General features: G+C 42.5%; 1 protein-coding gene across 2 annotated transcripts; it reads right to left on the bottom strand.

Moving 5' to 3' along the window:
* Window positions 1-56,759: 56,759 nt before the first annotated feature.
* Window positions 56,760-71,744, bottom strand: CD2 (CD2 molecule). Of its 2 annotated transcripts, none has more exons than XM_063624679.1 (5): window positions 71,520-71,744; window positions 71,064-71,384; window positions 65,369-65,599; window positions 61,395-61,517; window positions 56,760-57,525 (listed from the first exon to the last, which is right to left on the bottom strand). In XM_063624679.1, the coding sequence occupies exons 1-5, from the start codon at window positions 71,578-71,580 to the stop codon at window positions 57,206-57,208; spliced, it is 1,056 nt and encodes a 351-aa protein (XP_063480749.1). In that variant the 5' UTR covers window positions 71,581-71,744; the 3' UTR covers window positions 56,760-57,205. The 2 variants fall into 2 exon arrangements, with proteins under 2 accessions (XP_063480749.1, XP_063480748.1); XM_063624678.1 differs by having other exon boundaries at window positions 61,395-61,595; window positions 71,520-71,683.
* Window positions 71,745-72,089: the final 345 nt, after the last annotated feature.

Here is a 72,089-nt window from a genome sequence, read left to right as displayed (position 1 = left end):
AGGGAGGAAGAAGGTCCTAATCTGTGGAACATTTGGAGGAGGCCAGGTCTGTTTTTAGCCTGGGCTGGTGGAGCTGTCTCATTCCTTCCCTCCTACTCTTGGCTAAATCACTCAGCAACTGAGCCGGGGCTGGGGGTGTTTTCCTGCCCCTCCGCCCGTCCATCTGTCCAAAGGAGTGTCCTGTGCTCACTACACCCAGCTGCCCCCACCAAGCTGGGAGTGGCTCTGAGGCAGTTTGGAATAAGAGCTGCTAAAAGCAGAACTGAGGGAAAGGAAAACATTGAATATTAACATAGCAGGGAAGATGGCTGAGGACTAAGAGAAGCACTGCATAAATCTGCATGGCTAATGCAGTCAGGAAAGAGAAGCTGAAAGCCCTGGGACATCAGGTCGAAGACAATGGGGAGCTGTGAACTTGAGGGCAGGAATACACAACAAGGGAAAGATGCTGTCATTTTGGAGTAAGAGGCATTGGGAAAGGAGGAAAGAGGGTGGAGAAGGCAGATGTGATTTTCTAAGCAAGTGAAAAGACAATGAGGTAATTGTTGGCCAATCAAGGGCAAGGATGGAATTTGAACCCAGGAAAGGGACTATAAAAGACCTCTAGGGAATTGAGAGTGCCACATTCCTGTCCGCTGATTGAGGGGACTACAGAAAACAGCAAGGCCGGTTGGAGGCCTGTGCTTCTCAGTGCTCACGTCTGTGTTCCAGATGTCTCTTTGTGTGTTTCCAGTGTGGGAATTGTGCTTGGAAGAACATCTCCATGGGCAGGAGGACAGCTCTCCCTGGGAAGTGACCTCTCTTTCCCTAGAGGTCTTTGTCTCCCTGAATCCCATTCCACAAGGGCAAGTTCTTGGCCAAACCCCCTCCCCTCAGCAGGTGTCTTCTTCCCACACCTCAGCCTCCATTTCACAGAATGTTGACTCATAGTCAGGAGAGACTTCCGGGATCCTTCAGGAATCCCATCTTTCACATCCTTGACAGGTGGCCATCTGGCCTCAACTTAAGCACTTCCACAAACAGGAGCGCAGTTCCTCACAATGCAGCCATTCTAATTTTGGGCAGCTCAAATTGTTAGCAACTTTTTCTTTTATATAAAGAAAATAAACACAACTCACTCTCTAACATTCATTGATTTTACTTAGAGTCATACCGAATATATTTAATCTGTTTCTGGTATGATAGGCCTGTCGATGTGTGTAGGATTACTCTCCTTCCCCAATCAGTCTTCTGCTTTCCCAGTAGTTCCGGTTCCTTCAGTCATATCTCTAGAGAACAATTTCCTCATCACTTGTCTCCCCAGTTGCTCTCCTCTGAATATACATCCAGTTTTTACTTGGTTATTTTTGGTGTTTATTCATTCATATCCCCAATGTATCCCAAAGGAGACTTGAAGGAGTTTGCAAAAGCATAAATGATACAGCAGGATTATAAAAGTAATGGAGGAAATATTAGCGTAGAGAAATAAGTGCAGGAAATATTGACCCAAGGTAAGTAAGTGTAGTTTACAAACACATGCCATACAGATCTCTAAACCTGGCTAGGTATTAGGCTCTAAATTTGCATTTTGAACTTACTGGCAGCCAGAGCAAAAAGGGAAACAGGGGCAGCTGTACGATTCAGTCTTCATAAAAGCAAACAGGAAATGTAGCTGTCCCTGGACATGAACAGAAAAGAAAATTTTCTCCTGGGTTCTCCCAGAGAAGAATGCATCTAACAATTTCCTTATGATAAATTCAATGCCACATTTACTCAAATTGTTTCTTTTAAAGTCATCTGTCATTGTAGATCTAGGGCTTAACTCCAAAGCATAATTTCAATAAAAGCAGATGCTCCAGTTTGTTAATGTGCCTCTTAAAAGGTGGCAAGAAGAGATTTCAAACTTGATCTGACCAAAGAACATTACCATGAGATATTTCTGCCTGTTTGGGGACACTATATTTCTATTAGCACAGCCTATAATTGCATTAGCTTTTGGGCAGTGACATGGCTATTGACTTCCTTAGCAGTCTACTCAAACCTGACAGGAAGTGAATTTAAGCCAACTTGTCTTCATCTTTTACTTGGTCAATTGATTTTTTGAACTTAAGTGCAGGACTATACTGTTTATCACCACAAAATTCCATCTCGTTCAAGTCACTCCTATTTGTTCTACCCTGTAGATAGTCTTTGATTTGGATTACATCAACCAATATACCATATTTCATCAAATAGAAAACTCCTTTAATTGTAAGATGCATTTAAAAAATTACCATAAAGAAGAAAGAATACTGCCCATTGAGCTGTGGGATGCAACTGATTGTATGATGCATCTGATTTTAGAAGTTAAAATGTGCATCTTAGAATTAGTGGAGTATGGTATTAAGAAACTCACATCCTGTCATCTGCAATTTGAAAATCATATCTTCTCTAGCATCGTTTATGGGGTGTTCACATTGAACTGAATGGGGCCAAGGAGAGGCCAGTGGACTCCTATGGAGGAGATCCTTGAGATTTTCCTGTTCATTTGCTTGTACAACCACTCATCAAATAAATATGAATTTATTGAGTGAATGCATGGAACATTCAGGCTACAAAAATGAACAAGACCCTGTCCCTTCAATACCAATCTGAACTCACAGAAGTGAGTTCTTACTTCTCCTTTAAGACACTAACTCTTAGACCTGTCCTTTAAAATAATCAATGAATTGGCCGGGCGCGATGGCTCATGCCTATAATCCCAGCACTTTGGCAGGCCGAGACGGGCGGATCACGAGGCCAGGAGATGGAGATCATCCTAGCTAACACAGTGAAACCCTGTCTGTACTAAAATTACAAAAAAAAATTAGCCAGGCATGGTGGTGGGCACCTGTAGTCCCAGCTACTCGGGAGGCTGAGGTGGGAGAATGGCATGAACCAAGGAGGCAGAGCTTGTAGTGAGCCGAGATCGCACCACTGCACTCCAGCCTGGGCACAGAGCGAGACTCTGTCTCAAAAAAAAGAAAAAAAAAAAAAGATAATCACTGAGTCATCAAATATTGCTCTATTAAGCACCTACCCTGAGTAAGGTAGGTGTAGGATGGTACAGCTGATGGACATGACTTAACAACAGTCTCTGATTTAAGAATCTTGGTGTCTAATGAGGAAGGTAAGAGGTGGACTCAATACTTTGATCTTTAGAATTGCTATGGTCTGAAAGTTTGTGTCTTCCCAAAACTCATATGTTGAAATTTGATCCCCAATGTGGTGGTATTAAGATGTGGAGGCACCGGGCACAGTGTCTCACCCCTGTAATCCCAGCACTTTGGTAGACTGAGGCAGGCAGATCACCTGCGGTCAGGAGTTCGAGACCAGCCTGACCAACATGGAGAAGCCCTGCCTCTACTAAAAATACAAAATTAGCTGGGTGTGGTGGTGCATGCCTATAATCCCAGCTACTTGGGAGGCTGAGGCAGGAGAATCCCTTGAACCCAGGAGGCAGAGGTTGCAGTCAGCCGAGATCACGCCATTGCACTCCAGCCTGGGCAACAAGAACAAAACTCTGTCTCAAACAATAATAATATAATAAAAAATAAAAAGATGTGGGGCCTTTGGCAGGTGATTAGCTCACCCATGGGATTGGAGTCCATATAAAAGAGGCCTGAGGGTGCTTGTTTGCCCTTCCACCAGGTGAGGAACAGCTAGAAGTCACTGTCCGTGAGGAAGCAGGCCCTCACCAAATGCTAAATCTCCCGGTGCCTTGTCTTAGACTTTCCAGCCTCCAGAACTGTGAGTAATAAATTTCTGTTGTTTATGAACCACTGAGTTTATGGTATTTTGTTACAACAGTCCAAGTGAACTAAGACAAGGATTCAAATTTATGTGGCTATGACACAGAAGGTAACTCAGCAGCTCTACGAAGGACTCCCATACCACATGGGACCATGGTGCATTCTCTTTCAGTCCTAACATCATGGCCTTTCTACCAGATTGGCCTGCTGCTGTTACCTGTTCCTCCAGGACATCCTCCACGTCTGTGCTTGGAGATCTTAGTAATAGTTACATGTGGACCAGACTAAAAAAGGCAGTAAGGCAAGGATCAAATGTATTGAGAGTCTATTATGTATTAGACCCCAGATGAAGAGCCAAGTGGGTAGAAGGATGTAATAGACGTTATCATGGTCTACAGAAGCAGTCCCCACCATTTTTGGCACCAGGCACCAGTTTCGTGGAAGATAATTATTCCACGGACTGGGATGGGGGGATGGTTTTGGGATGAAACTGTTCCACCTCAGATCATCAGGCATTAGATAGATTCTCATAAGGAGCACGCAACCTAGATCCCTTGCATGTGCAGTTCACAATAGGGTTCACGTTCCTATGAGAATCTAATGCCACTGCTGATCTGACAGGAGGCGGGGCTCAGGTGGTAATGCTCTCTCGCCCACTGCTCACCTGCTGCTGTGTGGCCCTGTTCCTAACAGGACATGGACCTGGGGACTGGGGGCCCCTGGTCTACAGCATGTTTCAATAAGGTAGACCTCTTCCCATGTTTAAAGATGTTAAACCATCCTTAATGGGACAAAAAGGCTACTTTCTTTTCAGTAAGAGTTAAGAAATGAAATTATAACAGTGCCTTTAGAATAATTGCAAATCTAATGCAGAACATTGGTTTACTCCCATGTCAGAGTGAAATAGAAATATAAGAAATTCAGGCCAATTGCAACTGAATTCTGAATGAAGCAAGGTGTCCAGTGCTCCTGTGTTGGGATAACTTCACTGTTTTCACTATCCACTTAGATACTCTGCAGGTACACCTGTGATTTGGTAATGCCCTCTCACTTTGAAGGAAGTCTTTTACAAACACCTTATCCTTCAGGTTTTGCGGTTTCACTTCTAAGAGGAAAAAAAAGATACAAGTCTTAATTAAGGTGTAAATTTAAACACAAGCGTAAAGATTCTAATAATCACATTAAGGCTTCTCTATTATAAGATAAGCCTGAAACCCATGAAGCATTTTCTCTGCGAGCCAACCCTCAGACTGCAATGTGGAAATAGGCCTTGATCACCTATGTGGGATTTTGTATTTTTCTGTCAGGGCAGACATAGGCCTCAGCCCTGGAAATTTTTCACAGGGACCTCACAAAACATGACGAAGACTGTGAAGATAACGGTAGCATTAGCAACAAGAAAGGATTGCACCTCCTGGGGCCAGGCGCTGTGCCAGACATTGGGAATGCAGGAATAAGTGTCAGCAACCCACGTTCGCCGGCCAGGTGCCATTCTAAGCACTCCACACGCAATGCTGCATTCAATCCTCACAACAACCCTGTGGGATAGGTGTAATTAACAGCCTCCTGTGACAGGGAGTCAAATAACTTGCCCAGATCCAGGCTCAAGCTAGTAAATATGGCCAGGACTCACACCGGCTCCAGGGCCTCCACCCTCACCAGTGATTTTAGAGTCCTTGAAATTACCTTTTCCTTTGCCGAATGTTCCTATTTCAACCCAGGCCTTCCATTGCAAGGTCAGTTAAGTAAGATGATAGCCTGATCCATATTTGAAAGGCTGATCCACCCCTCCATTTTGTAGCAAATATAAAAATCACCAGGGTGATCGTTATCATAGCTCACTCTAAGTGGTATCAATGAATGAGCTGGGAACAACAGGGGTGATTTGTGCCCAGGAATCTGGAAGGCGAAATGTCAAGGGGTGCCATTGCAGAGCAGGGAGAGGTGTACTGGTCCTATTGAAATGTTCCTGGTTTCTTTTTTCTTTTCTTGTCTTTTTTTTTTTTTTTAGACAGAGTCTTGCTCTGTCACCTGGAGTGCAATGGCACAATCTCAGCTCACTGCAACCTCCGCCTCCTGGGTTCAAGCGATCCTTCTGCCTCAGCCTGCCAAGTAGCTGGGATTACACGCCTGCACCACCACGCCCGGCTAATTTTTGTATTTTTAGTAGAGCAGGGTTTCACCGTGCTGGTCAGGCTGGTCTCGAACTCCTGACCTCAGGTGATCCACCCACCTTGGCCTCCTAAAGTCCTGGGGTTATAGGCGAGAGCCACCACGTCCGGCCAAATGTTTCTGGTTTCTTTTGTTTTTCTTTTCTGATTTAGAGACTGTACTCATCTGAGGCCTGCCACACTAAAGATGCTGGAACAGCAAACTAAGACAGATATGGAGTCCGCTGAGCTTGTCCATTCCCTGCTCCTTCCCCAGGGGTTGCGTGTTTTGAGAGCCCTTAGATAAATTGGAGTTTAGAACCAGAGCAGCTAGCAACCCTGCCCTAACAGGAAATGAAGGGGGGTTGGACATATGTGTTTACAGTGTGCCTTTCATGAGATACCCTTTACCTGACAGACGGCCTAATGTCTAGTTACCCAACCCACGACCGCAGGGGTCCCTCATGTAGGAAACTTGTTTATACTGGCAGACGACTCCTGGCTTATGATCCAGTTTATGCCTCCGTCACTCTAGCGTTGGGAGCCTGATCTTGTGTTCTCCCCAACATCATGGGAAAAACCCAGCCTGGGGCAGCCTGTCCCTGGGTCTCATGAGGCAGGAATGAAGAGTCAGATAGAAAGAAAGGGTTGGGAGACAGGGAGGGAGCACATGTGCATGGCAATAAGCACCATATATAAAGGAATAGGATGTGGGTGACTCTCAGTTCTTGGGCAAATGCCTGAGCGGCTTTTTTAAAGGAAGTGGTGGGAAAGTGGGGAGTCCAGTCTGCTAGGTGGTAGAGAGGCCTCTAAGTTCTTATTTCTGGCTACCGGCTTGAGCCATTTGGGTGTGGGTGTAGTGTAGGACTGAAACTTGTATCAAGGGTGTCTGAGACCTGATTTTGGTATGAGACAGTTAAACGTGTATTCAAAATGGATGCCGAGGTAACCTAAAATGGTAAAAAGTCACTATTTTGCAGCATTTGGAAACCATAATCCCTTGACAAAAAAACAAAATAATAATTTTATAAAGGAACACACAAAATAGCAGTGACCTTATGTAATAAGACATGATTGGCTTAGTAAGAACTGAGCTTAGACACCACTGGGAGGAGTAGTTAAGTGCCATTTTTTCCGCAACGTATCTATGGGCACTTGGGCCTCCCTTCTGTCTTTGCATCATTAATTTATGTAGTTATGGGACTGATTAAGTAAAGGAGGATCTTCTTTTGGGAGAAGAGAATTAGGACCTTGACTTCTCCCGCCACTTGCCCCACTTTGAAGTTTAAGAACATAAATGTGTGTTGATGGACTGGGGTGGCTCTGATTGAGATCAGAGTGAAGGAGTTAACTATGGTAGCTCCTGAGGGTAAACCTTCAAAAGGAGAGAGTCTGGACCCAGAGGCAACCTACTCCATCCAAGTATGTCTTAGAGGAAATGAGTACAGTATGTGCAAATAGAAAAAAATAGCCCCTTAACTGTGTAAAATGTAGGTGTTGAGGACTGACAGTCCTAAATTGGATTTGTGGTGCTGTGTCTTTTGGCATGTTGCCTACTTCTGTCTAAGTCTCATCTATAAAGAGGACATATAATAATAATATGCATAACTCCTAATATTTAAATGAGGAATAAATATGAAACAATTCATGTAAAGTACTGAGTGCTACACGTAGCACATAATAAATGCTCAACAGATGTTATATATAAAACTACTAATCACACATATATCACTAAAAAGCTGAATCACTTGGGATTTTGGCATTTTCAATATGGGACATTCCTAGTTGACCTGAATACTGAGGTCTTTATTATATCTTGGAGGATTCATCTTCACCTGGGAGAGCTGGTCAATTCTTGCACCTGGCAGTGAAAACAAGTGAGTACTAGGTTAGAGAAAGGTGTCCAGCTGGGCTCCATCTCTGCAGGCCTGCAGAGCTTTGACATGGTTGTCTAATCACCACCACCAGGTGTGAAATGGTGGAGTGGGAAGCCTTGGAGACCAGCAGGTGGGGCCATCCCGAGAAAGTGTGGGGAGGTCCCCAGATAGCCGCAGAGTGCAGCCCCTCTAGTGTTGAGTGAGTTTCTGCTCTCCCAGCAGGGGGCAGCAAGTGACGAGGACAGCCATTTAACTCAGGGGGAGTCACAGTCACTTGGGAAGAGAAACCCTAGGGAAACAGCAAATTTCATATTAATTTGTTATGTAGTGATTCAGAGTGATTTCAATATTAAAGTAAATGTGACTCTATTTTGCAGTCACATGCTGGCAGGGCCAGAGCCTGTGGGTAATAATAAACATATTATTGTCAATCAATGTTAACAAAGGACTTGGGCAAATCACAGCAGAATGAATGCAAATTGCAAAATAAACACATGAAAGTATTTCAGCCTCACCAGTACAAAAAAATGTAAATTTAAACAAGGTAGCATTTTTAATCTGCCAAACTATCAAAACATTTTTAAAAATAATAACTTCTGACTAGTTTCGAAAAAATTTTATGCTTTGGATCCTGTTTGTACATCATCTTATTTAGTCCTAATAGTAGTAAGTACCAATCTCATTTTATGACTGAAGAAACAATCTCCAAGAACTTGAATGATATAAAGATGTTCAATTTGAGGCCGGGCACGGTGGCTCATACCTGTAATCCCAGCACTTTGGGAGGCCAAGGAGGATCCGCCTGAGGTTGGGAGTTCGAGACCAGCCTGGCCAGCATGGTGAAACCCCGTCTCTACTAAAAAAAAAAAAAAAATTAGCCGGGCGTGGTGGCGGGCACCTATAATCCCAGCTACTCGGGAAGCTGAGGCAGGAGAATCGCTTGAACCTGGGAGGAGGAGGTTGCAGTGAGCCGAGATCTCGCCATTGCACTCCAGCCTGGGCAGCAGGGTGAGACTCCATCTCAAAAAAAAGATGTCAATTTGAATATACACGTTAACCTCTTCTTTATCCTGAGAAGCTACTTAAATGATAAATAATTATTTGTTGTTGAAGGCTGTCTTGTGTATCGTAGGACGCTTAGCAGCATCCCTGGGCTTTACCCACTAGATACCAGTAGCAACCCCAACTCAGTTGTGGTAACCAAAAATTATCTGCAGTATGCCAGATGTTCCCTGGGGGACAAATTCACCGCGAGTTGAGAATCACTGGGATATGGGCTATCTGAGAGTGAGAAATTTCAACAAAATTCTTGCAAACTGGTGTTCGATGGAGTAGGCTGGGAGAAACCACAGCTTGATGTGCCCACAGAGCAACTGTAGAGTGCAGACAGGATGAGAGCTGGCTGGCCCGCAGCACCTCAAGGCTCAGAAACTTCCGGCACCAAAAGGCAGAGTCAGAGAATTAAAAATTAAATTAATTAGAATTCTGTTTAGATAGTAATTTGATTCCTGGTCCATCTTAAAACATGAGTATGAAGAACTTTGGCAAGAAGATCTTTAGGAAAATGGGAGACTCAAAAGAATACTTGATGTAATGGTGCCAAATGTGAACTGTAAGGAGAACAATGCAAGAAGAAAAGCGCAATTAAAAATGCCAGCCTAAAAGAGACAGAGAAGTCAATGCATAATATTAATATACAATGTGTTGAATAATATTTGTGCAGTTACAACAATTATTATTTTGTTAATTGTAACATAACAAATATATTAATGATAATTATAACAAGATATTGTTGTTATATTACTTAATAACTGTAGATTTATTATTGCTTTGCTTAAACACAGCGATACAAGTTTATTGGGAGGACGTGAGAAGAAAAGAGTGAGGAAGTGTGGAGTTGATGTAAATTAGCTAAGTCCTAATCTTTTGCAGCAGTAAATGAATAGATAATGTCTAAAATTTTGAAATTATAAAATAAACATATTATTATAAATACCTAAAATAATAGCTAAAAACATTAAGAGTAGCGGCATCTGGGCTGTGAACAGGAGGGCAGAGCACAGTAGGCCAGGGGACTGGTGTCTTTTATTATGCCTTTTGAGAATACTGGTTTTTAAAGTAATCTAAATATGTTATTTTGATAAAAAATTTATAATATCTAGAGCTGTTGAAACTGTAATGAGAGGAACACTCTCATTTGTTGCTGGTAGAAAAAGTCTGTCTTGAAAGAACTTTTCTGGAAAATAGTGTAACAGCTTCTATCGAGAGCCTTAAAATATTCATAGCCTCCAGGAATGTATCCTTAGGAAAAAGCTAGAAATGTGGGCCAAAATTTATATAAAAAGCTGAATATCGTGTTATTTGTAACAGCAAAAAGTTGGAAACAACTTAAATATCCAGCAGTTGGGGAGTGGCCAAATGAATGGGTAGCTATACAACCTTTAAATATGTGTACGAAGAACTTTATGTGGAGACAGGCTCACAAAATGAGAAGTAGAAGAAAAGCAGGGTATATAACTACTTCAAAGTTCTTAATTGCGTTAAAACATGGATGTGCTGAAATAGAACTAGAAGGGAATGTGCTAACATGTTAACACCGGCTATCTCTGGGATTTGGGTAAATTTTATTTTCTTCTCATTTTTTTCTCAGTTTTCTAATTTTTCATCAGTCAGTATGTATTAATTTTATAAGCAGAAAGAACATTAATGTTACCATTTTTAAAAGAAAAAGTAATAATCTTGAGTACAAAATATTTTGCCACAAAACAAAACCTGTCGCTGTGTGGCCAAGGCCTAGAGGGTGAGGGGGAAGGTTGCTGCTACCTTCTTCAGGCCTTCCTGGAACCCATAAAGGTTGATTTCCCACTTTACAGTCAGCTAGAGACTAGGACTGGAACAAAAGACTAATGGAGGGTTTCACTTTCCATAATTAGTTTAGTTCATCAAGGCCTTGGAACACGCATTCATTTTCACCCCCAGTCTAATGGAGGCAGTGACATTTGTTGTCATTTTCATGTGTCTGAATCTGTGGAGCTGGAATTCTGAGACTCTTTCCTTAAGTTTCAGGTAGCAAACAACAGATGACTGATGATGCTTTCTTTTATAGTGGTTTTGGCCAATAAGCGAGACTTAACAAGATATGGATAAAAAACTACAAATAAGACATTATTATTTGAGAGTCATTTTTGGGGGTTCTTTTCCTAATAAAATGTACTTTTTCACCAAAATGCCAAATCAAAAGATTCTATCACTTATTAATAGTACAAAATGGAACAGTGGTTCTCAGACTTCAGAGTTGTTAATCATCTGAGAAATGTGTTTAAGATGCAGAGTACTTAGCCCAATCCCCAAAGAGTCTGATGCATACAGTCTAGGGTAAGCTCATGTTTTTGCATTTTCAACAAATACCATAAGTTGATTTTGATGCTTATGTTTCTTGGACCGATCTTTGATAGTTATAGAGTAAGATTTGAAGAAGTCTGTACCCATGGAAGTAAATTATATACCTTCCAAACTAAAAATGATTTGTTATTAATCACAGCTTAATCGAACTAGTTTTCTTTAATTTATGAATAAATACTTACACTTCGAGTAAAAGATTGGTAGGTTAAACATGGGGAATTGAAGGAATAGTATCTTTATCCCATCTGGAACTCCAATAAAATGACAATTTTTGTAAAAGTCATAAATCCACAAGAACAAAGAAAACATGAGAAAAGATGACTCTAGAAAAAGGATGTCAACAAAAGCTTGGAAGTCTTAAAGAGGATAGACAAATGCTGAATGATATAGCAGCATGGAGGAAACTCCATGCGCAATAGGGGAAGCTATAATGCGAAGCCAATTTGCTCAAGTGAGCCTCATAGAGACTCACAGATTACAGGCACCAGAAACTTAGGGATAAGAAGTGGAGATAAAAAGAGGAGCATTAATTCACAGCCCGTATAAGTAGCAATCAGATCCCAGGTCCCTTCCTTCACCCCACTAGGAAACAAAAATTTATGCTTAAGAAATTGACAAATAGGCTCCAAACTCAGAGATAACAGGCCAAGGAAGGGTGAATGTGCCAGTTATCTGTTTTTACTGGAACTGGATCCTGTGAGGATTTTTCCTTTGCTGATTGGTTCAATGTTGGGTTTTGTTAATAGAATGTGTTTGATATAGTACAAAGGTTTGAAAATGGGGACCGAGTGAAAAAGTTTATATTTAAAGGTGACATCCAGTCTCATTCCTTTCTCAATTCTCAGAACATTCACTTCCAAAATTATATCTCCCAGGCAGAAGGATTCCTCTATGGAGAAACCAAGAGAAAAGACCTGAGGCTTCCCAGCAAAATGGCCAGGCTCCTACCTTATAGCACTGCAGTGAAGCCCATTGGATAGCAAGCTCCACCTGTGCACACAGTCAGCTCTTTAGTTCCTTGTTGATAAATGTAAATGGATAACTAAGAATCACAAGGGATCGGAGGAAAGTGTTCGCCATGAAAGACAGTTTTAGTAACAAAATTTTAGTAACAGAGAAGTGGAGCAGGGTGAATACCCTGGGCTTAGTATCATGTGAGACGTCAAAAGATGTTACATCCATAAGACAAAACAAGAAAAATATAAAATAAACATTCAAAAAATTAAAAAATACTATGGGAAATGTAAAAATATCATGAAATAAAAATTCAACAGAATATTCGAAAATGTTGAAGAAATCTTCAGAAAGTAACCAAAAAGATCAAGATATGAAAAAAAGCAGAAAAAATACAAAACTTAGAGGATCAATGCAAGAAGTAAAACATAATACTAGTAGGCATATTAGAAAAAGTTAACAGATAAAATGGAATAATAAATTTTTCAAGAAAGTAATACAAGAAAATCTTGACCTGAAAGATCTGAGTCTCCCAATTGAAAAGGACTTTCTGAGTTCCCAGAACTATAACACCAAGGCACATCATTGTGAAATTTTATAGTTGGAAAAAGAGAAGATCCTAAAATCAGAAATCCTATAGGCTTATAAGCAGCAAGCTCAGAATCTAGAGTAAAGTGGAGGAATGTCTTCACAATTCTGAGGAGAAATGATTGGCAAACTGGAATCGTATAGCCAGCCAAACTGTCAATCAAGTGTAAGCGTAGTAGCATAAACACATTCCTAGACATGCAAGTCTCAAACATTTCACTCCCTTATAACATTTCTAGGAGGCCATTAGAGGATGTGCTCCATCAAATGAAGAAATGGCAGAGTATGAGAGCTACAGAACAAGGCATTCAACACAGAAGCAAAGCAGAGATATTCCCGGGATGACACATTTACAGCAGAAGAGTCAGAGAACTCTGAAAGGTATATCTTAAAAAAAGAAATGAATATGATAAATTACCTTTTGTGTTTGTGTCACTGAGAGAAATTTTAAAAGTTTGACAGAGTTTAGAGGAAGAGTTGGTGACAGAACAAATAAAAATATAAAACAATTATCTTCAGGACATTTTAAAAAGTAACTTAAGAAAGGAAATTAATCACAGTACATTTTGTGGCTCAGCTGTGAAGAGTAGGTGGGCAAAATAACACTGAATATTTATTTAATCAAAAATTGTGCCAAAAACCACTGTATGAGAATGGAGGAAGAGACAAGGTCACATGGGTGTGTTGGGGGACTGGTTGTAAGATAGTTAAATCCTCATTTTTTATAGGAGAAACATGATAAATAATGTCAAAAGTTTAAGTAAAAGCATATGTATCAGTATAGATAATATAAATATCAGAAGAAATGTCTAAAAGACATGAACATGGTTCTTTCTAGGGAGTAAAATTGAAGGTATGGGGAAGAGACAAAAAAGAGGCTATCCTTTTTTATTGTAAGCCTTTGAGTACTTGCTGAATTTTAATACCCTGCGCAAGTATTATGTGAATCAACAATTAAATATGAAAGAAAATGTCAATGACTTGAAATTCATCACTATTATATTTGCTATTTTTTTTTTTTTTTTTTTTTTTTTTTTTTTTTTTTTTTTTTTGAGACGGAGTCTTGCTCTATCACCCAGGCTGGAGTGCAGTGGCCCGATCTCGGCTCACTGCAAGCTCCGCCTCCCGGGTTCACGCCATTCTCCTGCCTCAGCCTCTCCGAGTAGCTGGGACTACAGGCGCCCGCCACCACGCCCGGCTAATTTTTTTTGTATTTTTTAGTAGAGACGGGGTTTCACTGTGGTCTCGATCTCCTGACCTCGTGATCCACCCGCCTCGGCCTCCCAAAGTGCTGGGATTACAAGCGTGAGCCACCGCGCCCGGCTATATTTGCTATTTTTGAGGCATTGTACCGGGGTCCCCAAGACTACCCCCAGGTTTGATGATTTGCTAGGAAGACTCAGCATATAGTTGTACTCATGCTATCATTTATTACAGCAAAAGGATGAAAAGTAAAATCAGCAGAGGGAAAAGGAACAAAGTTCAGAGGAAAGCAGGCATGATCTTCTGAGTCTCCCAGTGGAGTCACACAAGGGACATCTAATTCCTCTAGCAGTGACTTGTAACAACACATGTGAAATGTTGTCTACTAGGGGTGCTCATTAGAGACCCAGTGTTCAAGATTTTTACTGGAGGCTGGTCACGTAGACAGTCTATGCCTAACACATAGGAAAATACCAGACTCCCAGAAGAAAATCAGATGTTCAGCACAGCAAACAGTTTAGGCACAGTGAGCCACTCTTGTCATTTAAGAAAAATTTTATATCAGTCTAGGGAACTGTTTACAATTCAAATTCCCAGATGCCAACCAATGGCCAACCTTGAAAAGTAGGTCATTCCAAGGATGGCAGTCACAGGCCTTGCCCAGAGTATTAACATTCAGCAGGTACTCAAAGGCTTTCCACACAGGCATTGAAAGTCTTTGCAAATTTCCTTACAATGTATCAGAAAAGGGCTGAGTGAGCCGGAAAGACCCTTGCCTGGACTTGCCATCAGTCATAAGATCTGAGTTCAAATCTCACAGGGGGTCCTTTACTCTTCATGTGACACTGGCCAAGAAAAGGAGACTCTGAGACTTACTTTTCCTTAGGAGTAATGAAAAGTTTATTTTTACTTATTTATTTACTTTTTCTGAGACGAAGTCTTGCTCTGCTGCCCAGACTAGAGTGCAGTGGCATGATCTCGGCTCACTGCAACCTCTGCCTCCTGGATTCAAACAATTCGCCTGCCTCAGCCTCCCAAGTAACTGGGATTACAGGCCCACACCACCACGCGTGACTAATTTTTGTATTTTTTTTTTTCAGTAGAGGTGGGGTTTCACCATGTTGGCCAGGCTGGTCTCGCACTCCTGACCTGGTGATCCTCCTGCCTCAGCCTCCCAAAATGCTGGGATTACAGGCATGAGCCACCACGCCCGGCAGAGTAGTGAAAAGCTTAAAGCATATTATATACCAAAGTGGGTGCTCAGGAAATGATTTTGTAGAAATCATTTAGTGATTTTTGCCTACTGAGTTTTCTCCCTTTTAGACTTCAGCCTTTACATCTCACTCCGCTTCCGGGGCATTGCTTTTGCATTAAAGTAAATTGTGTTCTACTCCAAGCAGTTTTTAAGCATTTCTTCACGTACTTTGTCTTAGCCACATAGAAATTCCTGCTACTTTTCATGTGTGATTATCGGCAAGAGGCCATGCAGCTTCCCCGGCTCTGGGTAAAACACTCTGATGGGTCCCTTACCAAGAGAAACCACATCAGTGTAATCAGCATTGAGTGGGTTCCTCAGTGGGTGACTCCCAGTGGCTTTACTCCATAGATATGCCTTTGGTTTGCTTTCGTTCACCATGACGTCCTCCGGGGCTGAAGGCTGAAGAATGATTCCCCTAGTTTCACCTTTCCTCACTATGCCTGCATTGCAGCCTCCATGAATAATTCTATACAAAATTCGGGAGGCTGTTTACTCAGTTATCATTGTTCACTCGTAACTCAAGACAAATCCTTGGCCCTGTGGCTTACGGCTCACGCTCCAACTAGTCCTAGAAGGCTGTTTACTATATCACAGAATTGTCCTGAATACAAAATTGTACTGAATAGAATAGAATAGAATTGAATTGTCCTGAATACAGAATTGTACTGAATACAACAGTGTCCTAGCTAAAGCAAATGTCATTTTATCATGCAGTTTTTGAACTCTGCAGATCTACAATTAATTACACTTATTTACACACAGAGACAGTGCCCCCGCTACCATGATGATATCCTAGAATTCTAGAACCCCAAAGACTTCATAACTAAAGTTTATTCCACTGGTTTTAACATTTTTTTCTTAGCAATAAATAAATTTTATCAACTCTAAAATCTTGGACAGATTCCCTAATATCTTACTGGTTTAAGTTTGTTATTTCAAGTGTATGCCATTTATTTATTATGAAGTCTATCAGTCAAAAATGAGGCTGTTTTGATGAGCACAATAACTTTAAGTCAGAGGTTGTGGATAACAGTTTGAGTCTCACGTTAGCCAGTTGATTTCTGTGTTTGGTTTTGAAGGTATAACATTGAGAAAATCCTAATTATGATGAATAGAAGTTAACAAACACATGTTTTTAAAAGATAGCTTGCTTAAAAATCTAACAATACTCTTATTAACTACTCTAGAGTCTCTAAAGGGGAATAGTAGAGTGTCTTCTGTGTCAAAGTTGAATCATTAGCAAACTCTAATAACTGCTGTCATTCTTTAATTGGTTAGCATTCTATGTGGAGAGTATGAATAAATGGACTTCTCAGATAATAAATCTCCACTATTTGGAAGAAAATACTTATCAGTTATCCAGTAAGTTTTTATATTAGGATATTTTGATCTATGACATTTTGCAAAGTTTCATGTAACTTCTTGTTTCTGATAGAGGCATATTCAGTTTTAAAAACAGTAAATCTAACTGGTTTTCATTTTGATTTCATATGTTTCAGTTTTATCTCTGACACTAGCTGCTGTCGTTAGTCTGGTAACATTGTTGCTGTATGTTGCCACAATGATTTTATTGAATTTATTAAAATATTAGTAAAATATGCAAGTTTGCACAATCATAGAGCAGACATATTTAGCTAAAGGGATCTCTCTCTTCTTTGTTTTTTTCGGAGACAGGGTCTTGCTCTGTTGCCTGGGTTTGAGTGCAGTGATATGATCACGGCTCACTGTAGCTTCAACCTGCTGGGCTCAGGCGATCTCCTCACCTCATCTTCCCAAGTAGCTAGTACTGCAGGCACTTGCCACTGCGCCCGGGTAATTTTTTATTTTTTGTAGAGACGTTGTCTCACTGTATTGCCCAGGCTGGTCTCAAACTCCTGGGCCCAAGAGATCCTCCTGCATTGGTCTCCCAAAGTGCTGAAATTACAGGCCTGAGCCTTCACTTCCAGCCTGAAGGGATGTATTTATCAGCTTCCCCAAAGTGATTTCTTGTCTCATTTAAGTATTTGTACATACATCCTGTCTCAAATTTCGCTTTTGAAAACTAAAATTTGGAACTCAGTCCACAGCATTATAAAGAATTCTGAATAATCCACGGTTTACACCATGATCAGGACAGACAATTTGTGTGGAATTACCCAACACTTGGAAGATTCTGGCATCCTCTTAGAAGTTCCTGCTCGTCCCTGCTGGGCGCAGTGATTCATTGAACATGTTTTAGCATCAGCCGTTTGTAAATGCTATGACTTGTATAGTTTTTTCTTTTACTTACTGTACTCTCAGTACACATGGCACTGTTATTTTGCCAGTTTATTTGATGGAGTATTAAAATTGATCTCAACAATTAGAAACATCTTCTCCTGTTATGTAATACATCTTTCTTGTTTGTACCTGCAAGATTCCATTACATAAGAACAGGCAAAAAGGTGAGGCCTATGGCACAACTCCAAACTGTCACCATTTGCACTTAGAACTAGAAACAGATTGACAGTACTCAAATATCATTCTCCAGGATGTCTTTGAGTCTCAGGCTTATAATAATGGAGACATTGTCACTCTTGTAAGCATCTGAAAGGAGTGCTTAGTGGAGAAATTACTAAGAGTGTTCTCGGAAATCTTGGGGTCTATTTCCTCCAAGAAGTCAGAAACAGGATGCAGTGGACTTTCAATGAGTCATTAATTTGACATTCATTGGCCCTTTTGTTGGCAGAATTTGGGGAAAAAATGCGTTTATTTTCGTGGCGCCACTAGGACTAATTCTAGGGATGGCACAAAATGCGGGACAGCTGCTTAGGAGTGCGGGGCGGCGTAATCCTGCGCCCTCTGTTTACCAGTGTGAAAGGAGAAGGTGGTGCGCGACGGTGAAGCCAATAGGCCCTCGAGGGATTTGAATTGACCCTCAGTCCTTGTGTCTGGAAATCCATCATTCTACATAGACACAGGGACTTGAGCTGAATGAATAATTAGTATGGTTTAGGGAATTCAATTCAACAAGTATCTATTGAGTGCACTGTGAACACACAGTGTTCAGGACCAGGTGCTGGAAGAGGGAGGAAAGGAGGGGGGAGGGAAGAAAACATGCAACGTTTTATGAAATGGTTCTCGTCCCCAGAAGCTTTCAGTAGTGGAAGAGAAACAAAACACATTTAGGAAATAGTGAGAAAATAGGACAATGTCTAAATTTTAAAACCACAGACTGAATATAGATCAGACTTGTGGCCACAGCATGGGACATGGGTCGGATGGGTACTGGAGAGGCAAAGAGACCATCAAAAGGCAGCTAGCTGGCCCAGGGAGAGATGATGAGGGTCTGCGTTAGGGCTGAGGCAGAGGAAAGGACAGAACAATGACGCTGACGCAGTGCCAGCAGGGGTAGTGACTGATACGTTAAAAGCAAACTCTTACTTTGACAGTATAGATTTCTCCAGATGTTTCTGAAAACATATTTTTGTAGAGTGAAATGCTAAGGTCCTTTTCAGTTCTAAAACAACCTATTTGTTCTAAGCCAATTTCAATGTCACTGACTCTACCAAACGTTCTGTAAGTAAAATCAAATATAGGACTTCTCATTAGGATAGTTCCAAAATGATGGTATTATCACAGAAAATAAATTTAAGTCTTCCTGACATTTATACTTAAGCTGAATACACTTATGTGTACAGAACAGAAATATGAAGAAGAATAAGAATAAAGGAGATAATATTTTAGTGATTAAATTTGTCTTCTCAACATAAATCCTAGTTCTAAAAAAATGTTGCAAGAAAACATTACTCGTGTTTTTAGGGGTCTCCTCCTCGTCCAGATGAAAGGAAGATTATGCTTTTGCACTCTTTGGAAGTTGGAGACATGGGACTATCTTTGAGCTATGCTGTGAGCCAAAGTGGCCTGTGTCACTTCCAGGAGGAGGCTTTTCGGAGCAGGCACGTGATTCCCCAGCCTCCCCTTCTCCTGCCACACTCACCAAGGAGATCACAAGCTCAGATGGAGCCTCCACAGCCTGGATGGTGGACGCAGCTTTTGAGGACAGTTGCTCTGAAAGTCACCCTGGAACTCAATGGATGTTGCCTGAGTAAAAATCAACTTTTGCTGTGTTAAGTCATGAGATTTTGGGGTTGTTTGTTAATACAGTGTAGTCTATCCTACCTTGATTGGATTGGATAGGTGGTTGATTTTTCCTTCAATTTTTAATGAAAATAATTTTGAATCTGTGTTAGTTAGTTAATTGGTTAGAGAACAGTTCTAAGAAGGCCAAAGCACAGGTTAATCTTAGGCAGATCCGTTAGCTCCATGGAGAGAAAGGCTGTTTCAGGAGCCTATGAGACTCAGACCTTGTGTCCCTTCTCAGAGCCCCTTGATTGCCTGCCACCCTGATGGCACCATCACCAGCCCCAAACTGCTGGCACTCTACCAAGATCCCCAGGCATGGTTTTCACATCTCACTTACCAAGCCTTATTCGCACCAAGTCTCATTTTCACTTCTGGAACTTGAATGAAATGATACACCATGAAGCTTGAACTTGCTTTCTGACAGCCTCTGAGCACCTAGTGACGCCACTCAAGATGCAGTGGAATGATTTCTGCATGGGGTAAATCTTGACCACTGGGCAGCAGGAGATGGCCAGAGTGAAGAAGAAACAATTTTCTCTTCCTTTCTTCCTTCAGTACAATACACAGAGGCCTGGATTTTTCTTGTAACATTTCCAGAGGACGTCCTACCTGAGCAGTCTGCTGTTTTCTTTATGGCTTGAAAGATTTGCACACCTTGGTGATGCATCACATCATATGACTTCTCATTTTTTTTGGTCTCATTTCCTTTTTCCCCACCCTTAACACCCTGGACTTGCACCTTCCAAAAAGGTGGCAGCACCTTCATCCTTCTTTGGGCTCTATAGAGATCCAGAATGAAGATGATGAATCACAGATTTCACCCCAAACTCTGAACAACGAGTTCACAAAATTAAGGCAGGGGATCTACACAAGGGACATAAATTAGAAAAGTTGGACAGTTGAAGAAGCCCCTTATATTTTGTTTCATCTTCCATCTCTGACTTCCACTTGAATATTTTTTGCTTCTTTCTGAAATGAATGCATTTCAGAAGTTTCTATAGTAAGAAGTTCTCAGGGTTTTTTTTGTTTTGTTTTTATTGTTTTTTTTTTATGTTCAGAAGAATGTCTTCATTTTTTCTTTTTTCTTAAAAAACAGTTTTTGCTGGGTAGAGTTCTAAGTTGACAGCTATTTTCTGTTAGCAATTTGAAGATCTTGTTCTGTTGTCTTCTGGTTTACATTCTTGCTGTTGATAAGTCCTCTGACAGTCATTAACAGGTAACCTTTCTTTACCCTCTCACTACTTTTACATTCTTTTTGTCTTTAGTGTTCTGCAGTTTTACTACAGTGTGTCTAGGTATAGATTATTTTTTATTTATCTTGCTAAGCATTTATTAACACTTCCTTGATCTAAGGAATTTGAAAATTCATATGTACAATCTTTTTGAATAATACCTCTCCTCTGATAGGAGGAGATTCTTTGCTGTTTTTTTTTTTTTTTTTTTTTTTTTTGTCTTTAAGGAGCAGAATTTTGTTGATATGTTATATTGGTACATATTTGTGGGGCACAGGTAAAATTTTGTTACGTTCATGGAATCTGTAATGACCAAGTCAGGGTATTTAGGGTATCAGTCACCCAAGTATTTATCATTTCTATATGTTGGGTACATTTCAAGTCTTCTAGCTATCTGAAAAATACAACACACTGTTGTTAACTTTAGTGACTCTGCTATCAGAGAGATTCATTAGAATTTATTCCTTCTATTTAGCTGTATCTTTGTACCCATTAAGCACCTTCAGGAGGAGATCCTTTGAAACCAACACTCCCGGCCTCTCTCTGTCTTTTCTCTCTCCTCCCTGGGGTGAGGAGATGACTTATTCAACAGTGAGGTTGGAGAGGGTATCTGAGCATGCTCAGCTAAGTCTGTGGTCCTCTTGCTCTTTGGGAGTCGGCTGCAGGACGTACACTTTTCTCTGTGTTCCTCTACGCTTAAGGTTTTCAGGGCACATCCTATGGAGGATGGGAGACAGGGGATGGGGCTTCAATTGTCAAGTGCTGCCAGTGATGGGATGGGGAAATTTGCTTAATGCTGAAGTTCAGTATTAGGAAGGTTGCAATTAATGCCTATTTATTCACTAGTTACATCAGTAATAAACCTGGCATTTTTATCTCCATCTGCCCAAATCGAATGTACCTTTAAAAAAATAAGCTTTTAATTTTTTTTCTGAGATAGGATCTTCCTCTGCCACCCAGGCTGGAGTACAGTGGCACTATCACAGCTCACTGTGGCCTTGATCTCCTGAACTCAAGCGATCCTCCCACCTCAGCCTCCCAAGTAGCTGGAACTACAGGCCTGCATCATTATGCCTGGCTAATTTTTTTTTTTTTTTACTTTTAGTAGAGACAAGGTCTTGCTATGTTGCCCAGGCTGGTCTCAAACTTCTGAGCTCAAGCGCTCCTTCAGCCTCAGCTGCCCAAAGAGCTGGGATTACAGACATTAGCCACTACACCTGGCCAATGTGCATTTTTAATAGGTTCCAAACATGGTGGAGAATGGAGTGTCATTTATTGACCATCCTCATAGACTCCAATATCCCTGAGCCCTTCTAGTCTCTTATTTTGGAATTCTAATTAGATGTCAGACATTCTGTTTCCCATGTCTGTAAACTTCCATTTTATATCTCTCATATTTCTGTCTCTACCTTTTTTCATTCTGGGCAAATTTATTTCAGTTTCCTAAATCTCTCTTTAGACATGTAGAATCTATTGTATAATCCTTCCTTTTTTGATGATATCTGTTTTCTTGCTCATGTTTTCCATTTCTTTTTTCCCCTTTCTTTTAACACTTTAAACTGTATCTCATGTTGTAGATCAGCGGTCCCCAAATTTTTGGCACCAGGGACTGGTTTTGTAGAAGACAATCTTTCCACAGACAGGGCAGTTGGGGCGGGGGTGATGGTTTCAGGATGATTCAAGTGCATTATATTTATTTTGCACCTTATTTCTATTATTATTACATTGTAATATATAACGAAACAAATTATACAACTCATCATAATGTAGAATCAATAGAAGCCCTGAGCTTGTTTTTCTGCAATTAGACAGTCCCATCTGGGGGTGATGGGAGACAGTGGCAGATCAACAGGCATTAGATTCTCATAAGGAGCAGACAGCCTAGATCCCTTGCGTTCACAGTTCACAACAGGGCTCGCCCTCCTATGAGAATCTAATGCTACTGCTGATCTGACAGGAGGCAGAACTCAGGTGGTAATGTTCATTCGCCTGCTGGTTACCTCTTGCTGTGCAGTGGCCCAAGTGTTGGGGACCCCTGTCATAGGTGATCTATTTTGATTTTTTTTTTTTTTGAGACAAAGTCTCACTCTGTCACCCAGGCTGGAGTGCAATGGAATCATGTTGGCTCACTGTAACCTTTGCCTCCTGGGTTCAAGCAATTCTCCTGCCTCAGCCTCCTGAGTAGCTGGGATTACAGGCACCCACCACCATGCCCAGCTAATTTTTGTATTTTTGGTAGAGATGGGGTTTCACCATGTTGGCCAGGATGGTCTCAAACACCTGACCTCAGGTGATCCACCCACCTCGGCCTCCCAAAGTGCTGGGATTATAGGCATGAGCCACTGCGCCCAGCCCATTTGATTATTTTTTTTATTGACTCTTGCCTAGGGGTGTCTTGTTTTCTTAGGCCTTCTACAACTTCATGAGGTGATCTTAAATTTGGCTGGACTTCATTTGTGGGATTCCTGAGAGACCTGGATTAAGAATATGCCTTCTAGAGGCGATTGGTGTTTGCTTCTACCTGTCACCATGCATATTACAAACCTGGAGGCACCTCAGTAAAATTTTCAGCTTATACCTTCTTGAGCTACAAAGATAATGCAAAACCCAGCCACAAATTCAGTTTTTGTTTGTTTGTTTGTTTGTTTTTTAGATGGCGTCTCATTCTTGTTGCCCAGGCTGGAGTGCAGTCATATGATCTCAGCTCACTGCAACCTCTGCCTCCCAGGTTCGAGTGATTCTTCTGCCTCAGCCTCTCGAGTATCTGGGATTACAGGCACCCACCACCACGCCCGGGTAATTTTTTGTATTTTTAGTAGAGACGGGGTTTCGCCATGTTGGCCAGGCTCGTCTCGAACTTCCGACCTCAGGGGATCCGCCTGCCAAAGTGCTGGGAATACAGGCGTGAGCCGCCACGCCCGGCCCACAAATTCAGTTTTAGGAGAGACTTTTTTTTCCTAGACAGCTTCAATGCAGGCTGAAAAAAATTCCCTCAATGTGTCCCTTCGCTTTGAGCAGTTTTTCTGTAGATACTCTTTCGCTGAGGCTTTTTGACTATGTCAACATTATATGAGGGTCTCTATTCCAACTCCTACCTTTCTAACGGCCTGAGGCTTTAACTTTACTCCTTACAACACCATTAAACCCCAAAGTCTGGGTTACAAACATTAGAACATCTCCAAAGGATGTCTACAGCTTCAGAGTCAGCTCTTCACTAAGTTTTCCAGCTTCAGTTTCATTTTGGTATCATTTCACTAACATTTTTGTGAAGATTTTGCCTTTCAGAGGAGTTTTGATATATTTTATTCAGCATTTCTAAATGTCTTACAGTTGGATATTTTCTCAGGCCCTTTTGTTCATGATATTGCCCAAAACAGAGATCTCCTACGTGCTAAACAAATTGAACACAGAAAATAAAATGGATTGATATAGCACCATGGCACCTGGTATAGTGGAGTTCTGTCATACTTTGTGGCCACCCTGCATTGTTTCAGCATCTTATGTTTGGGCCTCTTCCCACATTGTCGACTTGCACTTTCCAAGTTGGAAGTCAGGATTCATTTCTCCAGATTCCAGTGCAGATGTAGGGGGCAGGCATGCCTCCTAGACTCTGCCCGTCGGATGGACCAAGTACATTAGAGCTGATGTATCCAAGCCTTATATTGATAAGACTTACATTTGGAAGGAAGCAACAGGAAGAGCAGGAACACATGGGACCCATGTTTTGGCAGAGTGACAGTGTGTCTGCTTTTCTAGAGAGCAGAGGCAGAGATTCTGATGTACAGTGCCCAGCATCACCAGTGGGCTCTGCAGTGCTGCTCTGTGTGGTCTTTGCAGATCCAGTCCTATCATGAGTGATACACTTGACTGTGTAGCTTCCAGTCCTAACCTTCTGGACTTCCCAGGGAGTGTGTGATACCTAACATCCCATAGTATAGTCTCTTTCTGCTTAACTTAGCTAAGCAGGTGATTGTGTTTTCAATTATGGACTCTGACTGGTAGCCTGTGGATATGGCAATGTACAGAGGTTTAATTATGACAATTAATTCCACACACTACATGCAGAAATCAGTATCATTACATATAGCCCCAGCTCACTGAAATCTGTGTGCTAATAAGGAGGTTTACAAACTCAGATTGCTGAATAAATTTGGTATTATATTTAGAACAGGAAAATAATTTAGGATTCAAAAATACACCTTTCTCATCAACAATTTTGGTTCAAAACTACAAAATAGATTTTTAATATATGCAGGATTCTATTGTCTCGTTCAAACTTAGGGGTATATATGATTGTGTGTGTGTGTGTGTGTGTGTGTGTGTTTCAGGTTTGGTTTGATCTCATCTGTGGTTTAGTTAAAAATAAGAAATGAATATTTGGTTCCAGTTGGGATTTTATGTAAGTTCCTGCCAAGGTTATTATTACAAAGGTATAAAGAGGTCAGCATTGTAGAGATAAATAATCACACTGATTTTCCACATGATATCCCATGACACCCGTGATGCATAAAGACAACACATCTCATCTCCATTCCCATTTCACCTCTGCTGCCTCTGCTTGGAATTTCCTCCCCTTCTGTCTCCATGGACTTAGATTACAGCTGTCCTTTAAAGTTCTCTTTTAATGTCACTTCCTCCATCAAACCCATCTTTCATCAAAGCAGAAAGAATTTACATCTCTTTACTCTGGACTTGCAAAGCACTTCATGGGTTCTACTTAATATTTCTGTGTATGTCTGGAACTTGAGCACCACCCTCTTCTTGTGGAAGGTGGTACAGTCGAACGAGAGTGCCCCTCCAGTTGTTGATCAGTCGGCTCCCAGAGTGGCTCTCTTCATTTCCTAGGCTCTGTCATCCAGGACTGTGCTGGTGAAGGAAGGTGGGAGGTGGGGTGGAATGGGAAGATGATCTGATCCACGTCTTATCAGGTCAAACACACAAACAGAATCATGAAGAATATAAAAACAGCTCTTCATTTCTGCTGATCATCCAAAACCTTCTAATCCAAATGCTTATGATCCCAGTGATTAGTCTACTTTGTCTCTTAATTTGCTCAAGGGCACAGGCCTTGGGATCTGCCACTGAGCAACAGCTTTGAGTGGTGGGGCCCCTTCCCTGGATCTTTCTCCTCTTCCCTCCCACTATACTTATTTTAATCCTTTCCCTCCATAGCACCCACCGGAAGTCCTGATTCTTCTTGTGTCTAAACGTCGTCAGGACACCTTGTCAATTACTTTCTGTTTCAACTCTTTCTCCTCTTGAAATGCGAGGGAGGAGAACTTTGGGTGCTGAAGTAGAAGAAAGGAGAAGTCCCAGAAGACTGACCATCACATGGAATATTTAAAATTATCATAAGATCTCTCAGAAAGCAGATGTTAACCTCCTACTGATGTAGCTCCTGTTATCTTGTGAGAAAAGACTGGCCCTTTCCAAGACACAGGTGTCACGACCAAAAAACCCCTCCTCTATTATTGTAGCCTTGCAAGATTTACTCTTTGGAAAGAGGAAAGGATGGTGAGCAAGAAGGAAAAAAACCCATCCTTCCCTATGTCACCTCTCTGGCTAGAAATTAAGCATTTTGAGAGAATGAGCTGTTTTTTACACATTTCTTAGTTCTTTGCCACAGTAGATCAACACGTATTTATTTAGTGGATGGACAAACTATAGAGGGAATCAAGCAGGAAAAATTTCATGTTCTGATGTTTGGCAGTGTATCTGATGTCTTAGACATCAGTCCCCTGATGTCTAGGACTTCTTTTTTTTTTTTTTGAGACAGAGTCTTGCTCTGTCACCCAGGCTGGAGTGCAGTGGCATGATCTCGGCTCACTGCAACCTCCGCCTCCTGGGTTCACGCCATTCTCCTGCCTCAGCTTCCCAAGTAGCTGGGACCACAGGCGTCTACCACCATGCCCAGCTAATTTTTTGTATTTTTTGTAGAGACGGGTTTTCACTGTGTTAGCCAGGATGGTCTCCATCTCCTGACCTTGTGATCCGCCCGCCTTGGCCTCCCAAAGTGCTGGGATTACAGGCGTGAGCCACTGCGCCTGGCCGTCTAGGACTTTTTTTTAAGCACAGGCAAGTTCTGGCATGACATAAATCATCAAGAACTTTACACTCACCTAAGGCACCCACTATTGTTGCCTAACAGGACACAGAAGGCCCACAACTTTTATTTGTCTGCTGCAACCCAGCAGGGCCACCCCTAGTAAGGGTGTGAAGTAAGGAAGTTTGGCCTTGGCCCTCCTGCTCCTCTGTTTGGTCCTCCAACCCCCAGGAATCTCCCCTCCCCATCTTCCCCAGTCAGCACTTTCCTACGCTCTAATATTTTTGCAAAACAGGAAAAGGTCTGATATCATATATATTTTGACTGAAATTGCTCTAGGTAAAATAACTGATTCAAAAAATTGTAGGTGCTTTCTTTGAGACACCAGAAAATAGTGACAGCCCAGATGAAAGGAGATTCTAGGGCCACAGGGCTTTCTCTGAGAATGTGGAAATCCCACTGGATGCAGGACATTCAACAGAAACTGCTTAATAAGCCCACCCAAGGCTCCCAATGCAGAGACACTGTCCCTGGTTTTCCTGCTCAGGCAACAGCAGCAGCAGGGCTGTCTGGCCCATGATGGCAATGATATGGGAAAACCTCTGCAGCTTTTGGGAGTGTTTGCCTCTAGGACTCTCAGTGGGGCTTGGAGTTTAACAGTTGCTTGTGGGTGTTCAGAGTTAAATACCATTGCACTTGTAACTCATGCCCTTGTTTATCCCCAAGGCTGATGAGACTTGGGAAATCAATGTGTGTGTACACCTTAAATGAATGGTGAGTTTTCAAGGCCAGCTAGCCTAATTTTCATCCTGCTGTTTTTGTTTTTGTTTTTGTTTTTGTTTTTGAGACGGAGTCTTGCTCTGTCACCCAGGCTGGAGTGTAGTGGCTTGGTCTCAGCTCACTGCAACCTCTGCCTCCCGGGTTCAAGCAATTCTCCTGCCTCAGCCTCCCAAGTAGCTGGGACTACAGGTGCGTGCCACTGTACCTGGCTAATTTTTGTATTTTTAATGGAGACAGGGTTTCACCATGTTGGACAGGCTGGTCTCAAACTCCTGATCTCAGGTGATCCACCCCCCTCGGCCACTGAAAGTGCTGGAATTACAGGCATGAGCCACCATGCCCAGCCTCATAATTTTCATCCTTCTAAAGCCAGTGCCTAACACAGTGGCTGGCACCATAGATATTTGCAGTAAAAAATGACTGAAGGAATGTATGGATGAATGAATGAGTAAATGAATAGCAAGTCTTACATTTTTCTGGTCCCCTGAAAGAAGAAGTAAACAGACAAAAAATAAAGTTGAGGGGGAAGGAGGCAAGGTAGCTAATGAAGAAGGCTGAAAAATTTCCTGAACACTCTAAGTGATTTTATGTGCTCATTCATGCCAACAAAAATTCAGAATTGCCTCCTACGGCCCTCTTTTCCCACACTTCAAGGTCTGGTGGTATTCGTGTGGTCCTAGGGCTTTCTCTGCACCACCTCTGTGTGTTCTGCGAGGAGGCTTTATCCCCTGGAAGCCAGCTGGGAGGGGAAGCAGATCTTAGTGAGGGATGAACACTAACTATCTCTAATCCCATTGCAGCCCTTCCGCCATTATATATTTACTGACCAATGTCTATGGGACAGAAAGCAAATGAGTTTCTCAAAGAGCCAATAGTCTGACTAATATATGTAGCAGATCCAAGGTAGTCTTCATGATTCGTGAAGATCAGGATGGATCCTAGTAAGTACAGTGAAGTGGGGGAGGCGGAGGGCACATGGAATGGAAATGCAGGGGACTCGCCTCTGGAATGGATTTTATAACCGTACCATATCTAGAGAATGTGCACACCCAACATAACAATACCAGTTAAGTCTCCACCTGGCCCCCTACCCTGGAGTCCATTCACCAGCCTTCTCTGACTTTCTGTGCCTCAGGAAGTTGACCCCTATGGGCTGAAACACCTGCACTCCCTGACCACCTGGCTTCCAGTTGGGTTGGCCAATGGGAGGCCCCAACAAGAAGGAAAGAGAAGTTGGAGTTTTCCCAGACCCTTTCCTGCTCTTGTGCTCTATCTTGACCGCAGCTGTCTTTCCATGGCTGCTGCTGTCTCCAGGGGACCTCTTCTCTACAGCTGCAGCTCTCATTGGACCCCTTGTCCCTTCTGGTCTAGGAGAGCAACAGCTTCCTGCAGTTCCTGGCCTCTAGGTGCCTCAGCATCCCTACAGTCTTCCTTGACCTTGCCTATGCTTCTTCAGTGGTCCCTCCATTGAAGTCTCTAGTTGAGCCATCTGAGTGACATTCTGTTTCCTGCCAGTTCACTGACTGGTAGAGAGGTAAACATATAGAAGTCATGTGAAGAGTCATTTTCCACTAAAAACAAGTTCTTACATTGTACTTGTTTTTTGTTATCCGACAAGAGGTTCCTGACTTTTCAACACCTTTCTGCCCAACCTGTTTCCATTAGCTTGTTTCATGGCAGCACCAGTGCTGACATCACATAGCACATGCCTGCCTCATGGTGGATGTTCTGAGAGCCCCTGCCAGCTCAGGGGGCTCAGATCCCTGGACTGAAGGTACGATAATTCCATTGTGTAGGGGTCTAAGCCAGGTGCTCCCACATCTCAGGGCAGCACACAAAAGAGATGGCTTATTATTAATTCCCAGCCCCTCTCGGAGCTTCAGGTTGCACTCCAGGACAAGCCACAAGCATAGTACGATTTGGGGTGCAAAGAGACGGGTTCTCAGACAGTTTTTGGCATTTTCTTTACATACTTGCTGAAAGTCCTAGAAGACACCAGATTTTTTTTTCATAAGATTCACATGGCCTAACAAGGGAAAGCATCAGTGATGGGGTTCAGGACATGCTAGTCCAAAATATTCTAAGCTGAAGGAATTTGAGAAAACAGCATGTGCAGGAAAGTCTCTCTAGCTTTCCCCAGTCTTCTCTATAAAACGTAGGAAGGATTTTCTCACCTTCCCATGAAGCAAGTCATAAAACCTTCACATGAGAGTTGAATGGTTCCCTCCCTACACCCAGGGGAAAGGAGCATCCTTGCCCCCGGAGACACAGGGACACAGAGGGGAATCTGAACAATAGGGCTTGCTAAGTTTTCCCCAGTTTTATCACCATTACATCGTTCCCTTTTGTCCTCCTCTCATATTTCTCCGCTATTGTCCACGCTTCATCAAACCTAGCATGAAAATATTCAGGCTTACCTGTTTCCTCATTTCCTGATGAGGGCTCCTATGTCATGTAAAATTTATGTTAAATACATTTTTTTGGACTTTCTTTTTTTAATCTGTTTTTTGTTACAGGGGCCTCAGCCACGAATCTAAGTTGGGTCAAGAAAAACATATTTTTCCTCCCTTACAGTATGAGTGTGTGTGACTGCCTTTTCAGTGAGGGTGTAAATGGTGGTATCTGATCCTGCCCTGTAAGGAAGTAGGAGCACATCTGGCTCTGAGACCCTGCCAGAAGGTGGAAAGGACATAGAGGAAATAAAGCTCCCTTTGAGGAATGGTCCCGGTGAAGACTTCCCCTTAAGAGAAGTTACCCATGAGGAGAATTACTCCTGAGGAGTGCTCCCTCTGAGGAGAGACTCTGTCAAAAAAAAAAAACAAAAGAAGAACTTGACGTGTGAAGCATGCAGGAGTTGTGCTGAGTATAAGAGCCATGTGTCTTGTTTCGGTGGCAGTCTTGGGTCTCAGTCCACCTGGAACAATGGCTGGGTTGTTGATTAGCTGCCTTGAGGTAATCTCAAGGAGTGCTCCTCCTAAGAAGTGCTCCCCCTGAGGAGTGTTCCCCCTGAGGAGTGCTCCCCTGAGGAGTGTTTCCCTTGAGGAGAGTTACCCCTGAAGAGTGTTCCCTCTGAGGAGAGTTCCCCTGAGATGTGCTCCTGCTGAGGAGTGCTCCCCTGAGAAGTGCCCCTGAGAAGTGCTTCCCTGAAGGGTATTCCCTCTGAGGAGAGGTCCCCTTGAGAAGTGTTTCTCCTGAGGAGTACTCCCCCAAGGAGTGCTCCCACTGATCAAGACTCCCTTAGCCTTTCCCGCACAGATTCTCCTCTGAGCTCTAGGTTGAGGAAACAGTCCCTTCCCTGGAAGAGGGGACTTTCTGGCTTTAAAAAGGGCAGATTTCTCTTTTAACATCTAGGCAGCTCTTGGAGGCTACTAGTGGAGGGCTCCATGGGATTGACAGCTACTTAGGAGAGCACCAGGCCAGCTGCCTTGAGTGCCACAGCCCCATTTCCTCTGCTATGGGGCTCTAAGACCCGGTATATTCTGAGCAGGGCTGGCCACAGGCAGAGCTTTGTGTGGGGTGGGTTGCCCCAACTCCCTTCCCCACATTAGTCTCCTGTCCCTTTCTACCATTTCTATGCCTTCAGCACCGTTGCCAAAATGCTCTTCTTTCCATACAACAAGGGCTGCACTCAGCTTTATTCATAATAACCAATTCTTGAAAGCAACCAAGATATCCTTCAGTAGGTGAATGTGTAACCGAGCACAGGTCTGGCTGCTTTGCCAGTTGCAGGGTCCAATGACAAGAGTGACATATGGTAGAAAGAAAGTGACTTTATTAACCAAAACTAGTAAAGCGGAAGTGAAAGTGACCAGATCCCCATCCAAAGTAATCGCTTTAAATTTCTGGGGAGAAAACAAGAGCTTAAAAAGGGGAACTTGGCCAGGCGTAGTGGCTCACGCCTGTAGTCCTAGCACTTTGGGAGGCCGAGGCAGGCAGATCACAAGGTCAAGAAATCAAGACCATCCTGGCCAACATGATGAAACCCCTCTCTACTAAAAATAAAAAAATTAGCTGGGTGTGGTGGTGCTTGCTTGTAACCCCAGCTACTCGGGAGGCTGAGGCAGGAGAATCACTTGAACCCAGGAGGCGGAGGTTGCAGTGAACTGAGATCATGCCACTGCACTCCAGCCTGGGCGACAGAGCAAGATTCCGTTAAAAAAAAAAAAAAAAGAAAGAGGAACTTGACGAGTGAAGCATGCAGGAGTTGTGCTGAGTACAAGATCCATGTGTCTTGTTTCGGTTGCTATCTTGGGTCTCAGTCCACCTGGAACAATGGCCGGGTTGTTGACTAGCTGCCTTGAGGTAATCTCTGGAATTTTGCAGCTGGGTCTCCAGGCTTGGTCTGTCTGTCTCAAGATTAGCCCCTGGAAGGCAGCTTTTGATAATTTTTAGATCACACTATATTAAATCCCTGTGTATTCCATAAAAAAAAGATTAGCCCCTGGAACTTCTAAGTAAGAACATATTTAGAAACTAGCATACAGTTAGATAAATGCAAAGGGAGTATATGGTGGGAAAGGGCTGGACATAGAGTCTACTTTAAGCTTACGGGAAAAGGCTTCTGCAGTTTGCTTCAAGATTGTATTTCAAGACTAGGGAGAAAAGAGAAAGGGGACGTTTTAAAAAAATGCATTTTGAAGTTAAGCTATTTGTTTACAAATGGATAAATAAACTACAGTACATCCAGACAATGGAATATTATTCAATGCTAAAAACAAATGAGCCACCACACCATGAAAAGACATGGAGAAATATTAAATGCATATTACTAAGCAAAAGAAGCTAATATGAAAAGGTTACATACCATATGACATTCTGAAAAAGGCTAAGCTACGGAGACGTCGAAAAGATCAGTGGTTGCCTGAGGTTAGGGGGAAGGAGGGATGAACAGGCAGAGCACAGAGGATTTTCAGGGCAGTGAAACTACTCTGTATGGTACTATAATAGTGGATACATCTCATTATGTATTTGTCCAAACCCACAGAATGCACATAAAGAGTGAACCCTAATGTAAACTTTGGATGACAATGATGTGTCAGTGTGGGTTCATCATTGTAACAAAGGTACCACTCTGGTGGGGGATGTGGATAATTCAGGAGGCTATGACTTTATGAAGGAAGTGGGTACATGGGAAATCTCTGTATCTTCCTCTCAATTTTACTGTGAACCCAAAACTGCTCTAAAAAATAAAGTTTTTGTTGTTTTTTTTAAGCTGCACTCTTCTGGGATGATTTGCATTTTAACAGGATTCAAACCCTTAAACCAGAGGTGAGCAGCCTTCTTTGCATACCATTTATTTTCCATGAAATGAAAATGCAAGGAAAACAACATAGATTCTCAAGACTTGGAATACTTGCTTTGCTGAATAAAAGAAATGTCAGTGAGGAAACTGTCATGGCTTTTTAGTCACTAACATGTTAGTATCTGGACATTCATCCTGAAAATCATTCACCACTCTGGTGGTTCTTCCATGTAGATCTCAGTCCTCAAGTTGCTTATCACTGCTTCATGCTGAAAAACATAATGTTTTTGTTTGTTTGTTTGTTCGAGACAGGGTCTCGCTCTGTTACTCAGGCCGGAGTGTGGTGGTATGATCATGGCTCACTGCAACCTTTGCCTCCTTGGCTCAAGCAATCCTCAGCCTCCTGAGTAGCTGGGACCACAGGTATATGCCACTATGCCCAGCTAATATTTTTGCATTTTTAGTAGAGATGGGGTTTCACCATGTTGCCCAGACTGGTCTTGAACTCCTGGACTCAAGTGATCTGCCCTCCTCAGCCTCCCAAAGTGCTGGGATTACAGGTGTGAGCCACCGCATCCAACACAACATGAAGCTTTAATAGTGGAATTTCAGCTGGGCGCGGTGGCTCATGCCTGTAATCTCAGCACTTTGGGAGGCCGAGGCAGGCAGATCGTGAGGTCAGGAGATCGAGACCATCCTGGCTAACATGGTGAAACCCCATCTCTACTAAAAATACAAAAGAAATTAGCCGGGCGTGGTGGCAGGCACCAGTAGTCCCAGCTACTCAGGAGGCTGAGGCAGGAGAATGGCGTTAACCCAGGAAGTGGAGCTTGCAGTGAGCCAAGATAGCACCACTGCACTCCAGCCTGGGCGACAGAGCAAGACTCCGTCTCAAAAAAAAAAAAAAAAAAAAGTAGTGGAATTTCAGGCCAGGTGCGGTAGCTCATGCCTGTAATCCCAGCACTTTGGGAGGCTGAGGCGGGCAGATCATGAGGTCATGAGATCAAGACCATCCTGGCTAACACGATGAAACCCCATCTCTACTAAAAATACAAAAATTGGCCAGATGTGATGGTGCATGCCTATAATCCCAGCTACTCAGGAGGCTGAGGCAGGAGAATCACTTGAACCCAGGAGGCGGAGGTTGCAGTGAGCCGAGATCGCGCCACTGCACTCCAGACTGGGCAGCAGAGCGAGACTCTATCTAAAAATAATAAACAAATAAATAAATAAATAAATAAATAAATAAATAAATAGTGGAATTTCAGTTATCAGCCAGTGGTATGGAGCCACTTAGGGGGTAGCAGGGCTTACTAATCTCTCAGAAATCACACCAGTGGGCTCTCCTTGGACCTGGTCCTGAGACACAGATCTTTGTGAAGCATGGATGGAGATTTTCTTCCACATCCCTGCCCCTGAGAGGTAAGTGATATGACACACTGCTGACAAGTGCACTAGTAACTAAACAGCAGGAACTTCTGTTCTTTTGTTCCTCCTTGCTTTCTTAGAGAAATGTGTTTTTATGGAGTAACCAACAGTCACAGCCAAATCCCTTTATCAGCTCTGCAAGGGCAGGTGATGACACAGTGACCAATCTAGGTCACAGGCACCTTGTCTCTTCCTGTCCCGGTTTGCCTCACCTAATGGACTTATTGGTGTGGGGTCCATTTATTCATTGGAACACTCACTGGGTCTGTGGCAGTCTTACCTCAGGTAACTCTGGTGGCACTGGGCTATTGCTGATGTTAGTACTCTGTTTTATTTTGTTGTTGTTGTTTATTTGTTTTGTTTTTGTATTTGTTTTTGTTTTTTTAGACAGTCTTGCTCTGTCATCCAGGTTGAAGTACAGTAGCATGATCTCGGCTCACTGTAGCCTCAACCTCCCAGGCTCAAGTAGTCTTCCCACCTCAGTCTCTCAAGTAGCTGGGACTAAAGACATGAATGCACCACCATGCCCAGCTTGCTTATTTATTTATTTATTTATTTATTTATTTTTTGTAGAGACCAGGTCTCACTATGTTGCCTAGGCTGGTCTTGAACTCCTGGGCTCAAGTCATCCTCCTACCTTGGCTTCCCAAAGTGTTGGGATTATAGGCATAAGCTACCACACCAAGCTTAATGTTAGTACTTTTTTTTTTAATTTCAGTTTATTTTATTTGTTTATTTATTTATTTCAATAGGTTTTTGGGAAACAGGCAATATTTGGTTACATAAATAAGTTCTTTAGTGGTGATTTCTGAGAATTTGGTGCACATATCACCCAAGCAGTGTACACTGTACCCAATGTGTAGTCTTTTACCCCTCACCCACCTCCCACCCCTTCTCCTGAGTCCCCAAAGTCCATTGTATTTTTCCTGTGCCTTTGTGTCCTCATAGCTTAGCTCCCACATATGAGTGAGAACATACAATGTTTGGTTTTCCATTCGTGAGTTATTTTACTTAGAATAATGGTCTCCAGTTCCATCTAGGTTGCTGCAAATGCCATTATTTCATTCCTTTTCATGGCTGAGCAATATTCCATGGCATACATATATCCACTTGTTGATTGATGGGCATTTGGGCTGGTTTCATATTTTTGCAATTGCAAATTATGCTGCTATAAACATGTGTGTGCAAGTATCTTTTTTGTATAATGACTTATTTTCCTCTCAATAGATACCCAGGAATGGGATTGCTGAATCAAATGGTAGCTCTACATTTAGTTCTTTAAGAAATCTCCACACTGTTCTCAACAGTGGTTGTACTAGTTTATATTCCCACTAACATTGTAAAAATGTCCCTTTTCACTACATCTATGCCAACATTTATTATTTTTGGATTTTTTTTGTTATGGCCATTCTTGCAGGAGTGAGGTGGTATCGCATTGTGGTTTTGATTTGCATGTCCCTGATAATTAGTGATACTGAGTGGTTTTCATGTATTTGCTGGCCATTTGTATATCTTCTTTTGAGCATTGTCTATTCATGTCCTTAGCCCACTTTTTGATGGGATTATTTTTTTCTTGCTGATTTAAGTTCCTTGTAGATTCTGGATATTAGTCCTTTGTTGGATATATAGATTGTGAAGATTTTCTCCTACTCTGTGGATTGTCTTTTTACTCTGCTGATTATTTCTATTGCTGTGCAGAAGCTTTTTAGTTTAGTTAAGTCTCGTCTGTTTATCTTTGTTTTTGTTGTGTTTGCTTTTGGGTTCTTGGTCATGAAGTTGTTGCCTAAGCCAATATCTAGAAGAGTTTTTCCAGTGTTATCTTTTAGAACTTTTATGGTTTCAGGTCTTAGATTTAAGTCTTTGGTCCATCTTGAGTTGATTTTTGTATAAGATGAAAGATGAGGATCCAGTTTCATTCTTCTACATGTGGCTAGCCAATTATCACAGCACCGTTTGTTGAATAGGGTGTCTTTTTCTCACTTTGTGTTTTTGTTTGCTTTGTTGAAGATCAGGTGACTGTAAGTATTTGGCTTTATTTCTGAGTTCTCTATTCTGTTCCATTCTTCTATATGTCTGTTTTTATACCAGTGCCATGCTGTTTTGGTGACTATGGTCTTATAGTATAGTTTTGAAGTCAGGTAATGTAATGCCTCCAGATTTGTTCTCTTTGCTTAGTCTTGTTTTGGCAATGAGTCTTTTTTGGGTCCATATGAATTTTAGGATTTTTTTTCTAGTTCTGCAAAGAATGATGGTGGTATTTTGATGGGAATTGCATTGAATTTGTAGATTGCTTTTGGCAGTATGGCCATTTTCTTTTTTTCTTTCTTTTTTTTTTGAGACAGAATCTCGTTCTGTCACCCAGGCTGGAGTGCAGTGGCGCGATCTCGGCTCACTGCAAGCTCTGCCTCCCGGGTTCATGCCACTCTCCTGCCTCAGCCTCTGGAGTAGATGGGACTACAGGTGCCCGCCACCATGCCCGGCTAATTTTTTGTATTTTTAGCAGAGATAGGGTTTCACCATGTTAGCCAGGATGGTCTCGATCTCCTGACCTCGTGATCTGCCCACCTCGGCCTCCCAAAGTGCTGGGATTACAGGTGTGAGCCACCGCGCCCAGCCCATGAGCCAGCAAGCCTGGCTGGGTCTATGATTTCTTTAAGCAGTGTTTTGTAGTTTTCTTTGTAGAGGTATTTCACCTCCTTGGTTAAGTATATTCCTAAGTATTTTTTTTCTTCAGTTATTGATAAAGGGGTTAAGTTCTTGATTTGACTTTCAGCTTGGTTGCTGTTGGTGTATAATAGGGCTACTGAGTTGTGTACATTAATTTTGTATCCAGAAACTTTGCTGAATTCATTCACCAGTTCTAGAAGCTTTTTGGATGAGTCTTTAGAATTTTCTAGGTGTATGATCATGTCACCATCAAACAGTGACAGTTTGACTTCCTCTTTAACAATTTGAATGCCCTTTATTTCTTTCTCTGGTCTGATTGCTCTGGCTAGGACTTCCAGTACTATGTTGAATAGAAGTGGTAAATGTGGGCATCCTCGTCTTGTTCCAGTTCTCAGGGGAAATGCTTTCAACTTTTCTCTATTCAGTATAATGTTGGCTGTGAGTTTGTCATAGATGGCTTTTATTACCTTAAGGTGTATCCCTTCTATGTTGATTTTGCTGAGTGTTTTAATCATAAAGCGATGCTGGATTTTGTCAAATGCTTTTTCTTCATCTATTGAGATTATTTTGTGAATTTTGGTTTTAATTCTGTTTATGTGGTGTATCACATTTATTGACTTGTGGATGTTAAATCATCTCTGTGTCCCTGTATGAAACCCACTTGATCATGGTGGATTATCTTTTTGATAGGCTGTTGGATTAGGTTAGCTAATATTTTGTTGAGAATTTTTGCATCTATGTTCATCAGGGATATTTGTCTGTAGTTTTCTTTTTTTGTTATATCCTTTCCTGGTTTTGATATTAGGGTGATAGTGGCTTCATAGGATGATTCAGAGAGGATTCCCTCTTTCTCCATCTTTTGGAGTAGTGTCAATAGGCTTGGTAGCAATTCTTTGAAAGTCTGATATAATTCAGCTATGAACTGGTCTAGTCCTGGACTTTTTTCTGTTGTTAACTTTTTAATTACCATTTCAATCTCACTGCTTGTGTCTGTTCAGAGTTTCTATTTCTTCCTGATTTAATCTAGGAGGGTTGTATATTTCCAGGAATTTATCCATCTCCTCTAGGTTTTCTAGTTTATGCACGTAAAAGTGTTCATAGTAGCCTTGAATAATCTTGTATTTCCATGGTATTAGTTGTAATATCTCCTGTTCTGTTTCTAATTGAGCTTATTTGGATCTTCTCTCTTCTTTTCTTGGTTAATCTCACTAATGGCCCATCAATTCTATTTATCATTTCAAAGAACCAGATTTTGTTCTATTGATCTTTTGTATTATTTCTTGTTTCAATTTCACTTAGTTCTGCTCTGATCTAGATTATTACTTTCCCTCTACTGGGTTTGGATTTGTTTTGTTCTTGTTTCTCTAGCTCCTTGAGGTGTGACCTTAGATTGTCTATTTGTACTCTTTCAGACTTTTTGATGTAGGCATTTAATACTATGAACTTTTCTCTTAGCACTACCTTTGCTGCATCCCACAGGTTTTTATAGGCTGTGTCACTATTATTATTCAGTTCAAAGAATTTTTTAATTTCCATCTTGGTTTCGTTGTTGACCCAATGATCATTCAGGAGCAGGTTATTTAATTTCCAAGTATTTGCATGGTTTTGAGGCTTCCTTTTGGAGTTGATTTCAGATTTTATTACACTCCAGTCTGAGAGAGTACTTGCCATAATTTCTTTTTTTTTTTTTTAATTTGTTGAGACTTGTTTTGTGGCCTTTCATATGGTCTATCTTGGAGAATGTTCCATGTGCTGATGAATAGAATGCATTATGATGAATAGAATATATTTTGCAGTTGTTGGGTAGAATGTTCTGTAAATAATCTCTTAAGTCCATTTGTTCTAGAGTGTAGTTTAAGTCCATTGTTCCTTTGTTGACTTTCTGTCTTGATGACCTGTCTAGTGCTGTCAGTGGAGTATTGAAGTTCCCCACTATTATTGTGTTGCTGTCTATCTCATTTCTTAGGTCTAGAAGTAATTGTTTTATAAATTTGGGAGCTCCAGTGTCAGGTGCATACATATTTTGGATTGTGATATTTTCCTGTTGGACTAGTACTTTTATGATTACATAATGTCCCGCTTTCTCTTTTTTAACTGCTGTTGCCTTAAAGTTGTTGTTGTTTTTTTTTTTTTTTTGATATAAGAATAGCTACTCCTGCTTGCTTTTGGTGTCCATTTGCATGGAATATCTTTTTCCACCCCTTTACCTTAAGTTTATGTGAGTCCTTATGTGTCAGATGAGTCTCCTGAAGACAGCAGATACATGGCTGGTGAATTCTACATCATTCTGCCATTCTGTATTTTTTAAGTGGAACATTTAGGCCACTTACATTCAATGTTAATATTGAGATGTGAAGTACTATTCTCTTCATGGTGCTATTTGTTGCCTGAATACCTTGGCGTGTGTGTGCTGTTGTTGTTTTATAGGTGCTGTGAGATTTATGCTTTAAGGAGGTTCTATTTTGGTGTACTTTGAAGATTTTTTTCAAGATTTCGAGCTCCTTTTAAGCAGTTTTTGTAGTGCTGGCTTGTTAATGGTGAATTCTCTCAGCATTTGTTTATCTGAAAAAGACTGTATCTTTCCTTCATTTATGTAGCTTAGTTTCACTGGATACAAAATTATTGGCTGATAATTGTTTTGTTTAAACAGGCTAGGAAGATAGGCTCCCAATCCCTTCTAGTTTGTAGGGTTTCTGCTAAGAAATCTGCTGTTAATCTGATAGGTTTTCTTTTATAGGTTACTTGATTCTTTCTTTTGCCTCACAGCTCTTAAGATTTTTTCCTTCATCTTGACTTTAGATAACTTGATGACTATGTGCCTAGGCAATGATCTTTTTGTGAAGAATTTTCCAGGTGTTCTTTGAGCTTTTTGTATTTGGATGCTTAGATCTCTAGCAAGGCCAGAGAAGTTTTCATTAATTATTCCTCAAATATGTTTTCCAAACTTTTATATTTCTCTTCTTCCTCACCAATTATTCTTAGGTTTGCACATTTAACATAATTCCAGACTTCTTGGAGGCTTTGTTCATTTTTAAAAAATTCTTCTTTTTTTTTTTTGGATTGGATTAATTCAAAAGCCTTGTCTTTGAGCTCTGAAGTTCTTCCACTTATTTGATTCTATTGCTGAGGCTTTCCAGTGCGTTTTGCAATTCTCTAAGTGTGTCCTTCATTTCCAGAAGTTGTGATTGTTTTTTATTTGTGCTATTTCACTGGAGATTTTCCATTCATCTGTATCTTTTTTTTTCATATTTTTAAGTTGGACTTCACCTTTCTTTGATGCCTCCTTGATTGTCTAAATAGTCAACCTTCTGAATTCTTTTTTTGGCAATTCAGAGGTTTCATCTTGGTTTGGATCCATTGCTTGTGAGCTGATATGATCTTTTGGGGGTGTTAAAGAACCTTGTTTTGTCATATTACCAGAATTGTTTTTCTGGTTCCTTCTCATTTGGGTAGACTATGTCAGAGGGAAGATCAGAGACTCAAGGGCCGTTGTTCAGATTCTTTTGTCCCACAGGGTGCTCCCTTGATGCAATGCTCTCCCCTTTCCCCTAGGGATGGGGTTTCCTGAGAGCTGAACTGCAGTGACTATTTTTCTTCTGGACCTAGCCACTCAGTGGAGTTACCAGGCTCCAGGCTGGGGAGTGTCTGCAAAGAGTCCTGTGATGCGATCCATCTTCAGGTCTCTCAGCTGTGGATACCAGCACCTACTCTGGTGGAGGTAGCAGGGGAGTAAAGTGGACTCTGTGAGGGTCCTTGGTTGTACTTTTGTTAAGTGCACTGGTTCTGTGTTGGTTGGCTTCCAGCTAGGAGGTGGAGATTTCAACAACACATCAGCTGCGGTTGTATAGGGAGGATACGAGCTTGCCCTAGGGTCAGGTGGTGAGCGGGGCCATAGAGCTACAAAGGGATTATGTCCTTTGTCTTTGGCCACCAGGGCAGGCACAGAAAGACCATCAGATGAGGGCAGGGTTAGGTGTCTGAGCTCAGACTCTCCTTGGACAGGGCTTGCTGTGACTGCTGTAGGGGATGGGGATGTGGTTTTCAGCCAATGGAGTTATGTTCCCAGGGGGATTATTGATGCCTCTGCTACATCACACAGGTCTCTAGGGGAGTGGGAAAAAACCAGCAGCCACAGGCCTCACCCAGCTCCCACACAGCCCACAGCTCAAAAGGCTGGTCTTACTCCCACAGTGCCCCACAACAGCACACAAGTTTATTTCCAGGCAGCTATTGAGTAAGGCTGAGAACTTACCCCAGGCTACAAGCCTCTCAGTTAAGAAAGCAAGAAGATTCACTGTTCCTAGGCTGTCCCATGGAGGCTGCAGCGGCAATCCGCCTCTTTTTAAGGGTCTGTGGATTCTCTCATCTTTGCTGGTATGTTTCTGTGGCAGTTCTTGGAACAAAATTCATGATGTGGGCCTCCATACGCTGCTCTGTTCATCAGTGTGGGATCGACAAGTTAGTCCTGCCTCCTATACACCATTTTCCTTGGTTTTCCCTAACGTTAGTACTCTTAAAGCTAGCTTTGCTTCCAAGGCATCCTATAACATTAACCTTGATGCCCTTGACCTTGAGACAGGAGTAAATGAAGCAGCTAGTCTCTGTGGGCTGCTCTCTCCGACAGGAGGAAATCCCCTCTTGAAAGCTCCTCCTCCCCCTCCTCCTCCTCCTTCTTCTTTTTGAGATGGAGTCTCGCTTTGTCACCCAGGCTGGAATGCAGTGGCACGAACTTGGCTCACCACAACCTCTGCCTCCTGGGTTCAAGCGACTCTCCTGCCTCAGCCTCCCGAGTAGCTGGGACTACAGGCGCATGCCACCATGCCAGGCTAATTTTTGTATTTTTAGTAGAGACGGGGTTTCACTATGTTGGCCAGGCTTGTCTTGAACTCCTGACCTCATGATCCACCCCCTTCGGCCTCCCAAAGTGCTGGGATTACAGGCGTGAGCCACCGCGCCCAGCCTCTTCTTAAGCCCCCTGAAGGTTAATGGGCAGCCTGCTGATGGTGAGGGTGGAAGAAGATTCAAACATTCAAAGTGATGTCTTTTTTTTTTCTGGGAATTGTTTCTCTATTTTCTCCAAGCCACTTCATGCAGGGATCATGTAGTGTGAGTGGGGAACCTGCCTCAGGTCCCTGGGCTGTTTTCTGGCTGCTATCTGCCCTGCTTCTCATGGATGGTCCCAGTCATCAACTTCCCAGCACATACAACCCTGTGCCAGTTCTCAGATGAGTCCTGACCAGCCCCATTTTCATACTTCAGGTCAGGGATCTGGTTCTTAAGGCAGACCCCTTGCTCCCAACCAGTCGCACTCAGGCAAATATATTGTTTAAAAGTATTTATTCAACATCTACTATGTTTCAGGCACCATGCTAAGTACTGGCAATTCTGAAGCGAACAAGACAGACCTAGGACATAGACCAACCTAGAAGGCAGGCACTAGGCAAGTAACCGCTCTGAAATGTCAGGATGGTTGTAAAAGGGGCCAGACATCAGAGTGCTATGGGGAATTCAGGAATCAGCCCAGCTAGTGCTCTATTCTAAGTGTTAGGAAGATGGTGGGGGTTTTAGGGAAAAAGAATGATGTTTAAGCTGAGATCTGAAGAATACATAGTAGTTAGCTAAATAAGGCAGTAAGGATGGCATGGGCATAGGGCCAGAATGAGAGAAAGTGGCATATTTAAAGAACCAAATAAAGTTGACTATGCCTGGAACTTACACATGGGGGTATTCATGCGGAGGGCTGCCACAGGAGAGGCATGCAGGGGCCAGGCTGCAAGTGCTTGAGACAATGGCAGTAAAAAGGTGGTCCTTTTTCTTTGGAGAAATAGAAATAAGACGGATTTTAAGCAATGCTGTGTTTTTTTTATTTTTATTTTTTTAATTAAAGACTAGAGTTTCTTCACTGCTATAATAGGGAGCAGAAGATACCTTGTTGTGATATTACAGAAATTCCTGAGCACCAAGCTCTTCACAGTCACATTCTTATAAGCCAAATATCAACTTCATGCCACACAAATATACCATAAAATTTGTGATCAGGAAATGAAATTAAGAGAACAAAAATCTAAGTATTGTTTTTAGTGATAACCCTCGTGTTCTTTTTCCTAGTTCTGCCATTATTGCAAGACTCTGGTTCTATAATATTTGTATGGACGGTTTTTGCTTACTTTTGGCTTCTCCTTCTAATTGTCTGCAGACTGTCTAATTTGTCCTGTAATAGTCAATAGACTTACCCACCCAACTACACACTCCAAGGAAGTTACAAAAATCGAACCTGGAGTCTAGTGGACCCTTAACCCAGATTTCTCCAACAGTGGTACCTTATTTACCAGCATTACAATATCAAAACCAGGAAATAGGTATTGGTGCAATACTATTAACTAAATCACAAATTTTAATTTGGTTTTCACATGAACTCCCCTCTTTCTCTCTCTCTCTTTCTCTCTCTCTTTGTGTGTGTGTGTGTGTGTGTGTAGTTCTATGCAATTTAATCCCATATATACATTCATATAACCACCACAATCAAGATACTGAACTGGTCCATCACCATAAAGGAGCTCCCACATGCTACTCCTTTCTATTTGCTTTCCCTTGGCAACTACTGATTAGCAGTATTGTTTTTAAGGTGTCTTCTTGTTGCTGGGTACTCTTTTAATCTGTTGTCTCTAGTTGCTAATAAAATTCCATGTAAATGGCCGGCCGAGGTGGCTCATGCCTGTAATCCCAGCACTTTGGGAGGCCAGGGCGGGTGGAGCATGAGGTCGGGAGATCGAGATCATCCTGGCTAACATGGTGAAACCCTGTTTCTTGCAGTGACCTGAGATTGCGCCACTGCACTCCAGCCTGGGCGACAGAGCGAGACTCCGCCTCACAACAACAACAACAACAACAAAAACATTCCATGCAAGTACCAAATTTTACTCATCCATTCTCCTGGTCATGACCTAGAGTACTACAATTCTTTACAAGAACAGACATTATGGGCCTGTGTGGGTACTTCTCTAAGATGTATTAATATATAGCCAGGAGTGAATTTTTTGGTGCCAAATGCTGTACGATTTGTTGATTTGACTCAGCAGTGCCAGATGCTCAAAATGTATCCCTTTGACCAGAGTCTATTTAATACATAGCAAGAGTGGATGGGGCCGGGCACAATAACTCAATTCTATAATCCCAGTACTTTTGGGAAGCTAAGGCAGAGGATCGCTTGAGCCCAAGAGGTTGAGACCAGCCTGGGCGGCATAGAGAGACCCCATCTCTACAAATAATGATAATTTAAAAATTAGCCAGATGTGGCATGCACCTGTGGTCCCAGCTACTTGGGACGCTGAGGTGGGAGGATCACCTGAGCTGAGGAGGTCGAGGCTGCAGTGATTGTGCCACTGTGCTCCAGCCTGGGTGACAGAGCAAGACTCAGTTTAAAAAAAAAAAAAAAAAGAGTGGATGGAAAACGTAGTCTTAACTTCACAACCATGTGTCCAGGTAAACTTTTATTATTAGAAGGGGGCCAATTAGCAATGATGGCAAGAGCTTCTATTCCTAGCCTGTTAAGGCTTTTGAGTAAATATTTGGTTTTACCCCTTCCATCCATGCATACATCAATATAATCATGATTTTTCTCCTTTAGACTATTAATGTTGTAATTTTATTGGTAGATTATTTTTATGTTGCCATTTCCTTCCATTGCTGGGATAAACTCCACTTCATCATGATATGTTTTTAAAAATATAGTGCTGAATTTGTTTGTTAATATTTCATCCAGAATTTTTGCATCTACATTTATTATGTCAAATGGGCTTGTACTTTTATTTATTTTTATTTATTTATTTATTTTTTGAGACAGAGTCTCGCTCTGTCCCCCAGGCTGGATTGCAGTGGTGCGATCTCGGCTCACTGCAAGCTTCACCTCCTGGGTTCATGCCATTCTCTTGCCTCAGCCTCCCGAGTAGCTGGGACTACAGCGGCCCACCACCACGCCAGGCTGATTTTTTGTACCCTGTAGAGACATGGTTTCACCGTGTTAGCCAGGATAGTCTCGATCTCCTGACCTCGTGATCCACCCGCCTCGACCTCCCAAAGTGCTGGGGATTACAGGCGTGAGCCATTGCGCACAGCCAGTACTTTTAAAAATGTATTAATTTATAGTTAATTGTTCACAATATTAATTATTAATTTTAAAACCTCTGCTGTGTCTGTGGTTATTTCCCCATTTGCGTTCAGTTTTTAAATTTGTACTTTCTACCTCTTTTTTTTTTCACTTTAGTAGCCTTGCCACATCTATCTTATTAATCTTCTTGAAACACCAGTTTAAGGTTGTATTAATCTTCTCTGTTTTGTTGTTGTTTTTCTCTAGGTCATTGACATCTGTTCTATCTTTGTTATTATTTCTTTCTTTCTGTTTCTTTGCTTGTCCCTTCCCCGTATTCTTGAGTATTACTCTTTGTTTTCAATCTGTCTTATATCTTGATAAATGTAATTAAAGCTATACATCTGTCTCTAAAACCTACTGTAGTTGTGGTCTTCAAATTTTGAAGTGTTTTCATTACCAGTTTTATATATTTATTAGCTTCATTTGTTATTGTTATTTTATTATCAAAACTTTCATTTTACTGTTAAATCAGCTATTAATAATTGTTTTCTGGGTTTTCTAGAAATAATGCATTTCTAGAAAAGAATTCTATTTCTAGAAATAACAGTTTTAGAAAAACATTATCTAGTAATCTAACAGTTTTTTTCACTACCCTTTTGAAAAATATTTTATAATTTTAATTCATTATGATTGAAAAATATATTCTTGATAACATTCATTCATTAGACTTTCTTGTAACTTTCTTTGTGGATTAATACGTGATTAATTTTTAAAATTGTTTCATATATGCCCAAAAAGAATATGCGTTCTCTGTTGGATATAAATAAAGCTTATTAATTAAAATACTCAGATTTCTAGATCACTGCTTTTTCTCTGCTTAACCTATTCATTTCTGAAGACTCCATTTCCTCCTCAATAATTTTTTTGTGTTAAAACTTCCAATTAAAATTATTAATTTATTTGCTATGAAGTTCTGTCAATTGTCTTATTTTTTTGTTGCAATATTGTCAGGTGCATATGTGTTTGCTCTACTATTCTTTCAACAAGTATGGTTTCCTTTTTTGCCCTTTGAATTTTTCTATTAGATATTAAGATTGTTGCTTCAGCTTTCTTTTGGATCATATTTTCTTTATTTTCAACCTTTTTGTATTCTTTGGTTGTGAAGTTGTCTTCTGTAAACAATATATTGTTGGATCTTTCAAAATGCTCAATTTGAGATGCTCTCTTTTGTTTGGTTGTTTAACCTATTTACATTTCTCATAATCACTTTATATTATTACTTATTTCTTCCATTTTATTTCATTACTGATACTTTTTTTCCTTTTCTAATTTTACTCTTCACTGAGTAGATCGATTTTCTTTTGCTGGTTTAAAAGAACATACTTCATTTTTGTTTTTATGGTCTTTGCTCTTAAGACACATATTTGTTTATTTATTCATCCTGACTTACTAAACTTATAAATACCTATTTCTTTCCTCCAATAAGGCAAGTAGTTTAGCATGTTCTCTTATGTCTTTGGACTCTTCTTTCTCTCTCCCCCACCAATACATATAACAACAACAATAAGACACACACAACTGATATGGTCTAGATAGAATTTAGTTCTGGGTTTTTATGAATATGGTTTTTAATTTGTGTTTTCATCAGCCTTTGATTTTTTAAGATAACAATTAATTTGCCAAATTATTTTAATCACCCTAACTTCACATTTCTATACAACATCTGTTGTATTTATTTTCCTCTAACTTGAATATTTCTTCCAAGGGTTTTTCAAAGTAAGTCTTTGTATGACATAGGTACTGAGATTTTGTATACCAGAAACTATGGTTGTTATGTCCAGAATTTTTAAATTATATCTTCATGTTTCATTGTCAATTTGTCTGTATGCAAAATTCAATGTACAGTAGACCCTTTGAAAACTTGAGTGTTAACTGCAGGGGTCCACTTATATGCAGATTTTTTTCAACCAAATTAGATAAAAAATATGGTATTTGTGGGATGTGAAACCCACATATACAGGCAGCCAACTTTTCGTATACATGGGTGGGTTCTTCAGGGCCAACTGCAGGACTTGAGCATGTGCAGATGTGGATATATATGGGGGTTCTGGAACCAATCCCCCACATAAACCTAGGGATGACTGCACAACACTTTAAAAATATTACTTCTTTGTCTTCTGTATCCAGCATTGTTACTGAGAGGTCTCATGTCAATCTAATGCTTGTTCTTTTGTATGTTTTTCTCTCTGAAAACATTCTGAAAATTTCTTGCAGTCCTGGATGATTCTAATTCACAGTAAAATGTCTAATTTTGGGGTTTTCTCTCTCTCTCTCTTTGGCTCTATATTATAGGCTCAATTTTCAACTTTATGTTTTTCTCCCTATGGAATCTCTATTATCAGAATACTGATATTTTTATCCTTCATATCCTTATTGTTTCTTTTCTTTTTTTAAAGAAAAGCTCTTTTACTTTCCCCTGCATTTTTGCATAGGTCTTTGCAATGATCTTGCAGGTTCCTAATTCAGTCCTTAGCTGTATCTATCCTGCTTCATAGTTCAGCCATTGTGCTTTTTGTTTCAACAGTTATATTTTTCATACCTGATATTTCCTCTTGGTTGTTCTTGCATCATATTGCTAACATCCTCCCTGATCAAGTTTTTGACAAGCCAATGAACCAGCTTGTACTGCTGGTACCTTCTTCCAAAACTGCAAACTACAGAACTATAGCAGAGAAAAGCCACAAAAGAGAAATAATCATGGACATGATAAACTAACATATAATTGAGAACCCTCTGAGAAGACTGAAGTCTCTTTTGAACCAGAATGTGAGCAAACACATGTTGGGGGGTGGATGTCTGCAAACTGGGGCAGAGAAGGGCAAGACAGGGGAGAGCTGGTAAACTCTCTACTTGTTCACCCCCTTCCTGCCTCATCACCACAGCAATCATCAGCAACAGTGTAGTTGGTCCAGTGGTGGAAAAGGGGATATGAGAAGAGGTAATCTGAAGGCAGTGCAAAAAGAAAGAAAAGGAAAAGTCTATACAGCCGATTCTCACTATTCATGGTAGTTATGCTCTGTAAAGTTATTGCAAACACTGACTTAGCAAACTGAAACATTGCTCCCAGGGGAAATACAGGGTTAGATTCCTGTGAGCCTTAACACTGAGTGAGTAAACAGTGAGTCAACTGATAAATACAAAACCTAATTTTATGTGTGTTTCTGTTTAAAGACATCTTATTTGAGATATATTGTTGATGCATTAACATTGAACTCATGGCCACCAGCACTATGACTCATGCCTCAGAAAAGCTTGTATAACACATGTTTTCTCTATAAGCCACATGCATAGTTGATAGTTTGCCTAGAATACTAAGCTGAAAATTCCCCAGAATTTGAAAGCATTGCTTTGTTGTCTTCTAGCTTCCAGTATAGTTGTTGAGAAATCCAGTGCTATTCTAATTCTTTTTAATTCTTGATACTTGGTATGGTGTCTCTCTCTGTCTCCCTCTCCACTGCCTTTTCTCTTCTTTCTTCCCCTTACCCCTTTTCCTCTCTCCCCTTCTAATCTTTGTCCCAGTGTTCTGAAGTTTTACAATCATATATCTTGGTGTGAATACATTTTCTTTCATGGTGCTAGGTCCTTGGTAAGCACTTTAAAAAAATAGACTTTATTTTTCAGAACAGTTTTAGATTTACAGCATAATTCAGCGGAAGTTATATAAATTTCTCATATCCCCCCTGTCTCCCCCAACACACATAGCCTTCCCCATTATCAACATCCCCAACCAAGACTGGTACATTTTTTAACAATCGATAAGTCTACATTGACAAATCATTATCACCTAAAGCCCATAGTTTACAATAAGGTTCACTCTTGATGTACAGTCTGAGTTTGAACAAATGTGTAAGGGCAAGTATCCGCCATTATAGTGTCAATCAAAGTATTTTCAAATCTCTGAAAAGTATCTGTCTCCTGCTATGTATCCCTTCCTGCCATCTGATACCTGGCAACCACTAATCTTTTTACCGTTGCCACAGTTTTGCCTTTTCCCAAGTGTCATACAGTTGGAATCATATGGTATGTGTAGACTTTTTAGATTGGCTCCTTTCACTTAGTAATATGCATCTAAGTCTTCCATGTCTTTTCATGGCTTGATAGCTACTTTTTTTTTTTTTTTTTTTTTTTTGAGATGGAGTCTCACCCTGTCATCCAGGCTGGAGTGCAGTGGTGCAATCTCGGCTCACTGTAAACTCTACCTCCTGGGTTCAAGTGATTCTCCTGTCTCAGCCTCCCGAGTAGCTGGGACTAAGGTGCATGCCAACATGCCTGGCTAATTTTTGTATTTTTAGGAGAGAGAAGGTTTCACCATGTTGGCCAAGCTGGTCTGGAACTCCTGACCTCAAGTGATCCACCTGCCTCAGCCTCCCAAAGTGCTAGGCTTGCAGGCATGAGCCACCGTGCCCGGCCAATAGCTAACTTCTTTCACACTGACAATATTTCGTTGTCTGGATGTACCACAGTTTATTTATCCATTCACTTACTGAAGGACACCTTGGTTGCTTCCAAGTGGTGTCATTATAAATAAAGCTGCTCTGGGCATGTGTGGGCAGTCTTTTGTATGAACAAGTTTTCAACTTCTTTCAGTAAATACCAAGGAATATGACTGCTGGATTGTATGGGGAAAGTATGTACAGTTTTATAAGAAACTGCCAAACTGCCTTTAAAAGTGGCTTTACCATTTGCATTCCCACCAGCAATGTTTGAGAGTTCCTGTTGCTCCACATCCTCACTGGCATTTAGTATTGTCAGTATTCTGGACTTTGGCCATTCTAATAGGTATGTAGCGGTATTCTCATTTTTGTTTTAATTTGCATTTTTCCTGATGACATATGATATAGAGCATCTCTTCATGTACTTAGGTGTTTGCCATCTGTATATCTCCTTTGGTGAGGTGTCTGTTAAGGTCTTTGGTCATTTTTAATCTGGTTGCTTGTTTTCTTATTGTTGAGTTTTAAGAGTTCTTTGTGTAATTTGAATAATAATCCTTTAACTGGCATGTCTTTTGCAAATAATTTCTCATAGCCTGTGGCTTGTCTTTTCATTCTCTTGACTGTCTTTCACAGAGCAAAAAATGTTAATTTAATTTAATTTTATTTTATTTATTTTTCAGAGAAGGTCTTGCTCTGTCTCCCAGGTTGGAGTGCAGTGGCATGATCACGGCTCATGGCAACCTCTGCCTCCTAGCTGAGGTGGTCCTCCTACCACAGCCTCCTTAGTAGCTGGGACTACAGGTGTGTGCCACCTTGCTGGGCTAGTTTTTTAAGAGAATTTTTATAGAAACAGGGTCTCACTATATTGCCCAGGCTGGTATCAAACTCCTAGGCTCAAACAATCTTCCCGCCTTGACCTCCCAAAGTGCTGGGATTACAGGCATGATCCACCAACCCTACCCAAGAAAATTTTAACCTTAATGAAGTCTAACTTATTAATTTTTTCCTTCATGGGTCTTGCCTTAGATGTTGCATCTAAAGAGTCACTGTCAAGACCAAGGTCCTCCAGATTTTCTCCGATTATCTTCTAGGCATTTTATAGTTTTGCATCTAATATTTAGGTCTGGAGATGTTCTTCGCCGAGAGTCACCACAGTTTCCTGCTTCACTTGTGCTTGGACGGAACTGGCGCTTTTCCCGTGCCCCAGCGGCTGGCAGCTCAGAGCCAGAGCTTCCACCTCCTCACCGTGCTCTGGGACCGCCCTGAGGCCCCCCAGTCAACCTGGAGCTCCAGCCTCCTCCATCTACCTGTCCACATCTGACTGCTTTCACCGCCATAACGTAGCTTTGAGGAATTTTGCCAAAAACTTATTTCTTCACTAATCTCATGAGGAGAGGGAGCCCACTGAGAAACTGATGAAGCTGCAGAAACAACGAAGGGGCGGAGTCTTCCTTCAGGAGTCAAGACACCAGGCGGAGAACCGGCTGAATGCGATGGAGTGTGTCTTACACTTGGAAAACACGTGAATCGGTCACTATTGGAACAGCATAAAAACAACCCCCGCTTGTGTCAACTTATTGAGACACATTACCTCAATGAACCGGTGAAATGCATCAAAGAATTGGGTGTCCACGTGACCAACTTGTGCAGGACGAGAGCCGGGAATCTGGCCTGGCAGAATCTCTGGGAGAGAGGGATAATGACAGTTAAACCTTAGGCTCATTTCCTGTAGCCACGGGGTGACCTCTCTGGACCAAAGCAGTGCCTGCACGGTGGGGTTTCCTTTACCTTTTCTATAAATTATGCCAAAGCATCCACTTAAGTTCTTTGATTTGTACCATTCCTTAAAATAAATAAATTTGGTACCTGCCGCCAAATTTAGGTCTGTAATTAATTTGAATTGATTTTTATGAAGGCTGTTAAATCTGTGTGTAGATTCATTTTTCTCTTTGTGTATGTGGATGTCAAGTTGTTCCAGCATTATTTGTTGAAGAGACCATTCTTTCTCCATTGTATGGCCTTTGCTCCTTTGTCAAATCGGGGTGTCCAATTCTTTGGCTTCCCTGGGCCACATCGGAAGAAGAAGAATGGGGTCACACATAAAATGCATTAACACTAACAATAGTTGATGAGTAAAAAAAAAAATCTATAATGTTTTAAGAAAGTTGGCAAATTTGTGTCGGGCCACATTCAAAGCCATCCTGAGCTGCATGGTGCCTGTGGGCTGAGGGCTGGACAAACTTGGGTTAGATGATGAAATTTATATGGGTCTCTCTGGCTCTCTATTCTGTTCCATTTGATCTATTTGTCTCTTATTTCACCAATACCATACTATCTTGATTACTGTAGCTTTATAGTACCTCTTGAAGTGGAGTAGTTCGGTTCTCCAATTTTGTTCTCCTTCAGTATTGGCTATTCTGGGACTTCTGCCTCTCTATATAAACTTGAGAATCACTTTAATATCCACAAAATAGTTCGCAGGGATTTTTTTTTTTTTTTTTTTTTTGAGATGGAGTCTCACTCTGTCTCCCAGACTGGAGTGCAGTGGCACAATCTTGGCTCACTGCAGTATCCACTTCCCAGGTTCCAGTGATTCTTCTGCCTCAGCCTCCCAAGTAGCTGGGATTACAGGTGCACACCACCATGCCCGGCTAATTTTTTGTACTTTTTGTAGAGATGGGGTTTCACCATGTTGGCCAGGCTGGTCTCAAACTCCTAACCTCAAGTGATCTGCCCACCTCAGCCTCCCAAAATGATGGGATTACAGGCAAGAGCCACCACACCCAGCCCAATTTGCTGGGATTTTGACCAGGATTACGCAGGATCTACAGACTGAGTTGGGAAGAATTAACATCATGGCAATATTGAATCTTCCTATCCATGAACATAAAATAGCTCTCCATTTATTTGGTTCTTCCTTTATTTTGTTCATTAGAGTTTTGTAGTTTTCTTCATATAAATCTATACCTAAATATTTCATTTTTTGAGTGCTAATGTAAATAGTATTATGTCTTTAATTTCAAATTGCACTTGTTCATTGTTGGTATATGGGAAACTGATGGACTTTTTAATATTAACCTTGTAAGAATTATTTAATACAACCTTGCTATTAATATAATCCCTTATTAGTTCCAGTATTATTTTGTTGTTGATTCTTTCAGATTTTCTACACAGATGATCATGTCATCTACAAAGATAGTTTTATTTATTTCTTCCCAACCTGCCTACCTTTTATTTCATTTTCTTGTCTTGTTGCATTAGCTAAGACTTCTAATATGATGTTGAGAAACAGTGGTGAGAGGAAACATCCTGATTTCTGATCTTACTGGAAAGTTTAGAGTTTCTCATTGTTAAGTAAAATGTTAGGTGCATGTCATTTTTGTAGATTTTTTTTTATCAAGTTGAGGAAGTTTCCCTCTATTCCCAGTTACCAAAAGTTTTCTTTGATAAACAGGTGTTGATAAACGGGAGTCAAATTCTTTTTTTTAATCTACTTACAGGATCATGTGATTTTTCTTCATTAGCTTGTGGATATGATAGATTATATCAATTGATTTACAAATGTTGAACCAGCTTTGCATACCTGAGATTAATCCCACTTGGTTGCAAGGTATAGTTCTTTTTATGCATTGTCAAATTTGATTTGCTAATATTTTTTGAAAAATTTTGCATCTGTATCTGTGAAGGTTGTTGGCCTGTAGTTTCTTTTTTGTAATGTCATTGTCTGGTAGGCAATTAAAAAGATGAGAATTTTCCCTTGTTTCCTCATCCTTTTGTTCTGTGTTGCTATAAATAAACCAGAAAGATGCCATGTGAAGTAATGTCCTAGCATTTTTTTTTTCAGGAAAACCCTGCTTATGAAGCCAGGGAGGTGACAGAAGGCTGGTGACTCAATCTTGGATTTGCGAGGTGGCCTCACAGTTCTGTTCTTTAGCTTTAAATGCCTCTGGTGTAGGATTTTATCATCCATTTGTTCCATGGGAGGCAGCATTAAGAAACTGGCTCCGATGAATCAAACTCATAGCAGACTAAGTCACCTTACAGAGTGCTTATTTATCAATTTATAATGAGCTGTGTCTCTTTCCAATAACTAGCCCATTTATATGTGCCATTCAGGATATTTCTTCTTGAGTATCATGCCAGAAATAAAGCTCACAGTTTTCAGATGCATTCTGTACACAAGGATATATTTGTTACATTACATACATTATTTCCATTTAGTCCTCACTCTAACCTTGTGAGGTGCTATCCTCATTTAACAGATGAGAAAATCAGTGTTTACAGAAGCTGAATAAATTACTCAAGCTTACAAATCCAGTGAGAGAGAGAGTCAGAACTTCCTGGCTTCGATACCTGTGAGTCTTCTACTACATTGAACTTCATGGGCACAGAACTGGACACAGAGATGGTCTCACAGAAGATTCACGTTACAGTGGAGTTCAAGAGTTAGGAAAGGTGTCCCCCAGGAAATGACTTTCTGTCTGAGCTCTGAAAGAAGAATGTGGACAGGTGAAGAGCCAGGTGAAAAGTGTGGGCAGTGGGAACAGCATGTATAATAGGAACAGCATGTACAGTGGTCCTGAGGTGGCAAACTTATTGGTGAACTTGAGTCACCGAGTAACTGCAACCCACTGAGCATGGGTAAGGAGCCTAACATTAGAAAATTAGCAAAAGAAAAGGAGCAGGAGGACTGAGATGAAATTGCCAGTTTACAATTGAGACCCTTTTGGAGGTAAGCTGGTCCAGCTGCTAGGATTAGACTATTATTTAGGGTGCACAGATAGGCTATCAGAAACCTCTAAATTTTCTATCTCCATATAACCCTCTAGGATGTTCCAGTGCCTTAAATTATGTGGATATTTTTTCCAGCATGGTTGGCCTTCTTATTGGAGATTTCCCTGTGGAGGAATAGTTAACTGGGCTACAACTGTTGATTTTTCTTACAGTATTGCATTATCTATAGTCTCCAAGTTTGTCTACAACTTGAATGCCCATTGGAATCAGCTGGAGAGGTTGTTTAAAAATATGTTTATTTGGCCCCCAACCTAACTTACGGAACTGTCAGCATTTTTTTTCTTTCACCACAAGCGCTACAAACTATTCATACACAGCTGGCCTGACTACTTCTCAGAATGTCCATGCTCTGGGACAGGTTCAGTGGGACGTCACACAGTGTCAGACAGGTGGGTGACAGCAGCACAAATCTTAAGCAAGGTTCGTGTTTCCTACCTAATGGTGGTGCAGGGCAGAGAATCCATCTTATCTGCCCTGGATAAGGAGGACAAGGATGTTTTGTATGTTCACTTCCCTTCCTTTCATCAGGACGGTGCTCACCCATTGAATCAAGTGGCTAATGATAGCTTCAACAAAGTGCTGGCAGTAATATTGAGAAATGGTCATTGTACTAAAAAGCTTCTTTACTATGCATTTCATCAACTCTAAAATGCACATTTTTTTCACATTTTAACATCTCAGGAATGGGATTGTGACTAAAAATTGACTGTATCTTAGTATTTGTTACAATGCAACTGAGAAGTTTTTTTCTCTTTCTTAGTGGCATGTAAAAGAATGATGCCACTTAAAATCAATGCCATCTTCAAATTAGTTAAATACAGTAGTTAAAAAAGAAAAAGAGAAGAAATACAAAAAGTTGAAAACAGTAGTTGAAAAATCAATGACATCTTCAAATCAGTTAAATACAGTAGTTGAAAAAGAAACTACATGTTTGTGTAAACAGAAAGCCAAATGAGCCTTGCTCATGCTGTTCCCTTTACATGGGTAATTCTGTACCTCTGCTTCACCAGTTGAATTAATCTATTACAACGCAACCCAAACGTCCCTCCTCTAGGAAGCCCTCTTTGTCACCCCAGTCCTACCACTCAGTCTGGGTTCAAAGTGCTTCCTCTGGGTTCATGCACTTGCCTCTGACCTATATTTATCACACTGCATTGCATTTGTCCCATGGTTGGTCCGTTTCTTGCCTACCAGGTGGTGAGCTCCTTGAAAGCAGAGATGCAATTGTACACCTCTGTTTTCCTAGCGCGTAGCACAGAGCCTGACACATAGTAGAAGTTCAATAAATGTTTGTTGAATGAATGAACGATGAAGGATTGAATAGGGTGTATATGTTTTGTACCATATGTAATGCCACAGGAGTTCAGAAGAAAGGCAGAGTCCAGGGCTGAATAGACCAGGGAAGATTTTCTTAAGGGAATCGCGTATGAGCTATTCTGGTGAGATAGCCAATGAAATCACTCATGGGTATCATGAAGAATGAGAAAGGGGCAGGGCTAGGACCCTCATCTCTCTCTCTCTCTTTTTTTTTTTTTTAGATGGAGTTTCGCTCTTTTGCCCAGGCTAGAGCGAAGTGACGTGATCTCAGCTCACCGCAACCTCCACACCCCAGGGTTCAAGCAATTCTCCTGCCTCAACTTCCCGAGTAGCAGGGGTTATAGGTGCGTGCCAAGATGCCCGGCTAATTTTTTTTTTTTTTTTTAGTAGAGACGGGGTTTCACCATGTTGGCCAGGCTGGTCTCAAACTCCTGACCTCAGGTGATCTACCTGCCTTGGCCTCCCAAAGTGTTAGGATTACAGACACGAGCCACCATGCCCAGCCAGAGCCCTCATCTCTCTACTGGGTAGATCCTGTGGCAATTGTTACCTAGCTGGATTTTGTGTTTGAATTTTGGGAGGCGATGAGGTTTCATTCATCATTGCCCTTAGTAATTAACTGGTTGCTGGAACAACAGACTCTCAGATTCAGAGGAAAAAGTAGTTCAATCCTCAGTGAGCTGTCACAGGAAGTCCTGAATATACTTAGTTTTTGTGGTTTAGCCCTCAGAGCTTCCTGCCAGAGTGTAACAAGGTTTAGCAAGTCTAAGAAGCCAAGGAGAAGGTGGGCAGACAGGACCACACACAAGGCACCAACCTTCTCAAAGCAGGTGCCTTCTCACCACCTATTGTTTTAGAACTCTAACTGAAAACTATTTTTTTCTTCCCACTTCCCTCAAAGTACAGCTAGCATGACTGCTAGCTGGGGATGGGGTCTGACCTTTTAATTATAGTCATTTAAGACACTTAAGATTTGATTCAACTGAGTTGTCTCTTAGCCTATTCTTTTGTATGTCATCTGATGAGTTCATGACACCTCCAGTATCCATAGATTCCCTTGTTTTCAAGGATGACAGTATAGGTCATTATGACCATGTCTGAACAGTCAAGGAAGTAAGACCCGAAAGGTTAAGTTTTCTGGTGACTCCTGTTAACGTGTGTGCATGGAGGCTTTAATTCATTACGGAAATCTACAAATAGGTTGTTGGACCCAGCTTTGCAGCTGAGACCTGGGGAGCATGTTCGGGTCATTCTGGTGAAGACTAAGGAGGTCTCAGCCGGATTGAGTTGACTGAATTTGATCCTGCTGTCACACCAGAGAGGTTCTTTCTTATTCGGCAGCTTCCTCTCCTGGATACTGGGGTCCTTCACACAATGAGCAGACACGGGCCTAGTCAAAGCTTTTATTTCATTTTTACTCACAGGATGGTGGGCAAGTGTCCACCGGGGCACATAAAAAACTCCAGAGTCTCTTAAGCAGATAGGCTGCTTGTAGTGAGACCCAGGCACACCAATCACTTGATTTATCGCATCTACACATGACCTGAGAGGGGACAAGAGATCTCTAAGATGTCTGTGCTCGGTTCTCTACCATTCTTGCAATCACACTTATATTGCTTCTCCTTACTGGTGTGATGGAGCTCTCTGAGGAGACCAAAGACTCCAGATGTTGGCCACATGGCTGAGTTCGAAGACGCAGAGGTGGCTGTGGCCCACAGCCTCAGGAGGTGACAATGTTCTGCACATAGAAAACACCTGATGGAAGTATGGATGTGCACATCAGGAGTGCAGAAATCCACAGTGCTTTTTATTAGAAAAGAAAGTTTCTATCTTTTTTAATTAGAGGAAGGGGACAATGAGTTTTCTGCTGCCCCATGGGGAGGTTTTGGCTGAACTCGAGGTCTGGGGAGGGGCGGGCCTTTCTGCTGGTGAACTTGTGTGCCCGATGGAGCAGGAGGCCTCTTCTGAGGCTGGTGCTGAACACGGTGTCCAGGAGGCAGGGGACGATGACTAGGTGCCTGAGAACGATGACTAGGTGGTGGAGGAGGATGTTGGGAAGCTGCTGAATTCTGAGGGGTTGAAGCTGGAATTTGGTGGGGCTTCCGGCCCCTTTCTTCAGTAGCTACTCTGTGGGCTCTTGTCTCCAGCTCCTCATCTGCAACAACAAAACCTCAATAGAGTTCATCTTGGCCAGGTGAAATCAATGTAAATATTGGGTACATTTTATGTGCAAGGCGCCATGCTAGCTGCTTTGGGGGATGCAGTGAGGAAGCAGAAGTTGCCCCTACTCTCTGAGAACTCTAAAGCTTGTAGGAGAGAAAGAAGTGCTCACCATAAGGTAGAGTGGAAGCCTAGGACAAGAGAACTCAAGGAACCAGCAGGAAGAAGACACATGAGTGGAGGGCTTTGTGCCTGGGGCTCCTATGATCAGAGAGAGCACTCAGACCTGGAACCCTACCTCTGTGCTGACCTAGAGATTGTTCCCTGAGAGCAAGAACCTCGTGGTTAGAGCGCATGGGAAGGGGTTATGAGCAATCATGGAGGATATTAGTAACTACATTCCTTCTGAGGCATTTCTATGCTAGATCTGCCTTTCCCCCAATTCTACGGTCATGCAATCCACCTTCTGGCAAGAGGTTGGAATACATGCAAGGGACTTTTTGTCCTTAGAAATTTACTTGCTTCTCAGAAATTCACGACCTATCCTCTTGGCCTTAGGAGGGAAAGAACTCCTCCTCTCCTCACCCTTCAGAATTTTCTTCTTTGTGTGACTTCAGTCCATGAAAGCAGGCCCACAACTACTCGTAATGTAGTTTTTCCTGTACTCTTAAAATCACAGGGAATCTGTGAAGGTGCCCAGCTGCTAGAGGCCTGGAGCACCCTGCTGGCCCCTCTGGACAACTTTAGGCTGTAAGTTAGGTATTTCAGTCCCTGCACCCAAGGCCATCTTTGCATGACTCCAGAGGGAGGTGGGAAGAGAAGTTTCTCCCTGGGGTGAAATAATTACCTCTTTTTTTTTTTTTTTTTTTTTTGAGATGAAGTTTCACTCTTGTTGCCCAGGCTGGAGTGCAATGGTGCAATCTCGGCTCACTGAAGCCTCTGCCTCCCGGGTTCAAACAATTCTCCTGCCTTGGCCTCCTGAGTAGCTGGGATTATAGGTGTGCACCACCATGCCCGGCTAATATTGTATTTTTAGTAGAGATGGCATTTCTCCATGTTGGTCAGGCTGGTCTTGAACTCCCGACCTCAGGTGATCTGCCTGCCTTGGCCTCCCAAAGTGCTGGGATTACAGGTATGAGCCACCGCACCCAGCTGAAACAATTACCTCTTACATCTTTATGGAGATGTGTGGCTGGGGAAGCACAAGCCCTCTCTAAGCATCACCCTGTAACTTCCGGATGTTGATTCAAACCAGATGGCCTCCTCTGACTACATGAAATGTGAGCATCAGATAGCTTTGAGTGTAGAGTCAAAGTTAGACAATGTGATTTTGATACCTAAGTGGCTCGTGTGGTCTAAGCACAAAGAGGAAAAGGCCTCCAGAAAGGACAAAACACATCGTCTCTGCCATCTTCCGTGCCCTGCAGTCATTGCTTAGGTTATGTCCAGTAGACTGTGGAGAGGGCTCTAACCCCTGGCTCCAGTTCTGAATTATGGGGAAGTGAGTGGTCCTTCTTCATCTCCTATGTGGCAAACTTGCACTGGCCATTGGTTTACTACTCTGTTCACCCACTATTTTTGTTTTTTATTTGTTTGGTTTTTTGAGACAGGGTCTTGCTCTGTTGCCCAGACTGGAGTGCAGTGGTGTGATCATATCTCACTGCATTCTCAATCTCCCGGGCTGAAATGATTCACCCACCTCAGCCTCCTTACTAGCTGGGACTACAGGCATACACCACCACACCTGCCTAATTTTTAAATTTTTTTTTTTAAAGTAGGGACCAGGTCTCACTATACTGCCCAGGCTGGTCCCAAACTCCTGAGCTCAAATGATCCTCCTGCCTCGGCCTCCCAAAGTGCTGAGATTATACATGTGAGCCGCCACACCTGGCCCATCCACCATTTTATTCATTTGTCCTTCCAACATTTATTCCTCATCTTCTAAGTGTTAAGTGTCATTGTGACGTAGACACAAATTGTCCTCAGGAAGCCTAAAATCAAGAGGTGAACAAGAACTGAAAATTGCAATGTCAATTTCCGTGAAGAGCCCAGGGCCACCACAAAGTGTAGACAGAGGCACACGAGTTCTGGTAGGAGGAATGGGGTGCGGCCACATGGTTGAGACTGCAGGCAGGGTTGGACAGACAAGGCTGGTTATGGCTCTGTGCACCCTGCCTGGTTCAAGCAGGACAGTGGGTCCTCAGCCTGCCCACTCCAGCAGCTGCAGCTGGTGCCTAAATGTGTGCTCCCAGGAATTCCTCCAGGCTTATTGTCCTTCTCCCTCGTTTGCATCTCCTGGTTACTCAACCCAGGGCATGACTGGAATAAGGCAAGTGAGGCTGACAGGCATGCAGTTTAAAGACACACCAACTTTCAGGTTGTGCAAGGGCAGGCCAGCCTCCTTAAATTTTATGCCTTAAATTCTGGGCTCCTTGCCTCAGCCTAGGCCTGAGTCAGCCTACTGGCCATAGGATTTAAGGCAAATAATTGAACCTCACTGAACTTAAGCTTCCTCATCTGTGTTGTTATCTATCTCCTAAGATCACTCTGGAAGCTGGATGCACTAATAGACATAAAACACAGAGACTAATGACTTTTTTATCAGCATGAGCTAACCATCATACTGGCCTTCTCAGCCTAGTGATGGCAGAGATTGCCTTGTCTTGGGGTGACAAGTGAGGTCCACTTTGGAAGAAGATAGGGTCTTTGACCATTAGTCAATGGAGAAGGGGTCTTTGCTGGAGAGGAGCATGAACAGCCAGAGCTGGGCACAGAGGAGGGCAAGCTGGGCATGCCTAAGGGCCCTGCCAGCGATTCTGCTGCGCTGTGGAGGAAAGTGTGGGACAGTCGTGGTGGGAAAAATGGGACTAAGTTCAGGAAGATGTTTCGGGGCCTGGGCTGGGGGCAGTGGTGTGATGGGATGTGGGGCTGAGGGACCGTAGCCTGATGGGGAGGCAGAAGGAGAACTGAGGAAGAAGTCTGAGGTAAAGAAGCCAAATCCAGAGGGCATGGGGCCCAAGGCCACCGGTGCCTGGGGAAGTTTGGACCACCTCCCTGGGCAGCACTGGAAGCAGCTGGTGTGGCTGTGCCTGCCGGTTCTAGGGAGAGACCAAGTCCTGCTGTGAGTGTGAATTGCAGAGAACCCCAGGGCCTGTTCTCTTGGCTGCAAGTCCTGCCAAAGGCTGACACCCTCATCTGTACCCCCCACAGTGACCCCGGGTTGGCCATTCTCTGAAGTGTTCTGCCTTGGGTGGCCTGGATGCTCCCTGAGCCGGCTCCGCACCTGCAAGCATAACCTTTTCATTGCTGATAGATTGTCAGACAGGCCTGATCCGATGAAAAACTCTCAACCCTAACACATCCCTCGAACAGAGAATTAGCAAAGGGGGCACAGGCACCCTGCTTTAGAACAGCTGTTTTCCTGTGACTACCTGATGACCTTCATGATTTTCCCTGTGTTTCTAGGAGCTTGGTCCTGAACTCATCTTGGGCCACCCATAGACAGGATCATTTATTCCTAGAAACGGTGTTTTGGAGCTAACCTTTCTACCTATGTAGAGAAGTGTGGCTTATTCAAAAGATGTTCACATTCGCCTGTCACCAAGTAGGCCTCAGTGGTGGATTCCAATGAGGCCAACTGGATTCAGTGTCTCAAAGCTCCCACACTGTCACCACTAAGAATTTGTTTTTCAAAAATCAAGCTAACCACAAAATGAAACAAGCTATAACCGCTGGCTACAACCCTGACATTCCGAAACTACCTATTTCCATCATTTTCTCTGCAGATTCAAGGTGTCATCCCCATGAGCTGTTTCCTGGGGATTTTGCTGGGGCCTGCGGTGGGACAAAAGAGGGGGAGCTTACCATTTCTCCGACTCCTCTGTTTTTTCCTTTTGGTGATGTAGAAAACTAGCAGTGCCACAAAGACCATCAAGAGGCTGCCTCCTCCACAAATGCCGATGATGAGATAGATGTCCAGACCTTTCTCTGTAAAAGGAAGAGAAGTGGGATGGCCGGGAGGGGTCCAGGCAGAGAGCCCGTTACTCTGGCCAAGGATGCTGCCTCCTGCATCAAGCAGATAAAACAGCTTGTTGGGACCTTTCACCCCATAGCTCCCAGGCTCACAGAGGGTGGTGACTGGTGTCAACCCTGGAAGGACCCAAGGTCCTGGGGAAGCTCCCTCTGCAGGCTCCTTGGGAAACTGCTCTCAGGGGCTAGAAATGCCTGATTGCTCATACACCAAGGCCAGCCTGCCCACTGCCCCCGTCATGGAAAGCATCATGACATTTTAGATCCAAGGATCTTAGAGATACTCTAACGCAACCTCTAGTTTCAAACATGAGGCCCTGAAAGGGAGAATGAGCTGCCCGAAGGCACACAATATCTGTTCCTGAGCATTTCCCTTAAGCAGCCCCTTGTCTCGGTGTTTCTGCACTGTTGATCCTGCTCTCGTCTCTGGCTACCCCCCCGCACCATGATTCCTTCTCACTCTCTCTACCAGGCAGTTTCCAAACACTCAGGGTAAATATTTCACTTGTCCAGCCCAGCACTCTGACCTCACGGCCAGCACTCCCTCACAGAGTTTCCCCGGAGCCACAAGAGAAACCCGGGTGAACAGTGCATTAGTAACAGCAGTGGGCTTAGTCTTCAGTTGCTGGACCTTCAGTCGCTGTAATGCAATAAGGAAAACAGTGACTTTGGTGTTAAGGGAAATGGGTTTGGTCTAGGCTTTTTTAGGCAGGAGCTGGGTGAACGTTGGAGAGTTACTTCACCTCTCTGAGCTTGTTTCCTTCTTTGTAAAGTGGAGATAATGAAACCTACATCATAGGGTGGCTGTTGGAAGTCAATCAGATAATGGATATGAAAGTGCTTTGTAAACTGTAAAACAGCACAAATGTGAGGTCTTGCTCTTACTAGTGTTTTCATACTGGTGTTTCTGGGAGCTGTTTCCCAGAAACAGGGGAAACAGGAGGGGTTCTAGGGCTGTCTGCCCTTTGTGAGTCAATAGTAGTTAGAGAAGCAGCAGTGGGGCTGAAGTCAGGGGACGGGGTCATCTGAAGAACAAACTGGAACTTGGCCCAGCATCACAAAAGAAATGCTTCTCCAGGCAAAAACATCCTAGGGAGACACTGTTATACATGAAGCCCAGGATGAGCCCCAGGGAGAGGGTCAGAGGCTCAAAAACCAAGTTTAACAGATCATCAAACTGCGGTGGTTTATTCATCTTGGCTTTCTTTCCTCGAGTCTCTCTCTGACCCATTCTTTGCCTGCCAGTTACACAACCTCTCTAAGCTCTACTGATGAAGAGGCCTCCACCAGAGAAGCAGGCATAATCTTAAACCATTGAAATTGGGTCAGTAAAGGATTCAGGGCCCTTTAGGCCCTGCTGGCTTGGACGAGGGGCAGGAGATACCAGAGGCCACTTCCTGCTGAGCTTGAGAACTTTTCAGATTTGACCCAGGGTGGGGCAGGGCAGGCCTGAAATGCTTTGGGGAGCACATGGCTGAGTCATGCAGCCACCAGCTCCATCTTCTCTCCAAGTCGTCGGGTAGGGTGGCCACAACTTTATCTTGGGCACATGCAGGAATGTAGGCAATGCCTTACACAGCCTGCTCTCCAGTTTGTCCAGTGTGGTGCCCTGGGGCACCTGGTAGTGCTCTTGGTGGGGAGTGTTCCATCATGTTTCAGAAGCAGCGATGGCACTGTCAGTCAAAAATATGCCCTCCCAGTTCCTAAATCCAGGCATACTATCTTCCTACAGTTTCTCTTGGAGATCACATGCCTATGAGTTTATGTGATAAAGTATTTTTGCACATCTGAATCTGTTCCTTCCTCCTAGTATTTTGGTTTTAAGTATGTAAACGCTCACCTAATCTGAGCCAAACAGTTAGACTCTGACCATTGCTCCTCTCTGCCTTGGCCTTTCAGAATAAAACTTCCAAATCCCTTTTCGGGTCTTCAAGAGCAGCTCCTCCACCCTAATCTCTCCCTGGGTATTCTTCCCATCTCCCTAGTGGCCCTTCTCCCAGTGAGCTTCTGCTCTGCACCATAGAATAAGGGACATAAGTGTTCCAGCCTTCAAACCTTGGCTGCTCCCAAGGTCCTCCTTCTCTCCCTCCTTCCATCCCTAATACACACACATATTTATACTTGTGGGCTCCCGTTAAAATAAACATCAAAAGTAGCATTGCCAGATATAATGCAAAACACCCAGTTAAATTTGAATTTCAGATAAACCATGAAAAATTTCTAGCATAAGTATGTTCCATGCAATATCTGAAACATACTTATACTGTATTTTTATTTGCTATATCTGGCAACTCTAATCAAAGATCTCTCGAGGCCACTGCAGTGGCTCATGCCTATAATCCCAGCACTTTGGGAGGCTGAGGTGGGAGGACAGTTTGAGCACAGGAGTTCGAGACTAGCCTGGGCAACGTAGTGAGACCTTATCTCTACAAAAAATTTAAAAATTAGCTGGGTGTGGTGGCATGCTCCTGTAATCTCAGCTACTGGGGAGGCTGAGGTAAGAGGATTGCTTGAGCCTGGGAGGTCGAGGCTTCTGAGCACTATGATCATACTACCACACTCCAGCCTTGGCAACAGAGCAAAACCTTGTCTCAAAAAAAAGTTGTGAAGTCAAGGAGAGGCAACTTCACTCACTGTGCCTTAGTGATGGGGGAATGTGGGAGGATGACTGGTGGGAAAACTGGGGGTGAAGTGATGCTGGTCAAGTTGGTGATTGGCACACTCTCAGATGCCTTCAATGACCCCTGCTTCCTGGTATTCTCACCTATGTGCATCCCCTCTGATTGAATGTGGGCTAGATTTATTAACTTGCTTCTAATGAATAGAACACAGCAGAAGTGATTGGGATATCACTCCTGAGATTAAGTTACAAAAAGACCACGGCTTTTGTCCTGGGCACTTATTCCTGCTCTTTCTTAGAGGTCTCTGAGGGAAGCTAGCTGCCATATTGTGAGGCAGCCCAATGGCCCACATGAATGAACTTGGAAGTGGATCCAAGAGCCTACTCATCTAATAGTCTGTGAACATGGTGCTTATTTTCTTCGTGGGCCAGGATGCTGAAGCCTAGAGAGGGAAAGAAACTCTGTCAAGATTTTCTGGCTAAATTTGGACAGACCCAAACTAGAAGTCCAGACCTCTACTCCCAGGCGAGACCTTGGGCACTACAGAAGGCTGCCTCTCAGAAATACTTCTGGAGGTCACATCAGGCTGGGATACTGGGGATCCATTATGGTCTTGGAGTTTTGAGATTTTCTGGAGCTAGTCCCCAAGCCTTGCCGTCCTGTTGTATGCCAGGAGTGTGGCCTTGCTGTTCACAGTCCTCTTTGGCCTCAAGGGCTCCATTCCCCCTTGTCCCTGCCCCCCAGGGTTTCTGCAGCCTTTCTACCTTTACTCCTGATAGGAGGTGCTGACCACTGACCATCTTTAGGGGAGCAGTTGGAATCATGTCACTAACTAGCCAAGGGACCTTGGGCAAGTCAGTTTCCCTCTCTGGAAAATGGAGCTTTGCATGAGATACTCTCTACAGCTCCTCCTTCTTCAGTTTTGCAATTCTTCCTCCTAGAAGAGGATCTTTAAAATTGCTTGTGGTCAAATTGTGCTTAGTGGGAGGACTCCCAGGATGGGAAACCATAGAACACCACCTCCCCTGCGGCTTCCCTTGAAGGTTTCCAGGAGGAAGAGATATGCTTTCACGCCTCATCCTGAGCCGGGGCTGCCTCCCAGCATGAACACCTGTGACCTGGAGCAGCGTGCCTCTGCCTACTGAGGGCCTGGCAGGCTGTATTTGTGAAGTGATGCCCGCCACGCACCTGGACAGCTGACAGGCTCCACACTGGATTCCTTGCTGACTTTGTTCCCTGCTGTGCACTTGAATTTCGCACTCAGGCTGGTGGTCCACTTGTGTGTGATGACCCTCTGAGAAAGTTTTAGATGTTTCCCATCTTGATACAGGTTTAATTCAGGGTCAGTTCCATTCATTACCTCACAGGTCAGGGTTGTGTTGATACAAGTCCAGGAGATCTTTGGTTTTGAGACCCTCTCTAAAAAGAAAGTAAAGATCCAGTTCAATTTAGGCAATTTTCTGACTTTAATAAGCATATCTATTTATACAGTGGGGGATGGAGTCAGTTAGGGACAAGGGAACAATGTCAAAGACCTCCAGCAACTTTTGGAAATTATTTTATTTTATTTTATTTTATTTACAAAGAGCATTCAGAAAAAAATTATTTCTGATGACATTCATAGATACTTTATGCCACTAAATAGTGTATCATATATAATGTTTATATGCTGTCTTATACCTTAAAATGCTTTCACATATATGATATCACTTAACCCTAACAGAGAGGCTGATGCTTTTCTTCCCATTTACAGATAAAATGTTCAAGGCTCTGAGAGGTCCAGCGGGTGGTCTTGGGGCACCACCTACAACATGGCAGTCAGGGTTTAGGAGTATGGGTAAGAGGGTGCCTCCAGAGTTTGAGAAAGCAATGCTTTAAGAGCAGCCAGGAACCCCATCCTGGAGGAATCGCCACATCGACATGTGACTGGGGACCTTGGATACCTCTGCCCCCATCAAGTTCCTGGAGCAGAGGGCCAGGTGGGTACATGTGAGTGTGTGGGTGTCCAAGGAGCTCAAAGCTCTGGGGAAAAAGGGCACCTGCCTGGGAACCAGAGACTTGGTTCTGCCTTTTCCCAGCCCAGAGCTCCTTAGCTGCTCACAGGGTCTACACTGGCCCTCCTCAGAGCATCAGAAAGGGATCAGAAGAACATGCCCTACCTGTCACAAAAGGAGCAACATGTGGCAAAGCCCTGGGCAGATCATTAGGTGCTGACATTATTAGTGGTAGTTCATGCATTCAATAATCACAAACTTCTTGCCTGTCCCCCAGAGAGACTGCACCATAAAAGGAAAACGCCCAGGCTTTGCATTAGATGGCTCAGGTCTACATCTAGCCCCATCACTTCCTAGCTGTGTGACCTTTTCCTTTTCCTCCTCTTCTGTTTTTTTTTTTCCTCATTCTTTACTTTGTTCCCCCCAGACTTGCCACTTTTCCCTCTCAGTTTCTCTCCATTCATAATATAGATGGACTAGCTTATTTTTCAATGATTCCCTCCCACTCTGACTTCCAGACACCAATATCTTCCCCATGGAACATCATAGTCAAACTTCATTTATGTCCCGATATATATAGGTATGCAGAAATTAAATTAAAAGTTTTCTTCTCATCCCAAGATTCTGCGTTTCTGAGAAGGAAGAAAATGGAAATTATCAGCATTCCGCAACAGAGTTAGTACATAGTCTACAGGTTGGGTCATGAAGTTTGCCCATCTCTTCAGAAAGGAAATATTTTTTTTCTACTTATAACAGTAACACAGTAACATGATTGTGGTGATGGTTGCAAAACTCTGAATATACTAAAGGCCATTTTAGTATATGGACAAATTGAATGGTAGGTGAATTATCTCAACAGAGTTGTTTAGAAAAAAAAGAAAAGGTTGTCATTCTTGCCAAAAAGACCTCTGAGTTTGAATCCTGACTTTGCTCCTGTCAAGCAATGAGACCTTGGACAAGCTGCTTCTGACTAGGTCTCAGTTTTCTTATATATAACAAGGAGATAACAACAACTAGGTCTCAGTATTATTGGGCGCTTTAAATGAGATCATGTAAGCAAGCAGCTGACCCCTAACTGGTAGCCATTATTTCCACTGCAATGCTAAATGCGACCCAAATGTGAAAACACCAGCATGGTCCCCCGCGTAGGGCTCACACTCAAAACAGGACACTCGAGTTTTGTGCTGTTTGGAGTCCTGAGATCTGTGGTTTCCAGAGCCCATAATCAGAGGTCCTTTTCAGCGCCATGCTCAACCCCACTACGTTTCTACAAGGTGCTCTCCACTCAAGGTTGCAGGACTAGGGTGCGGAAAGTTGTCACTGCAGGGGAGCTGACAGTGTCTGAGATTGCTGCAGTGGGCAATCTGACACTATCTGGGATTGCTGGTAGGCCCAGGTGCTGAAGATGGGGCTGGAGACGGAGAGGAAGAAGGAGGGGGCCCTGCTTCTGGCGACATTTTCTGTGTGAAGCACAGAAATGCTTATTTGCTCACTGAATGGCTGGCCTGTGCTCATGCTGGGGTTCCTGTCTGCCTCCCCAAGCCAGCTTCCTCTTTTCCCTTCTTATCACTCCCTGCCCAGCATCCGTGGGCTTTCGACTTCAGTCACTGTAGAAGTTGATGAAATATTTTTAAAAGTTTAAAGCAGATTAAAAATTACCCACAATGCCACCACTCAAAGTCAATCATGAATATTTTCATGTATATCTTTATCAGATATTTTCTATTTATATGTACATACATAAATAATATAATATTGCAGCTGGGAGAGGTGGCTCATCCCTGTAATCCAGCACTTTGGGAGGCTGAGGTGGGCAGATCACTTGAGGCCAGGAGTTCAAGAGTAGCCTGGCCAACATGGTGAAATTCATCTCTACTAAAAATACGAAGATTAGCCAGGTGTGTTGGTACGCGCCTGTAATCCAAACTACTCAGAAGGCTGAGGCATGAGAATTGCTTGAACCCAGGAGGCAGAGGCTGCAATGAGCCAAGATTGCGTCAGTGCTCTCCAGGCTGGACGACAGAGTGAGTCTCTCTCTCTCTCTCTCTCTATATATATATATATATGTAATATTTTAAAAATTAGAACTAGTTTATGTGATCTTATAGTCTGCCTTTTCCCCTTTATTCTGAAATTATATTATGAAGTTCTTTTCTTAATGAACATCAATAAATGCATATATCCATCTTTTTAAAGGATGCATTCTTAATTTAATTGATTAATAAGTTTCTAACTGCTGACTGTTCTAGTATTTCGCTAACATGAACAATGCAGTGATGGGCACCCTTGTGGAGTGGTACTTCCGTATACATTCACTAAGATAGCGTCTTAGAACTGATCCAACCTAAGGCCTTCCATGGATGAGAACTCCTTAATTCTGAGTTGCTGGGATTAACCCCTTCCCTACTAGCATCTGCTTCTAAGGGGCCCTCCACGGCCTCTTCAGCCTGCAGCAGCAACTCCCTCTTGAAGGAAATGCAGGCGCAACTACTGGAGTTTGAGAAGTTTGGAGGCTGGGTGCCGTGGTTCACATCTGTAATCCCAGCACTTTGAGAGGCTGATGCAGGCGGATCCCCTGAGGTCAGGAGTTTGAGACCAGCCTAACCAACATGGCGAAACCCCGTCTCTACTAAAAATACAAAAATTAGCCGGACGTGGTGGTACATGCCTGTAATCCCAGCTACTTGGGAGGCTGAGGCAGGAGAATCGCTTGAACCTGGGAGGCAGAGGTTGCAGTGAGCTGAGATCATGCCAGTGCACTCCAGCCTGAGCAACAGAGCAAGATTCCGTCTCAATAAAACAAACAAACAAACAAACAAAAAAAAAAAGAGAAGCTTGGAGAAACAAAGAGATGTGGGAGGGCATTAGCACTAAGAAAACAGATATTGTGCCCCAGGCACTGCAGGGCACTTGTACACACCTTGTCTCACTGAATATCCCTTGAAGTTGTCATTGGAAAATCAGACTCAGAGCAGATAGGGAATTTGCCCAAGGCCATGGTCACCTTAAGTCTGGTAATAGTGACCAACTACAAGTTGAATCAAGATGTTGTATGACATTGATGTGCACACACACAAAGCAAGTCACTGCCTTTCGGCTAAAGGGTGAAGGGTTTCTTTCTGGGGCAATGAAAATGTTGATTGTGGTAATGGTTACAAAACTCTGAATATACTGAAGGCCATTTTAGTATATGGACAAATTGAATGGTAGGTGAACTATCTTAACGAAGCTGCTTGGAAAAAAAAGAAAAGGTTGTCATTCTTGCCAAAAAGACCTCTGAGTTTGAATCCTGACTTTGCTCCTGTCAAGCAATGAGACCTTGGACAAGCTGCTTCTGACTAGGTCTCAGTTTTCTTATATATAACAAGGAGATAACAACAACTAGGTCTCAGTATTATTGGGCGCTTTAAATGAGATCATGTAAGCAAGCAGCTGACCCCTAACTGGTAGCCATTATTTCCACTGCAATGCTAAATGCGACCCAAATGTGAAAACACCAGCATGGTCCCCCGCGTAGGGCTCACACTCAAAACAGGACACTCGAGTTTTGTGCTGTTTGGAGTCCTGAGATCTGTGGTTTCCAGAGCCCATAATCAGAGGTCCTTTTCAGCGCCATGCTCAACCCCACTACATTTCTACAAGGTGCTCTCCACTCAAGGTTGCAGGACTAGGGTGCGGAAAGTTGTCACTGCAGGGGAGCTGACAGTGTCTGAGATTGCTGCAGTGGGCAATCTGACACTATCTGGGATTGCTGGTAGGCCCAGGTGCTGAAGATGGGGCTGGAGACGGAGAGGAAGAAGGAGGGGCCCTGCTTCCGGTGACATTTTCTGTGTGAAGCACAGAAATGCTTATTTGCTCACTGAATGGCTGGCCTGTGCTCATGCTGGGGTTCCTGTCTGCCTCCCTAAGCCAAGCGCAGCTTCTTTTCCCTTCCAAGCGCAGCTTCTTCTTTTCCCTTCTTGTCACTCCTTCCCCAGCGTCCCCCCAGGCTTTCAACTTCAATGGCCTTTCAATTCCACTTTCTCTTCCTTCTCTCCCTCGCCTAAGCCACCTTTCTCTATGCCTGACCCTTATTATCCTCATTCTTCCTATGTTACAGGCACCCTTTGATCTAGGCCAGTGACGATGGACTTTGGTTGCTCATTAGAATCCCTCAGGGAGTTTTAGAACCTAATGATACCCAGGCCGCATGCAAAAACAGATCTGATTTAATTGGCCCTCACTCCACTTGGATTACAGCAGCAGCTTTCTAACTAGCCTCCCTAACCCCATCCTCAATATCCACTCCTGTCCTCCCAGTACAGGCAGAGATATACAAAGCCACACCTTGTGCATCTTCTACACATATCAGCAAAAATCATCTACCACCTTGGATCACTCTGACAAGCAGATCCAAAACAAGGGCTGTTCATCCTTAAACATGTTGTTTCCAGCCCTTTTCTGCCATATAACTTCTCCTTCAGGGCAGCCTGGCTTGAAATGGGCTCTGTCGATGAAAGGCCCGCTGCTCTCCAGTCAGCCTCTTCTTCCTGCCCCACTCTTAGCTCGCCCATTCATCAGCAACCTGGAACAGTTGCCTTTTCCCTCTGCCCACCTGTGTCCCCCTCCTGATTAATGCCACCTTAATCCAGGTTCTTCACCCAGCCCCACATTCCTGTAACCACCTGAAGACAGATTGTAGGCAGGTGGACTTGAGGGTCTATCAGATGTGTGGATCCCATTCCCGCATTGGACCACAGTCTCCACTGGGGCAGGAGACATGCATCTGGTTTCCTGTATAGCCCCCCTGGAGGCAGAGGTCAGCGCTGGGGAATATTATAAATGCTATTTTCCAACTTGCCAAATAGCACCCACAGTGAAATAAAGCAATTAAGGGAATGAACACTTACCTTGAATCTTCAAATCAAATGTTTTTTCCAACACATTTTTTCCTTTTGTATCATATATTGATACCTTGTAGATATCCTGGTCATCGGTCTTCAGATGCTTAATTTTCAGAGTTCCATTTTTAAATAGCTTATATGCATCTTTTTCCTCGAAAGTCTCTTTCTCTTTTCTGAACTGTGCAATCTTTTTCTTGTCTGAAGTTTTTTCCCATTTTATATCATCAATATCATCACTCATTTGAAAACTAGGAATGTCCAAGTTGATGTCCTGACCCAAGGCACCCCAGGTTTCCAAGGCATTCGTAATCTCTTTGGAGACTGCACCTATAAAAAGCAACAGAGTTACTGAGAGTCACTTTCAGGGAAAGCTGGGTTGGGACTTCTTTGACTCTTATGCTTACTTCAGGGTCTCCGAAGAAGCTTCTAACAGTGACAGTGGAGACCCACCCACTAGCTTACCTTTGGAAGAAACGTTGAAAATCAGAAGGAAGCTGGCTACAATTTTACATGGAAAGCTCATCTTAGGGGTTGGCTTCCTCTTTTGATTCTGAGCTCTTCATGCAAAAGGAACTGAAGTGAGACTGGTGGAGTCCACACCCTGAGAGCTTAACCACGTGCCTCTCTTTACACCTTTTACAGTAACATAAAACATAATACACATACACAGAGAGCGAGAGCATGCACAAGCCAGCGCTTCTGATGTGCTCCTTTGCCAAAGCAGATGTGTTTATGAGTGTGTGTTTTCTTACCGCATTTTAATCCTCACACAAAAAATTGGGAAGGATAGGTTTTCTCATCTCAGTGAAAGAGAAAAGGAACAGAGAGGCTAAGTAGATCACTAAGGATCACTCTTTTGTAAACAAGAAGCCAAATTCAACCACGCAGCCTTTTATCCACTTAGGTATACTGTCCCTAAAAAGACCACATAGAAATATAGGTAAATGTTCACAAGCCAATAGCAGAATGCAAACATTTATCCCATATGATTATAAATATTGAAAAATGTATACCCATAAAATGATGAGGAAA

This window comes from Symphalangus syndactylus, chromosome 12 (assembly GCF_028878055.3).
Source record: "Symphalangus syndactylus isolate Jambi chromosome 12, NHGRI_mSymSyn1-v2.1_pri, whole genome shotgun sequence".
NCBI lineage: Eukaryota > Metazoa > Chordata > Mammalia > Primates > Hylobatidae > Symphalangus > Symphalangus syndactylus.
Note: the sequence above shows the minus strand (reverse complement) of the source record. Positions and strands in the feature narration are given on the sequence as shown.

What these genes read in the sequence shown, in the direction of transcription:
- CD2 (XM_063624678.1), bottom strand. Translation starts at nt 71,580, where the DNA reads ATGAGCTTTCCATGTAAAATTGTAGCCAGCTTCCTTCTGATTTTCAAC. An exon ending in TTTCAACGTTTCTTCCAAAG is followed by an intron (nt 71,385 to 71,519) that starts GTAAGCTAGTGG and finishes TGCTTTTTATAG; the next exon opens with GTGCAGTCTCCAAAGAGATT. An exon ending in ACAGAGGAGTCGGAGAAATG is followed by an intron (nt 57,526 to 61,394) that starts GTAAGCTCCCCC and finishes TTGTTGTTGCAG; the next exon opens with ATGAGGAGCTGGAGACAAGA.